A 72089-nucleotide genomic window follows, 5' to 3' on the forward strand; every position below is an offset into this window, starting at 1 on the left:
AACATTACTGTGGAACTGTGATTCTCCAGTGTCCCTGGGGAATTTGTATCTTAATATCTGTTCTAGGGAGACAAATACCCATCACTGGAGTATCAATATTTGTTCAATAACCGGGCTCCAGGAATTTTGTTCAATAACCAGGGTCCAGGAATCTTTGAAGGCCATCACAGATTTTGGCTCACCACTAGATTCTGCAGCCTGTAAGCTCTTCTGTGATATGTGTTCATCTAACCAAATGTCTTCCTCTTTTAATGTCCTCTTACCACATCACAGTTGAAAGAGTAATATCAGCCTATTTTTGTTTTCCTATAGTGTTTTCAGTGCTGCATGGCAAAGAAACTGAGGCACAAAGAATTCTGGAAATCCCCAATTCTGTCTAAACCCAAAACACAAAAACTGTTGTTAAGGTCCTAGTGGGAGAAAATTCCAAACCAGAAATGTGGATGAAAGAAATGTTACTGGAATCAAGGAAGCCTGGCCCAAAAATTCTTGCCTTTGAACATAAATTCTGGCTTGCACACCAAGAGGGTGAAATTAACAGTCAAATCATGGGCCAGGCCAGTGTGGAAGTAGAAGGGCTTGTGGAAATATTTTAGAACCTCCCTGGTAACAGTACTACAGCCAGCATTGTCTAGAACTCACAGTGAGCTAGAGATGGTTGGGTATAGATGGAGAAAGGAGGCTGTGTTGTGGTGAGACCCGAGCCTCTTCCCACCTCAGTCCTTGTTCCCTTTTCTTTACCCAGGAACACTGCCTCAGTTTTAGTCAAACTTGTAGAGCAGCCACACTCGCCCTGTGTTGCTGCTTTGTGATTTGAATTTGTGAAAGTATATTTCCAATGCTACAAAGCCATCGGGGGTATTTGAGTATTCCAACTTGAACTTGGGGGATTTCTATCTCTCTCCACAAGATGGAGTTTATCCAAGTCGTTCCTACATGGGTACCTGGTACAGAGGAATGGTCTGGCCCACACTGACATGACAAACAGGGACAGACAGGTAAAGACAACTCAAAAGATAATTCATCATCCTCGGTGAGCGAGGGCAGGAAGTGAGTAGCATTTTAGAGGGGAAAAGCAGAGCTCTGGTTACAGTCATGGAGATGTGCCTATAGCAGTCAGCTGCCAGCAAGTTGTAACCACCATTGATTGGCTCACTGGACTTGGCTACCTTTAGTTCTTTGGGTCATTCATGTGATCTAGATTTTAATAATTTTAAATGCTCAGGTGATTTTCTGCTATAATATAGAAGGAGCCTTGTCAATGAGGTAGGCATATGGGATGGGGCTTAATTATATAACTGCTACTACTAGCAGACTCCCTATTCAGGTTTGTGCAGCAGAGAGACCCAGAAGTAACACAGTTTTGAAAATGCTCATAAAGTTCTATGTATATTTGTGTGTGTGTGTGTGTGTGTGTGTGTGTACATGTACAGACCTGTGTGTACACACAAGCAAGGGTGTGAAGAGTGAAACCTATGGAGACCTGTTTCCTCTCAGAACCCCTTTTCCTGCAATTCATTTTCTAATTGTATGAAGCAGAACATAGAAAGGAAGTCTGAAACTTCCCAGGAACAAAGGGGAAGCCCAAAGAGCTGCGACTTCATCTGTGATGCAGAAAACACCCATTGCTCCCTGACTTGGAGATGCCATAGTCAAGGTCAATAGAGCTAACGAATGTCACAGTATCTTCTCCCTGGAGCACCCAGGACCCTATGTGTCTATTTCCTGTTTAGCATTCATCACAGCGCTCCATAGAGATTAGATCCTGACAGAAACCCAAATTCTCAGATGAAGCACGAAACCAAACACCCCGGGAAGGAGATCTCCAAGTCCAAGCCCAGGCTGAAGCTCTTGAGGCCTTAGTTGGCTGTTCTTGGATCCTCTGCTGGGGAGGATCACTGCTTACACTAGCATTTGGCAAGTCCGTGATGAAAGCTCTTCACCCTCCTTTTGCTAACCACGGAGGGGACAAACTGTATGGCTGCCCGAGTAGTCCTTAGAAGGACAGCGCAAACCCATGTCTCTGGAATCACCAGGTGTCTCACACACGCTGCCAGGACAACATGGCTTCAACACAAAGCTGTACCTCTCCTGTTGCTCAGATCTGGTTTTGCTCTGTGGATAAATAAGTCAACCCTTGGTCTCCTGGGTATGGATAGTTTCAAGAGACTGGGTGTTATGGGCAAACTTCCATTCAAATTTCTTTCTGGATTTAAGAGCCTTTCCCCCACGTTAATTTCCCTGACTTGCATATCACAGGTTAATACTGGACCCGTGCATAATGATACATAATTTGAGACTAGTAAAAGCCGCTCTGGACTTGAAAGGAACACACTCTATGCCAGAGAGGCTGTGCCTGGCACGCAAGTGCAGGCAGTGCAGGTAGAACACAGGTCCAAGGCATGGGAGCCACACCCTTTGACATGGTCTGAGGATGCCATGCAGGTCCCCTGGCTGCCAGGCACCCACACAGCCCCGACCCTGCAAGCACCAGCCCACAGCCTCAGGTTCACCACAAAGCAGTTACTCACCAAGGAGAATTCATTCTTTTTAGTACATGCAGAAACACTGCATGCCGTCCTAGTGATGCAACAGCATGGTCTTAATGACTTCTAAACTTTGTTTTTAAGGTTTCTGGGGCAAGAACCTCAAAAGACCTGCCTCGGGGGCCACCTTCTACCTCAGGTAGCCGGGCTGTTTGTTGGCATTGTTAGAGGCTGACATAGTCTGAGCCAGGGTGTTTAGCTGCTTGTGTGGTGGGAAAAAATGTTAAGAAAAAAAAATAATTGTTGTTTTTGCAAACTATCTATTTAAAAACTGAACCTCAGGAAGCAGATCTGTGTTCCAGTGCTTGGATGAATCAGAGCTCACAAAGTATAAATACACATTAGCAGGAGGCTTCCCATAACCCGTGTACTTATGTCTCCCAGGCGGGAACCTCTGAACTCCTCTTTCTCATTCCCAGTAGAGCCAAGAAAGTGGCCCACAGTCCAAACGGAAGTGGCGGGGCTTCATTCAGCCTAAGTTCAAACCCCTTTGGACCTCCAGGACAGTTTTTTTGTTTGTTTGTTTTTCTTTTTCTTTAAAAGCAGCTGGTGCTTAGCTGCCCATCCTTCACTTGCAGGCGAGCGGGCAGAAGCCATTTAGGAAGGTGGGGACCCCCACCTCCTGCTTTCTTTGCCTCCTTTCTACCAAAGAAATATTGCTAAAGAAGTTAACTTTGACTCATTGACCCCTCAGATCAGCTAATAAAGATGAATCACACAGACCACAGCTTGCTTAAGGGACAGTGTAATCATTTTACTTAAAAATGATGTCAGGTGGTAATTTAGCAACAAACCCGCTTCCAGGCTATTTAATTCTATTTAACAAGGAGGGAAAACATTGTAATTAATGAAGAGCTTATACTTTTGTTCTCAAAATTTACTGCGTGTCAGCAAAAGGGGGAAGGGGCAGAGGAGAAAGGCTTGTTGACAAATGGAGATACCAAGATCCAAGTTTGGGGAGTTCTGATCCTGGGGTTCCGCATCAAGGAGAGCAGGAGGCGTTTCTTACCATGACAGTCTCACTTGCATTTAGTGAGGTTTAATATCCTGACTACTAACTCCCCCTCCACCTCCCACCCTAGTTGTCTAGAAACTCAGGACAACAGAGTAATCACCACAGCTTCAGGGTGATCCTCTTCCAGTATTTCATACCCTAATGTTAGTGTTTTAGCCAGTGAGATTCTGCCCTGGAACTTTACTCTGCCAAAGCTTCTTTTAAGAGGGGCTGAGAACACCTCCCAGGGCAGTGAAGCAGAGTCCTCTCTTCTACTCCCTGACCCCAGCATAACCACGTTCCCTTTGCTTCCTTCTTTCTCCACAATTAAGATCCTGGCTTTGAGCCGTGCCCACAGGGGTCTGACCTATGCCCTCCCACGACTCAGTGTCGGGGACCAAAGACTCGTCAAGACAACACCCATGAATCTCAAGATCACTTCCCTCCTGGAATGAAGAACTGCAGAAGCTCATTAACTTTTTTTTTTCTTGGCACAAAACTACCTGGCAGCTACCCAAGGAATTCTAGAATCCAACAGAATCCAAGTTTACAAACCACCAGAACAAGGTATTACTTCAGAATGCAATTTGAATCTGGTGCTGTTTAATGAGAATGTCTCCTGGCTTATAGGGTCCCTGCTTCTCCCTCTCCAACCCCACCTTGCAGAAACCAGCTGTCTGCCGGCAGAGATTAATGACAAGGTATTGCTACACCAAGGCAAGATGTCATGGGAACCTAAAAAGTCATCACTAGCTGGGTCCTTCTGAAGTACCTCAGTGAGGCACCCAAACAAAACACTGTTGGATATACTCTTAGGGATATTGGAGACATTGAATCCCTTGATGGTCTGTGTTTACGCACAGGAGTTTCCTCCATCCTGAAATGAGCTGCCTGAAAATAATCTCTAGGCTGGTAGAAAAGGAGAAAGCTTCCTTGGGCTTGGGGGGTTGTGTGGGGAAGCAGAGCATGCCTCTCCTCAACATTGACCACGTTTGTTATACCATTAAGTCTAGGTTGCCAAAGAGCATTCTGAGAAAGGTAACCCTGGGCTTCCTCTCCAGAACCGGGGAGCTCCTGGTGACTACACAGCTGCTGGAACGTGTCCACATGGCTTTCACCACAACTCAGCCCTTGCTGAAGAGGAACCAGAGGCCAGCTTCCTGCACCTCCCAGTGTGGGAATTGACAAGGCCCTTGGAGCCACAGGGAACTACAGCTTTTGCCATCTTCAGAGGGCAGTTTGATCTTGTAACCCCTTGGAAAGTCAGAATACTGAGAACCAGGTCTCAGTAGAAGGTAGCAAGGCAGCCCAACACACACTCCCTGGACCAAGGTGGTGACTAGGTGAGCTCTAACATTAGTCTACCCACATAGTGGCAAAGAGACCCACTGAAGATAAGTGTACACACAGAGCCATAGGGTGTGGTCTGTAATGACTGCAAGGAATTACTATTAATCCAATCCAAATGGTGGAGAGAGAGAGAGAGAGAGAGAGAGAGAGAGAGAGAGAGAGAGAGAGAGAGAGAGAGAGAGAGAAAGCGCAGTCTCCCTCCTTCACCTCAATACCAAATCTGTTTAACCCTGTTAGTGCAGTGGGCACTCCCTGGGAGTGCTCCCAAACAATTCCCCTGCACACTGCAAGCCATTAATGCAGTGGTATTTATTTACACAGTATTCACACTTATCAAATGACAAGGGAATGGGGGGGGGGGGGCTGACCCTATGGCTCCTGCCTACACAGCAGCCTTGGTTTTTGAGTACTAGGAAGTTTTGCTATTTGCTTCACCCCCGCCCCTTTTCCTAGGCTATGTCCTCCGAATGAGCAGTGCCAAACAGCAGGGTGCAAAAGCCAGCTCAGAAGACTCCACACTGTTCCAGGTTTTCATACAAAAAATTTAATAAATATCACTTTTCAAAATTTATTGCCAGGAACAACACATCAAAGATGTATTTTATGTTCATATAACACTAATAGGACAATACAAAGTATCTTCCTGGGCTCCGTGGTGAGCCAGGATGACTGTTTTATAAGCCTTGTTTGATCTTGAACTTGGTAATAGCACTTTCATGTCCTCACTTAAGGCAGGCAGTGTACTCTATGGCCAATCTAAACAGTGCTCTAACTGGACATTTTATGGTTCAAGTATTCATCTAGCTTATTAGAATACTCCCTAAATGCAGTAGACAACAACAATGAAATCAAATCTACAAGTGGTTCAGCATTACATACGAATGGTGAAAAGAAATCAGAATTTACAAAGTAAGATTGGTAAGCTTCCAACTTCACACAATCTGATACTTTTAATGAGATCCAACCAGTCACATTCTGACTACATAGCTCAGTTTGTTCCCTTAAACTGCTCTGTCACAGATCGCCTGCCTGTCTCTTTTCAAGTCTAAAGCAGGAAAAAATAAAAAAAGAAAAGAGAAAAAAAAAAAAAAACCTGTTCTAGACGAATTCTCAATCTGCCTCAGTCAGTCCTTAGAATGTGTCTTAAAGTGATGCTATCAAGGAAGTGTTTGAACACCTGACGTCGTACAAAAAAAAAAAAAAAAAAAAAAAAATCCATCAGTATTCCCAGGGGAAGAAGCCTATCCCATCCTTCCAAGAGAAACTATTTCCAAACACCTTACTTTTGGCTTACAGGCAACACGTAATGAGAAAAAGTTCACAAAAAAAAAAAAAAAAAAAAAAAAAAAAAGCCATATGTTTCCAACACTATCAAAAACCTTCAATTCTAAACACATACATATAAATAAAAAGGAATGATGTTTTAAGGCTCTTGATTATTAAGTTAATAAATCAAATATACAGAGTGATTAATAAAAAAGAATTATTTACATAACTATACAAAAATTCTACTTTGACACATTTTTCCTCTTTAAATTCTTCATTTTACCAGCAACTGCTGACATCAAATCCCCCCCTCCCCCAACAACAAAAATACAATAAAAAAAATAAATAATAAAGTCATTTGTGATAGTTGCTGTGGTTCTGAGCTGCAAAGGCACTTTCAAATACAGAACTACTTGTACGTCATCATAAAACCAATATACAAAAACAACTCAAGAGTCAATAAATATAAATAAAACTATGATCCTAAGGCTGCCATCACCATTAGGACCGCTGGCAGATGTGGAAGCTCCGAGGCCTAGGCCTGGGCAGCTCCTGGGAGCCCGACGTGTCGGCTGCAGGGGAATGTACACCCGGGCACATTCACTGGTTTTTGCATAGCTGTGAGCGCTGCACTCGATTTCCCAGCCAACCACAGAAACTACCAGTGCCAGTGGAAGCCAGCTTGTCGAAACTTAAATTAACACAGGACTCTAAGTCAACAACAGCCTCAGACTGGGATACGACAACAGTTTAAAGAAACTACAAGCCCCGGGGTGCCCTCAAACTCTACCTATGGCGGCAGCCCACTGTCTGCTATACGATGTACTCCATCCGGTTCAAGCTCTGGGCACTTTCCAAGTCTCTGTTGTCCTGTTTGTTTGTCCAGTTCGGGTGTTTTGTCGGCGTGCCGCTGGGGGCCTTCTCCTCTCTGTCTACCAGCGTGTACACGGGCTGTTTGGCAAACCGGACTTTCTGCTGGTGCTTATCCATATCATCCTCTTCCACTTCCGAGTTGTGTGTCCTGATTTTTGACATTTTGGAGTTTTTGTTCTCATAATCCTTGATGGGGACTGTGTTGGCTCCGTGTTTCTCGATGGGGTTTTTGATTTGGTTCAGCTGTTCGCGCACATTGTTGGTGGTGTTGTCCTCAGGGGCAGAGTGGGTGTGGCTGCTGGGCTTCCGCCGCCGCTTCCGCACACACCAGTAGAAGGCTGTCACCAAGCAACAGACCCAAGCCACTGTTAAGACAGAGCTCAGCAGAGGAACCAGGAAATCTGTAAGACAGCCAAAAGACCAGTTAACTCAAAAGGAAGCGCTTTCGCCATGGGGGCAGAAGAATACCAACAGAGGCCTTCCTGTATTTGGTCCCTAAGACAGGCATTGTGGGGACAAGTCCCTCTTCACAACTGTAGCTACGTTCTGTCACTTAACAGAGAGGTTAACTGTTGCCAGAAGCTGGCCTTCAGGATACCTGTGTGCAGAGGCACCAGGTGGCTAGAAGAGCAGTCCCTACAGCTTCTCCCAACTCCACATGATAGGAGCTGTCTCCGACTCCACAGGGCCTGGCTACTTTGCTGGCTCAGGATTAGGGCTGCTTTCAGAATCAACAGAAAACCAGTACAAGCATGGACAACACCAACTGCCCCAAGATAGAAGCCTGGATTTCTGCTCAGTCTAAACAGTCAGGCTCCGGATCATCACAGGGTTAGTCTGAGTGCCCTGATGCACCATCAAGCTATTCCCTCAGGGGGTGCTGCTCAGTGTTCTGGACCAGCTGTGGTAGGTCCCCAAAACTGGCCCTGGAGAGCACCAACCACTCAGGACAGGCACTGCTGTGCGCCCCAGGGCTTTGCACTGGCTCTAAATCCCACCCCCCTCTTTTGCACGGGAGTTTTCCCAAGAAGAACATGCAGACAGCATGCTAGTGGGAGAAAGGGTCAGATGTACCTCTGCCTTCCTCAGCCAATAACAACACAGGGTTTATGAGCTGGACATGAGGGGCTTCTAAGATGTAAGAGATGGCTGGCAGACCATTCCCTGCATGGTGACTTTTCTGAATGATGCAGTAAAATCATTTTCACAGTCACCAGGCGAGGGTACGTGCCAGATGGACACGCACCTGTTCTGTTTTTCAGAGGGCGCCTCTGAACTCTGACTTCTGCAACAGCAGCGATAAGTGAGCTGTTCCCATCCCGTTTACTAACGAGATCTATTATTTTATCAGTAATTTCCTTGACAGGGTTTCCATCATCCCGGATGTCTTCGGCAGACTGAAATAAAGCAAACGGATGGATGGTGGTTATTCAAATTTAACACAACAAGGATAGCTAATGCTTTTATCGCAATTGCTGTTTGATATTTTCTAACTTAAATCCCTTGTCATCAAATAATTAGGAGTGAAATGGTCTTATACTCACAATGGCCACGTGTATTTCATTGTTTGCTGATAAGGAAGGCTCACAGGCTATGTAGATTGAATACTCAGCAGAAACATTCTTCAGAATATTCAGATTCCTCAATTCGCTGCAAATGTGCTCAGTGGTGAGACCCTACAAGGATTTGTTTAGAGATTAACACGCGTGTCAAGCAATGGAAGAAATAAAAGGCTCACAGTCTCCACTCCAGGTAGAAGCCTCAGTTTGTTCTAAGAGACAGATTTTGGCTAAGGGGAGGAGCTGACCCCCCCAGACTACTCTGAAACTGTCATACTACTTTGAAACAATTTAAGAAGATACGCACTGGAGACATCATCTCCTTGTTAAAGGTGAAAGTGATGTTCGCACAATTGTCCTGGTAATAAGAGTCCGATGTACACTTGGTCTTCACTGGCTGGAGGCTGGAGGACCGACACTCGCCAGCACCAGTGCAGGGGCGCACGAAACACTGGTCATCCAGGACTGGGATGCAGCTCTGCCCATTGGGACACTCGCCGTGCCCTTTGTGGAGCTGGCAAGGTCTCGGGCCACACCAGACCTGGAGAGGAGAAAACAGGAGCTGGTGGCTTAACAGGAATGTCCACCCATGATTAGCAGCTCTTGGGAACTTTAGCGACTTTCACTGCCCTACCTTGGAGCAGGCCACCCGTCCATTCAGGCACTGGCAGGTGTTACAGTCGTCATCCCACTTGGCCCCATCAAGTATCACTCTCCCCATGGTGATGCAAGATCTCCCTGAAACTGAGAGGTGGAGACACTTAAGTAGGAGTTTCTTTTCCCACAGACTGGATCACATCACGGTTCTGAATTTTTCACCCCCTCCCTGTTAAGAAATTGGTTACACCCATGTCCTCTGCCACGTGGTAATGACAGCTCCTCTCACAATGTCAGTCACGTGCACTGGCCATCCCCCTCTGACTGCTCACTTGGCCACTTGACTAAAAGAGTTTCAGCAGATGTGACCCTGAAGACCCTTTAATGGAGCTTTCACAGTTGAGCTGGTCTCCTGTGTGCCCGTCATCTACCATGAGAAGAACATGCCCCAGAGATAGCTGATGACCAGTCAACCAGAAACTAGACCTGGAGTCAGGACTCTGCCCGGCTAGTATGCTAAGAGCCCGGCTAGCATGCTAAGAGCCCTGAAAATAGATACTGCAAGCCCTTGGGTTTTAAGGAACTTTGTTACACAGCAACTTTGTGGCAACAGAAATCAGTAGCTACCACCCTGCTTCACTCCCTTCCTCCTTGAGCACGGTGCACCCCCACCGTGAACTGTGGTAACTGTGATGCCCACTAAACTCAGAACACACACAGAAGGCAGCCAGACCCTGGCACACCTACCTTCATGGCACTTGGCACCACTATGTCCTGGAGGGCAGATACACTGGTAGCCATTGATCTCATCCACACAGGTGGCCCCAAAGGCACAAGGGGAAGACTGACACTCATTGATGTCTAGGAGAAAGGAGGTCCACGTTCAGGCTTTGGTGGGAAGATTTTTCAGACATTGCCAAAAGCATCGAAATCCTAACAAAAGCTTGGTGAAGTTCCACGTACACAACAAACCAGTCACTAATCTCCCATAAAGCCTCTAGCAGCTCCTGACTCTCAAAGACCACCACTGTTCTGATTCGTAAAGCCGAGAAGCTTTGCTGAGGGAGCCAGTTTTCCTTAGGTCCTTTCTCCTCTGACAGTACACTTCACAGTGAGGTTGGCTATCGTTCCCTGAAAACAGGTCAGAGTGAACATTCTACCTTCCTAGGCCATAAAGTCAGTCATAACCACTGGCGTCTGGTGGCACCCTGGAAGCAGGTGCAGGACATAGACAGGAGCAAGTAAGTGCAGCCAAGCACCAATCAACTTTATTTACAAAAAACAGGTGGGACGGATGAGGCCCTCTGTTTCCAAAGCCTGATTTAGAAAGTGAAAAGAGATATATAATTCTATCTAGTGCAGAAGTTCAGCCCTTCTCAGACTGTGGGACTTCAAAACTACCACTAAAATTTTAAAGAATTTGAGGGGGAAAAAAAAAAAACAACCAAAACGGAGTATTCTGCACTATCTTTGTGTGGGAAAGAGATGTTTTTTAAAGTAGGCAAAAAAAAAAAAAAAAAAAAAAAAAAAAAAAAACCCTCAATTCTTGATCCCAATCATTTGTCTGGGGCCTGGTCAAACCCACTACAAAACAGTCTAAGGAAGCCAGAGACACAGCCGTCTGCACGGACAATAGCATGGCCATAATTTCATGCTAATCACGAGGGAAGCCTACACTTTTTCCCCTCAGTGCTCTCTCATACTTAATTGTCAAATTCTATGGCTGGCACTCTCCCTGAGAACAAAGAAGGCCGTGCCACCCAGAGAATGACTAGGGAGGACAACAGTCAAGGGACTTAAATCCAAGCTGGAGGGAGGAGATTACTTGAGTTGTCAGGGCTATTTGGAATTATGGTCTTCATTGTTTTTAAAGAGGAATGATTTGAATGCCGTGGAGGATGGATGGGGGTGGGGTGGGATCAGCTATAGTGATACTTACTTATCCTGCAGTCTGGCCCAGCAAAACCAGGGGCACATTCGCACCGGTACCAGTTATCTCCATCCACACAGGTTCCGCTGTTGTAACTAAGAAACCAAAGGTGACCTGAGTTACCAACCTCCAAGCCTGCCACAAACACCAGCTTTTCACCCCAGGCCATATCTGCTGCTGACCGAGGAGCTTACAAATACTGATGCCCGGATCCTACCCCTGAGAATCTAATTTCCTAGGTCTCAGTCGCAGCCCAGGCGCTGGGACTTTTAAAAGTTCCCCAGGTGATTCTCGTGTGCAGCCCGAGGTTGAGAATCATTGCGCTAAATGAAGACACAACCTGGATAATTAAAGTGTGGTCCGCAGAGCAGCAGGGCACGGTCACCTGGGAGCTTGTTAGAAACACACAGCCCCACCACAGACCTCCTGAATCAGAACCTTCATTTTCAACCTCATCCCGGGAGATTCCCATGCACCTTACAGCCAAGTACCAGCTTAAGAGGTTGTCACACTTACCAAGGGTGAGGACTGCAGTCGTTGGTATCTGCAAAGAAAAGACAACAGCTTTGGGGGTCTCCATCAAAGCACCATTTACTTCTTTCCATAGCATTCAAATGACAAAAGTCACACTTAATACCATTCAATTACGCTGAAAACCTAGTCTAAATTGGAAGCAGGCCTGGGCCATACTCGGTTTCATTCGCCATGGGACACATGTATACAGGAAGAGGCCCTTGTAGGGAGCAGGGAGTAGGGAGGGCTGAGAATGGAAGGAGGCAGACTGCATCAGACCCAGGGCTGGGAACAGAGACACCATCTGTCTCCACTTATCTCCAGGGAACTTTCTCATGCCCAGGTCAGGGCTGTATCCCATCAAGTCATTAGTAAGGACCCAGGTGATCCAAAAGCAGACATCAAACAGCCGTGCTTCTGGTTTCCATCCCAAGTCCCCGTGGGGATTTTGGGTAGGCTGCAGCAACCCAGGAAGAATTCGGGGGAGGCCACTCACTTTGAGTACAAATCGGCCCCTCCCAGCCTTCTTTGCAGACACAGGTGAAGGAGTCTCCATTGACCACGCAGGTGCCTCCATTATGACAGGGGTTCGGCAGGCAGCTACTGTTTCTAGCTATAAAACAAAAGCAGGTTAGGACCACCCCACTTCCAGAGGATCCAAGGTGGTCTGAAGGGGCAGAACCAGACCCAAGGAAATGACCTAAGACCCTGGAGGCAGAGAACCTCAGACACACAGCAAATCCCACCTCGGGGCAGAAGGTTACCTATATTACAGGTTGTTCCTTCCCAGCCACCAGGACACATGCACTTAAACGTATCCACTTCATCATAGCAGGTACCACCGTTATTACACGTGGCTTCGTCACACTGGCTGTCACCTGAAGAAAGAAGACCTTGGCGTGAGTCTCTCTGCTGGACAGTTCCCCTCCCTCACAGACAGACAAGAGACCTGCGCAGCAACACTTACGCGAGTGGCAGGTTTTCCCTTTCCACCCATTTTTGCAGTCACAGTAAAAGTCATTGACCAGGTCTCGACATGTACCCCCATAGTGGCAAGGGTTCTGGCTACAGTCATTTATGTCTAGAACCAAAGAGAAACAGGCTGAAGTAAGTTCACAGTAAGAGGCAAAAAAGCTCACCTATGATAAGATCCAATCCTGGCTTTTCTATGCTATCTTCCAAGAACAAGTGAGCTGTCCTAGGACTATCACCCTTTTAGAGGAGTTCTCGGCTGGGAGGAAAGAATACAAGTTATAAAGAACACAACCCTCCGGAATGACCGTGGCAATTAAAATCAAGGTGGACAGGAATGATAAGTCAGATAGGTTTCCTTCTAGGCACTCACTCTAACTACCAACCTAATTCTACCACTCCCCAGTGGCGCAGCGCCCTTAAATGCCAAGGAGATACAAGAGGTCATTATAGCCACCATAATAGAAATCTCTGCAAAAGAAAAGAGGCTTCCCCCCAAGGAAAGGTGCTAGCCCAGCTCTACCCCCACCCTGACGCCATCTGTCCCCTAGAGCAGCAGCACTCACTGTTCTCACAGTGCGCGCCCTCCCAGCCGTCACTACAGATACACTTGTAGGAGTTGACGCCGTCGATGCACGTGCCACCGTTCGTACAGGGGTTGCCCTCACAGTCGTTGATATCTATGAAAGGAAGCACAGGGCTAAATGAGGAGCCGAAGGGCCAGTCATGCAGCCACCAACCACTGTCTGGGGACTTTCACAGCTGCCTCCTTAGCCAACGTGCCTGGGAACATCGCTACCCTTTCTATGCTGGGCAGGCCTGGGGGGAAAAAGCCTCTATAGAAAAGGGGGACCACTCAAAGTAAGATTCCACGACATTCCAAAGTCATATTAGGAAGCTTAAGAGACTGTTGGTGATCTTATCAATTGACTAAGGCCTCCATCTGGGGCCTAAAGAAGTCTTCTACCTTAAGTTCTTACTAAAGCAATTCAGAAACAAATGCTCCCCCCCAAGCTGGGTACCCACTGGGCTCCCCGTTCCAAGCGGAGTCTTACTTTCATGGCAGTAGGTGCCGGTGAAGCCTTTGTTACAGTCACAGGTGAATTTGCCTCCTGACTCGCTCTTGCACTTCCCATGGGGACCACAGACGTTGGAAGAGATATACCGCACCCCTTCAGGCGTATCGTTGGAGGCCATGGCCACGGTGCAGCTGTCAATCACTGAACACAGGCTTGGGATCAGACTCCAGCCACACACTCACAGACAGCATTTCTAAGCAGAGGACTTAGCCCATGCCTGCCTGATCGGATAGGCCATTCCTTGGGCTAATGAGGTACTTGGGGACTAAAACCCAACAGTGTTCCTATGACAGGTAAAATGTAAGACTCCCAAGTAGATGGAACATTTTTTAAAGTTTCTTTTAATCGCACTTTAATATCCATCTGATTTGTTAAGTGCTTGTCACAGTAGTAAGAGTACCTCTACACTACCCCCTACCCCACCCCAGCGCCCCACCCTCACTTGACAGGGTTTCTCTAATAAGTGTAGCCCTGGCTGTCCTGGAACTCACTTTGTAGACCAGGCTTGCTTCCAACTCAGTTCTGCCTGCCTCTGCTTCCTGAGTGCCGGGACTAAAGGCATGCACCACCACACCCGCTCTCCTCCACCTTGAGCAAAGCTAAAGGACAAACCTATCCATACAAGGTTTCAAGTTATGCTACCCAATATAGCAGCCATAGGCCACAGGTACTTTTCAAATGAACTACACTAAAAAAGTGTCTCAAGCACCGATACCCAGCCATAGCTACAATAACTGATCCAGACCCCAAACTTCCCCTACTGCTACAGACCCCTGCTGACGGCGCTCCTCAGAGCAATTCTCTTTGTCACAAACTCGGCCACCTCTGAACTGGGATGATAAATGGATTTCACATCCTCTCCCTTGGGCAACTGGTACTCGAGGTTCTCCCAACTGGCAGCCTGACAGATTACCTCCATATGGTTTTGTTTCCCCTAAGTGATCAGATTAAGTATTGTCCATCTGAAAGCCTTCCTCACCAATTTACCAATTATAGGTGTTCTAAGGGGAGGTGGCAGAAGATGGTCTGTGGACGGGGCGGGTCACGGGTGAGTGAGATACCTTCACAGGGAGTGGTGCGGCAGTGGTCTTTCAGGTGTGAGCAGTTCTTGCCCTCGTAGTCCTCAGGGCACTTGCAGAAATAGTCACTGGCACGATTGTAGCATTGGGCGCCATTCTGGCAAGGGTTGGGCTCGCAGTAATCGATGTCCAGCTGCCAGATGGCAAGAGTATGAAAGAGAGGATCAAAATAAAACAAAGGTGACGCCATCACTTCTCTGGGCAGTAAACACGTGACACCCCTCCCAACCACTTCCTCAAGAAGACCCCCTGTACAGAACAAACTCATATAACCCTTACGGTATGCCACATCTGGGAAAGCATTAAAGCCAGGGCATAGTGACATAGCACAGAAAACAGGATTATGGGATGACACTCAGTCAAGGGAACAGGCCACAGTAATCAGTAAGAAATCATTCAACACCGCCTTCTACAGAATTTGTCTAGCAGAAATTCCCCAGTCAGTAGGGTGCTAGTCAATGTCTAGCAGTAGAGTGGGAGAAGGGGTTAAAGGGGGAGGGGACAAGGGAGGGTGATGGAGAAAAAGAGTTCAATGTTTAAGTTTGTTGATCTGAAGTTTTGGCCTGTGCTCACCTGACAGAGGTTTCCAGAGAAACCAGTGGGACACAGACACTGGAATCTGTTAATTTCATTCTGACAGTGACCCCCATTCAAGCAGGGGTTGCTAGCACATTCATCGATGTCTCTTTCACAGTGATCGCCCGCATAGCCAGGTGGACAGATACAGCGATAACCATTAACCAAATCCTGGAAGATGAGAAGGGGAAGAAACACATGCTGATTTCCCTAGGTATTCACAAATCCAGAAAGTCAGTGATTTGACATGACTGCCGTGGTTCAGGCGACTCGCTGAGATGGCCACGTGCTAAGCTTGGGCACGGACTAGCGGTTCTGAATGCCTGCCTTTCAATGGCTCCTGGGAAGCTAGGGTTGGTGAGGGACTCAGCTTCTTACTGGCATTTTAAATCCCACAGGCACAAGGCTCCTAGTGTCACATAAATCTTAGAAGACTGTTGTCATTGTCAAGGTTTCCATTTAAGCAATGATTTACGTACCCGACAGGAGGCATCATTCTGACACTGGCCAAGGCAGTCATTGATATCTAAAATAATAAACAAGTCATCACATTAAAGAGCCAAGTGACACTGAATTCGGGTTCACCTGAAAAGTACAGGGCTGATAAAAGCTTCAATCAGATTTCCCTGTGCTTCCGGTGAGATAAGGCTATTACATTTGGGTGGGGACCCTCCCTAGTCCTCCCAGACAAGGAGTGAAACTTCACAGCATTGTTTCAAATCACCTTATCACAATATGCCCAATTTTAGCAGCTAACAAGCCTGATAAATTGTATGTTTTCCTTGCTCTGCTAGCCTGGGCCCTCCCTTCTCCAAAAACATTCCTTTCCCACTAATAATATAAGGTTTTCCTTCTATTCAGATGGAGAGCGCTTAAAGGCTTATATCAAAGCTGTGGGTTCCATCCTTTTAACGCCACAAAGTAAGGGGAGCAAGAGTCCCAGGAGCAGGAGTGTGGAGGGGGATGAGTAGAAAATTACGGTCACCCAAGTTTCATAAAATCGAAATAGACACAAAGTCACTCACTTATGTCACAATTCTGACCCATCCAGCCAGGAAGACAATCACAGTAGTAGCTGGCAATCAGATTCTTACAGGATCTGGCATTTACACAAGGCTTGGCCTCGCACTCATTTGCATCTGAAAAGAATGCAAGGATAAACAGTGACAAATGGGGGGCTGCCTCCCCTTCCCCCACCGCTGTCCCCTTGAAATGGAAACACCATAGAGCTGGTCTGAAATATGAGACATTTTAACAAGCTAGCTAAACAAGAAATAGGAGGAGTCCTCCATTTGGAGCATTGGAGTCCTCTCCCCAGCCTTTATCCAACAAGGGATGCTAATTGATAACTTTCCTTTGGGTTGCTGGCTAACAGACAGCACCAGGCACTTTTGTGCAAAGCCCAGCACGATCCAGTTGCTGGGATTTAAACGTGGCAAAAAGAATGCAGACAGCTAGTTCCTCATGAGGTCATCCCTGTTTGGAACCCAGCTGAACACTCCTTGGACAATTGACATGGATCAAGGAATCCCAGGGCTTTCCCACAGGACCTAAAAACCCTAGGCCATTTGCATGCAAGGTATTTCTCCCAGGCCCATCAGACCCTGATAATAAATGACTGGGGATGATGAAGTAGACACACACTGCCGGTCACATGCTCATCTTGCCTCACAGCTGGGCTGTGCCTCACAGCCAACCTTGGCTAAGAATGACAGTCACGAGAGTTTTCTTACCTAACTGACAAGTCTTGCCAGTCCACTGGGGTGGGCACACGCACTTGAATCCATTCACTAGATCCTGGCAGGTGCCTCCATGGGAACAGTTATTTGGAGAACAGTCATCGATGTCTGTCCAATGAGAACAAGAGAGGGGTGGCAATTTAATTTCAATTGATCCACTTGGCAATTAGATAATGCAAGAAGACTCTTCACCTAGGAACCCACCAGACACCTGCTACAAACCTAAGAAAAGCCACAAGGAAGGAAAGTGATGAAAGGACACAAGCCTTTATTTTAGCTTTAAATCCCCCACTGCCCTAGTTCAGTTAATCCGTCCCTAAGCATCGAGGGAAAGAAAGATAGCCGGAGACACACAGGGCATCAACTCTGTGGTGACAAGGGACATTCATATCTGCTTAATCTTTACTTTTAAAGGAACTCTTTCCTTCATGGTTCAGAAACTGCACGCAAAGAGAAAGCATGGAAAAGTAATTCTTTTTTTACACGTGGAAAAAAAATCTTAACGCCTGTGATTTCCTTAGAAAATTTCCCCAAAAGTCACATACACAGAGGTTGCCTGAGCCCTTCATTTATTTATTATTTGTGCCATGCTCTTTCCACAAATTTGCACACCAAGACTATATAACAACCCTCCCAAGTGGGAACTGCTCCTGCCCCGGTTAAGAAAGGCCCAGGAAAGGTTACAAGGCCTGCTGGCTTCCATTAATCACAGCCAGAACAGAGGCACCTACGACCTCCAGAACACACAGTCTTGACCACACTGCACGCTGCTCCTCAGGTGTCAAAGACAGTGGTTTTTCAGGCTTGGCTAACCCTCAAAGTTTCACGAACTCATTAAAGTCCACAGACTGAGTAATTCTGGAGGACATTATGTATGATCAGAGCTCCTCACTGAAAAGTACCACAATAATATTGCCAAGCCTCAACGCTAAGTTGCAACACAGGACAGCATTCAGTAGTTGATCTAAAGTCCTCTCCCACAAGACTGGAGGAGTCAGCTCTATGACACGCATGCAAGGCGATCAGATTCTATCTACCACAGACACATTGCCCGCCATCTTAGTGGGTAGGAAAGAGATTCTAGGAATCACACAAGTGCTACTAGACCACCCACTGAACTGTTGAGTGTACCCACCCCTCTGTCACCAAGACAGGTCTATTGGACCAGCCCAGGTCCCTCCCATCAAACCTCTCTGGCCACACAATAACCTTCCAGAATGGACGCATGTCAAAACCTGGCTGACTTACTTGTGGAACACGTGGGTCCAGTCCAGCCTGGAGAACACTCACACTCAAAGCCCGAGGAGGTCTCCTTGCAGCTGCCTCTGTTGTGGCAGGGATCAGAGAGGCAGGCATGCTCAGCTGAATGCATGAGAAAGGGCAGTCAGAGAAGCGGTAAAATAAGTATCTTATCCCTTTCCCTCCAAGAGCCAGTCCCCTGCCTCAGCTACTAGTTTAAGCAGATTATAAAACAACAACAACAACAACAACATCAAAAGTAAGCTTGTGACGTAACACTGCTGTGGTGTGACACAAAAGGGAAGAAACTTTCAAACTACCTAAGCTGGCTCAAGGCAAGTTTCAATACCTTTTAGAATTGATGTTTCATTTAAAATCTTGCAACCTCCCTCAGTTGTCAGCATTGTCTCAAAGTGTCTCATAGTTCCAGAGAAGGGCCAAGATAACAAGTCTTAACTTTAAAACTATTCTCTTCTTTTTCATGAGTGGGTTCAGAGTATTATCTCTCTCTCTCTCTCTCTCTCTCTCTCTCTCTCTCTCTCTCTCTGTCACACACACAAACACACACCACACGTCTGTTGTGTGTGTGTGTGTCATGTTTCTCTATGAATATTATGAAGGCCATATCAAAACAATGCCATCTTTAGCAATTTTAAATAGGATAATCTAGCTTCTGTTCATCGGTTGTCCCATTCTGTCCTGCATCTCTTCATTGAGTCACTGAATTTAGCTTCAAAAAATCCTTAGGTCCTTTGGTGACCTGTGACCTTAAGCTACCATTTTCCAGTTCCAAATTTTTAAGTATTTTGAGAATTTCCTACAGTACATTTTTTATCCTATTCACCCTCTACCACATCCAACAACCCCTTCCCTACCCACCCAAATTTAGTTGTCAAAAAAAAAAAGAAACAAACAAACAAACAAAAAAACTATTCAGTTTTCAAACTGAGTGTGCAGAACATGAAGGCAAAGAGAGGCCCTCTACACACACACACACACACACACACACGCACACACACACACACACACACACACAAAACAGCTTGGGCCACTTACCAATTTCACAGTTCGGTCCTGAGTAGCCCTCGGGGCAGGAACACTGGTATTTGTCAGGGCCAGTGTTGCTACATGTTCCCCGGTTGAGACAGGGCTGATGAGTCCCACAGTAATTCAGATCTGCCAAAAAAACAAAACAAAACAAAAATCCCAAAGTTAGGAACAAACTGCTAACTGGTCCCAGGTCTGGGCCAGGCCAGTTTTAAAAACAGGCTCACCCCCAAATAAACCAACCATCTCACAACATTAAAGGCAAATTCAAAGACACTCCCAATAGGAGCCCCTGTGAAAACTTAAACAGGGCCAGGGGTATAGTTAGAGCTGAGCACTAGCACAGCAAAGGCCCTAGGTTTAGCTCCAGCAACAAACACCAAAACATAAAAGTGGTCATTAGTGCTTGTGATGTCTGTATATGCTTGGCCCAGAGAGTGGCACTATGAGAAGGTGTGACCTGCTTGGAGTAGGTGTGTCACTGTGGGTGTGGGCTATAAGACCCTCAACCTAGCTGCCTGGAAGCCAGTCTTCTGCTAGCGACCTTCAGATGAAGATGTAGACCTCTCAGGTCCTCCTGTACCATCCCTGCCTGGATGCTGCCATGTTCCCATCTTGAGGATAATGAACTCAACCCCTGAACCTGTAAGCCAGCCCCAATTAAATGTTGTCTTTATAAGACTTGCCTTGATCATGGTGTCTGTTCACAGCAGTAAAACCCTAAGACACTGTTGCTCTATCCCATAACCTCAGTTCCCACCCACCAAGCCCTCAGGGCTCCACAACGTCATACCTTTGTCACAGAGCTGTCCACCCCAGTTGGTTTCACAGAGGCACTGCCAGGGTTCATTGCAGGTGCCGTGGACACATCCTGGGTGCGGGATGCACTTATCACAGTACAGGCCCTGCCAACCATACTGGCACCTGCAGACAAACAGCATACCCTTCCCTTAGCCTTCCAAACAGCCCCGGATGCACATGGTTACAACAACAGCTATTTCTTGGTTGTTTCCCTCCCCCCTGAAAGGACAGGATGGCAGATTGGGGTTCTGTATGAGTAACTTCACAGTTGGCCCAGTGTGTGTCCTCTCAGCATACCCTGACAAAAGGAGAGCTATCTGGGGAGTAGCCAGCACGGGGTGCCCTGCACAAAGTCATTCTCTTCTCAGGCTCCCATGAATAAAACTAAGGGGTGGGGGTTGGAATAAATCAATCCCAGGTCCTAGTCAGGACAGACCATTCAAGGGAAGGAGCCTCTGGTGACACCAACTGTACAACTCTGTAACAATACACATGAAGCCCCACTCAGACTGTGCAGAACTCGGGGTGACAGGGTGACAGACAGCACCTCCTTGGTTTTGTGGATTTAAATGGGAGGGAGAGCAATCTCCTTACAGAGACCTGGATCTCCAAACCCGTCTCTGTAGGAAAGGGAGTGGAATGGAAACACTGGGAACCAATTCATATATAATTTATGACTCATTACCCTGGCCAGGAATGCTGCTTTATAATTATTTCTCACTTTAGAAAAAGAGGAGGGGAGGGGGTCCGGAGAAGGGGATCACAAACTTGGTTTATCATCTAGTTTTAAAGGAGCCGAGTTTCCTTTCTAAGAGTTCAAGACTCTTTTGAGGTCAGATGGAATCTCTGATGCCCAAACAAAACCACAAACATGAACCTTCAGCTGGGGGTTGGGGTGGGGGGATGGGAGGGGGGCAGGGCAAGGTCTCAAACCATGTCTTCAAGTTTCAAGCTCTCTGCAACTTGAACCTCCCCACTCTCAAAATCAAGCTTCAACAAAGGGGTCTTGGAAAGACAGGGACCAGCACCCTGCATGCTGATAAAGGAGGGAAGATGGAGCAGATGTGGGCCTGCAGAATCAGCCTAGAGCAGGGTCTAGGGAAATGCAGGATCAGATCCAACTCCCTGTAAGCTTCTCAGCTGTGACTCTGGGGGGAAAAATAACCAAAAAAAAAAAAAAAAAAAAAAAAAAACCCTCCTGCCTCCCCCGCCCCCACCCAAAGGAAGGGCTTTCAGTTCCAGAGAGCTTGGAGGCAAAGGAGCAAATCCTGGTCATGGGAAAGTTATAGAAAGCTAGCTATTAGCTAATCACCCAGGCTGAGAAGCCACTGAACCCTTGAGAATCCGGACTGCTTCCTAACTTCTCAGAACAGTCATCTACGCCCAAATACCCACAACTACTAGAATGTGGGGCTTAAAGTTAATCAGACACTGGATTCTGGGGTCTGTAAACTAGACCATCGGTTTAAATGCCAAGTGACTACTGAGAAGACTGATCTAAGAACAGTGCATGCCACTGGACAGGAACCATTCTCTTCAGAGGCAGACACCCAAGTGAGTGGGAGTTAGGAGGGTGGGAAGTCATTCTGTCAGATCAATATTCGTAGCTTAGAAGACATGAGGTAACTAATGGGGCCAAGGAACTTTGTCCTCCCTCTCGGTGTCCCAAGTGAGCCCCTTTTTTACCCTTCTTTGGTTTGCCTAGTAAAACCAAGCCGGACAGCTGAGGACCCAACCAACCTCTTAATTAATGAAGGCTCAATGCCCGAGCATAAAAAAGCAGCCATAGGAGGCCACGGATGACTTCAAACAAAAACAAATAAAAATACTGACCCTAACAGGGGGATCTACCACGCTATCCCAGGGTAATGATAGATGATTAGCATCCCCATGAGAAGCTGACTTTCCTGAGATGATGACTCATAATTAAGTTTGATATTATTTGTCAGGCTGGCAGTAAACCAGCCTGTACTCCCAGGAAGGGGCAACCCAAGTCTATCTGGGAACAGCAAAATCGGTTAAGTTTTCTCCTGTGGGTGAGTCAACGTCAACAACAACAACAACAAGGCAGTCATGTAATACATAACCCAAAAGACAACTTACAGGTAGGTAACTTGCCTTGCAACTATTTCGGGAACAGGACTCAACCTGAACTTCCTTAGCTGGAAGGCTCTGTTTTGATTTTCTTTCAAGGCTGAGAGCAGGGACTGGGCTGGGAGACTATGCAAATGGCGTGTGGGAAAGTTGCACCTTAAGTAAATAAGAGCAGTGGTGCATGTCTGGGCAGGGAGTGTGGGAGGTGAGACTTCGAAAGAGAAAGGGCTCAGCTCTGGAAACAAAGCCTGTTGTTCTGGCTGGGAGGGCCCTCCCCTGCCCAGCAGGGTGTTTATTCTGATGACAGTGGTGCACATCTCAGTTGGCCTGGCTGATGCTATCAGGAGCAGGCTCCAAGGCTCGGGAATAACTAGCGCTCTTTACTTTCACCAGAATAGCCTTAATTAGCCAAGTCATTGAAGGTAGGTTTCTGCTCCCTCTCTGACAAGGATGCCGCTGGATGCCACAGTCAGCGGAGACCAGGCATGTTTCTAACTGGGTAAATCCTGTCCAGGCTTCCTGGAAATCAGCTTTCAAAAAGCAGGAAGAAACAATTCCAGGACAACCTGTTCTCAAGTTTACTCCCAGCTGCCTTGAATCACTTCGGTGGCAAGTTAGCGCTCCCATGGTTCGGGGAGAGAGCACGGGGTGGGGCTAAGAGTCACCAAGGTTAAACCTATGGGTGACTGGTTAAAGCAGTAACCTGAGTGTTTGCTGAGCTAGAAATCACTGAGCAAAGTTGTCAAATGCAGACTCCTAGGCCCAACCAAGGACTGGGAAGTCAGTGCCAGTTGTGGGAAGCAGGAACCTGCACCATCTAGCAAGTCTCAGTTAATTCTACAGTTTCAGGGCAGCATCACTGCTGGGGGCCCACCACAGACCCTCAAAATCAAAAGCTGTTCTTTTAGGAAGAGCACCAGGCACCTCGTTCTATGGGTTTGTGCCTTTAGACGGTTTCAAAACTGTCTTTGGCTCCAAGTCAGTGAGTGCAGCCTTTCAGAGCAAAGGTGACAGGACTTGAAGGGGGTTCCACTTAGTGTGTCATCGAATTTGTTAATTCTTAAAGGCTTGGGGGAGAATAAAGCCTGAGACCAGTCAAAATGCCACAGTCACCAAAGGTATTTCCTGAATGAGTCCTTTCCAAGTTGGCATAATGTCCATTTCAAAAAGCCCCCCAAACCGGCATCGGAAGGGGAAACAGGCTGGGTAGGCTTCCGTTTGGTTTCAGTATTGTCCCTGGACCATAAAGAACAGACTTCAAAGGCCAGCAGCAAAGTCTACATTCATCAGGCTCAACGGAGCAGATTCCAGCACAGCCATTAACCTCCAGCCACAGCCCAGCTCCCGCCTGCAAAGGGGCCAGGAGATTGTACTAATCCCATTCTGAAGAATGCTGGACTTTTGCCTATTGGTGGGAAAAGTGGGGGAGGGTGCCAGGGGAAAAGCCGGGGTGGAGGAGGAGACAAGGGGAAACAAAGCTTCGTCCCAGTCCAGTCCATTAGCACTTAAGGAAGATTACAAATGGGTCTTACCAATTTACAGAACAGTTAATATATGTGGATGCCAGCTAGGCCCATTAAGGATCCTGGTTTGGGGTTTTGACCCCACCCTCACTCCTCAGCACCAATGAAGAAGGATGCATTCCACCCAACAGCTGGTATGATTCAATATGCTTTCCAAGTGCCTGGTTTGTGTTGTCCCCCCTAGGTTTTTCAGCCTCCAAAAATAATAATAAAGAGGCACATTCACAATGAAGTCAGTTTTCTGTTTTGCATCAAAGAGAAAGGGGGGGGGGAGAGAGAGAGAGAGAGAGAGAGCGAGTGTGTGTGTAAGAGAGCGTAAAGGTTGATTACTGGAGTTCAATTAGTTGGTCATTTACCTGCAGTCACCTGGGAGTTTGCAGGAGCCATGCTTGGGACTGCAGCCCTGTCGGCATATTGCTGGAAGAGAGAAAGCTCCATTAGCACTGCCTGTACTTTGTGGGCCACTGTCACTCGAATGGTCTAGTACATAAGACCCAAAGAACAGATCATACTGTTTGGGGACAAATGATCAGAGAGCCCCTCAGCATGTTATTCCTCGAGCCCTGTCAGGGCCGAGGTCCCCCTCCATCAAGAGACAAAAGGAAGACATTTGCCTTCCCCACCCCAACACTGTCACTGTCCCAGCACCACATTTTCAGGTGGGCCTCCCACTAAATGCCTGGTTTCAACAATCCCACGGAGCTAAAAAGAAAAAAACCAGGCAGGCTCATCTTGTGGACAAGTAACCTCACAAAGCAATTCTATACTCGCTGACAGAAAGAGAGAAATCAAGAGGCACTTAAAGAACACGGACATTCAGGAACTTAAATAAATTGCTACTGAATTTTAAAATATTGAGCAATTCCTTCTGTCCTCAATTCCAGAAGTGCCATCTTTTAAGCTACTGTCACCAGATACCAAAGAAGATCGGAATGCTGCCTAAGAGACCAAATATCCTCTCTCACGCCTCATCCCTCACAATCTAAAGCTAAACAAAGGAGTTTATCTACTGATTTCGCAAGGCCAGCAAGGTATATTATGTCCGTGAGGGAATGGCATCTGTTGTGCTAGGATCTCCAACTCTATTGCTAGGAATTAGAACTATTCAATTCTGGTAAAAGGGAAGAAAAGACAGTAAGGGACTCTAAAGATTACCACCTATTCCCGCCTTTATTTAATGCCAAAACCTCAAAGATGCCCAGTGAAACTTGCTGCATTGACATGTGAGCTCAGGGACAGTCATTTCCCATAGCACTGTCTGTTCAAACATCACTGGCCTGGCCTGTTTCTGTTTGCCATCAGGCTCTTCTCAGCAGTCTGAGGAGGAGATTTGGTAAGAGGAGGAAGGAATGGGGAGCCAGATGAAGCCTATGGAGGAGCAAGGATATGGTCTCAGCTGGGGTCTGACTTCAGTGTGATCCCTGGGGTGGGAGGTGGGGGGAACCTCTGGAGTGCGAATCTTATTCTACTGTGTTAATGCAAAGGGGCTAGCCTTTGTAACATCCCCATCCCCCGTGTGTCAGTCACTCAGTAACTGTTCACTGCCGGGATAGGGCAGAGAGTGGCTCCTGCTTGGCCAAGGACAACTCCCTGGAGAAGGAGCAGCTGCGAGCTGTTAGCAGCCAACACTCACAGCAGCTGGGGGATGGGGACACCAGCTGGTAGCGGGGCTCAGGACAGGGCACTAACAGAATCTATATACAGCATCTTCATGCCTCAGTCGAAGGTAACGATGACGGCTGAATCCCACTCTGCCACCTGACTGCCGTTAAGGGTGAGAACCTGGTTCCAAACCCGACGAGCCAACGGCATTTGCCAGTCCATTCGGTTGCGTGAATCCATACCTTTGTTACACTCAGGACCCATCCAGCCTTCCATGCAGGTTTTGTTGCCATTCTGGTCGCAGGCATAATGTCCAAAGAAGTCATCTCTGGGCCGACAGAACTTGTTGCAGCCAAAGCCATAGTAGTGGTCATCACAGGTCACTCGGATCTGATACTCAAAGTGGGCAATCCCTGTGTTCTGTTTCAGTGTCTGCCACTGCCGGCTGGGGTTTATCATGCCTGAGTGAGAAGCCTTTTCAATTATGCTATCAGGTTCTAGAGGTAGGGAAAAAGAACATCATGAACATTCACTTAGCAACTTCTGATCTGACCATTTTGGCTACTTTCAGACTAGAAACACACACACACACACACACATACACACACACACACACACACACACACACACACACCACCAACCAAAAAAAAAAAATCAAACTGTTATGGAAAAGAAAGCAACAAGAGCTGTAACCTCGTCATTGTACGCCAATTTACCATTCAAACTCATTGCCAGGTGCTTTGAAACAGCAGTGAGTAAATGCACCTCTTCCCCAGTATACAGGCATCCCAGACATTAGAGCTGCCCTCTGGCAGGGTTGGAGAGATGGACGGCTCAGTGGTTAAGAGCACTGACTGCTCTTCCAGAGGCCCGCAGTTTAGTTCCCAGCAACCATGTGGTGGCTCACAACCATCTGTAATGGGATCTGGTGCCCTCTTCCGGTGTGTCTGAAGACACCAACAGTGCGCTCACGTACATAAAAGTCTTTAAAAATATGTAACGTTAACCTCTTGCTATTCAAGGATACAGCAAGCATGTTGAATGCTTGCACCCATGAACGTTGGCCAGCACCCAGAAATACCCTAAGAACGTCAGTGCAGATTCAGTGCACACCGACAACACATCCAATCCACAGGTGACCCATCACTACCCGCCAGCAGGTCCTCAGCATAAGGGGCTGCACCTGCAGTACGGCAGCTCCTCTCCTCGCTCTGCACGATAGGTGCCTCCTGCTTTAGCTGACTTTTAGTGACGGTTTTTGTACTTGTCCCTGGGATAGTGTCCTTTGCCAACTCTTCTAACACGCTGCTTTGCACTGATTTAAACACTGATTTGCAAAAACTCCTAGATGTCACAGAAAGCTGCTCCATAGGAGATTTGCTCTTAAAGTTCTTTTCCAGACAAAAGTAGTGGGGTTTTCTTGTTATTTTTGTTTTGTTTTGTTTGTTTGTTTGTTTGTTTGTTGTTGTTGTTTGTTGTTCTGTTTGTTTGGGGAGTTTTACATTTTACCTGCAAGTCTTGCTTGGAAAAGCTCTATTTTGAAATTCCTCACTGAAAGCCAAGGAGTGGATTGCAATATGTAAAAAAACAAGCAAAACCACTAATAAACTCTTTTAAGCTCGCATTCCGTCAGCGACAACAAAAACATCATACAGTCTACTCTTCTCATCAGCCTGAGCTGGCAGAGGTGAGGAAACTCATCTCAGCCTGCAGACAGGTAGGTTGAGGCATTGTGTTTGTGTCTGTTTTGAGTCAGGTACCTTAAAGATGCCCGAGAGGCAAAGTAAATGTCTAGAGCCCAAGCAGTTCTCAGAAGCAGTACGACCTGGCCCCTACCCTGAGGTCACTGACAATCTCGACTAAGAGACTAAAATAGCTTTAAACCCCAGGAGCAAGGAGTGCAGGAGGATGTGAACAGACAAGGCTCTAAGTCAGCACTCAGCCTGGTGCTGTTTGTTTTCTTAAACCTGCCAGTCATCACCTTGTCAAATTCAAGGCCACCTTGGCGAGGCAATGTAGGACCTACTTGCGATGTCTGTGATTCCTGCACACCTACACCACTGTTTTTCTAGGCCTTGAGCCTGTGCTCCTTGACAAAGTGAGACAAGCCCTACAGCTGACCAGGAGAACAACTCCTGGGTGGCTCGATACACAACCAACACAGCCCCCAGCCAGTCTGGACCATGGTGTAGGCAGAGCAAGCCTTGAACAAGCCCACATACCTGCAAGGCTTACATCCAGCAACACGTAGAACCACGTGCAGGTAACACTGTACTTGAGTCTTTGCAAATATACACAGACCAAAGAATGGCAAAAATGCCTCTCCAGTAACTGCCTGTTTGCTTTGCTGCTTCAGTTGAGAAATGCAGTGAGCTACTGCTGTGTGGCTCTAAGAGCTTAATGAGGAATTATTAAACACGGTCGGTAGCCATGTCGCAAAGGTGTCTTAACGAATGTTCTGTGCAGTTCAGTGCACTTCAACCTAACTTTCAGGAAATGCTGTGAAGTCAACTTCAGAATCCATTGGGGGGGGCGTGGCTAACAAAGCTATGAAAATAACTTTACACTCACTGAGGCAAGAAGCTACAGAGTATGCGGCATGTAGGGTTACAGAGCCAGAGTTTACTGTGTGATGCCTCTACACTGTCACAGGACTCAGCTCTCCCATTAGCTTAGGCCACTGAGTACGGGGGGGGGGGGGGGGGGGGCCTCACCTGGGGTAGCTCCAGTCTTAGGACTGGAAAAGAATATTAGCACACTTCCCTGTATATTTCACTGGCACAAGATGCATCACGAAGCAGACACAGAGCCTTGCACACCCAGAAGAAAGGAGGCGGAACCACCATGACCACAACTCAAGGACCAATCAGAAAACCTAGATAACCTTAACTGAGAGAAGTCTATGCTGTATGGAGAACTTGGTCTCAAGGACTCCTGGATATGTCTGCCCATCAATCAGCTAAACATTACAATATACTAAAATCGTTTGCTCTGCTGGAAAAAGAGAAACTTGGATCTCTATATGCAATAGTACTGAGTTATATTGGGAACGACTGGAAGACTGAGGCTGGGAGTCAGCCTTGGGACTTCAGAAGCACGTGAAGCTTCATCTGGCCTAGACTATATTTGAGTTTTTACAAATATACACAGACCAAAGAATGGTAAGGGAAACCTTCATTGGGGAGAATTACAGAGCTGATGTGAAAAAAAATTCTGACCCAAACTTGGGGATCTGCTGTAAATTACATGCAAAGTCAGGATGTTTGCAACTCAATGAGCTACCCAAGAACAGCCCACACTATCCTATCGGGCTCCTTGGCATCCTTAGATGCTTTGTAAGGGCAGAGGGTGAAGAAAACAAGGAGCCAAACTAACAAACAGTGCACACAAAGGTCCTGAGATACAGACACAGTAGACACGGTGTGTTAAGACAAGGCATACAAAGATCTGACCCAAAAGCTACAGGAAGCTGCTGAGCTTTTACCACTAGGATGACCATCAAATGTTATGCTGAAGGAAAAAAAGTAAAATAAGATGGCACAAGAATGGAGAAGATATTGAAAGTTGACCTGAGCCAGTAAGGACAGGCCCATGTGGCAGTAACACTAACTCCGAAGGTACAAGCAGCCGTGAAGTGGACCAGGGCAGCAGCAGTAGACATGGCAGGAGGCAGCTGGGGTCATATGGAGAGCAAAAGTTCAAGACTGTTCAGAAGTTGGAGGCTAAATAGATATGGATGCTAAATAGAGTACGAGGCCTCCCACATGAATGGCTTATGGCACGGGTTGTCCAAATACTGGTGCTGGTCACCCAGAAAGGGCTCCATTAAAGGGACCATTAAAGCTCTTGGACCTCCAATTTGGCTTCGACACTGGAATTTGTGATACCTTGAAAATAATAGATTAAAAATGAAGAGAGTCGACAGAAAAGCAGATAAACCACAAAGCCCAAGGCTCATAATGTAAGTTTCTATGACTGTGACGGGCATCTATCTGTGACTATGTCTCTCTTTGTAAAAGGTGAGATCTGAAAGCAAACTGTTCTCATCTCAGTCGTCTTTGTCTCCTGTCCAGACACTAGTGACCCTAGGAAGAAATGTGATATCCAGGTGTCCCAAAATGTAGAGATTCCCATTGCCTGGGAATGTGGATAACTATGGGGAACTGTGGACAGGCCACGGGCACCTGGAGGCAGAGCCCTGGAGAATGGGATGACAGACAGTTCAGTAAGATTCTGCAGATGCTAGGCAGGAATCATCTCAGGGCTTCCATTCCAGCACCAGTGTACGCAGAAGGCCCACTTCTGTCCCCCACCCATGAAGGTGCAAGGATAGTGTCCAGGCAGAGCTCAGTGTTTGTGGGGAGGACAAACAGGTATCCGTGACCTTGGCTGACACCAACCATAAGCACAGTAGCAAACTGTCTCACCACCACCCTCAAAGCATAAATGTGTATCACAATGAGATATCTCTGATCCTGGCCTTCTATAAGCTCCCTCCCAGGCAGGGCTGGTGTCTGAATAACTGAATGCCAAAGCAAGAGAATAACCCTAATGACACGCAGCCTGCTTCACACCAAGGGTTGGCAAGGATTTTTTGGCCCTAAGAGGCCCAAAAAATGTTGGACTTCCCATTGAATTTATGTGTAGTTGTCACTATGCCCATGCTGGGTACTTACTCAGTATGTCACCTACAGTAGAAAAGCACAGTGATGTTAACAAGGGAGAAAGGTGTTAATAGCAGTGGAAAAAGAAAGAAAGAAAGAAAGAAAGAAAGAAAGAAAGAAAGAAAGAAAGAGAGAGAAAGAGAGAGAGAAAGAGAGAAGGAAAAGAAAGAAAGAAAGAAAGAAAGAAAGAAAGAAAGAGAGAAAGAGAGAAGGAAAAGAAAGAAAGATAGAAAGAAAGAGAGAGAGAGAAAGGAGGAAAAGAAAGGAAGGAAGGGAAGGAGGGAGGGAGGGAGAAAGAAGGAAAGAAAGAGAGAAAAAGAGAAAGAAAGAAAGGAAGGAAGGAAGGAAGGAAGGAAGGAAGGAAAGAAGGAACAGTAGAGAAGTAGAAGGTGCAAGGCATTCTGGGAACAGAGGCAAAAGCAAAAAAATGGATCAACAGTTTCCTGAACAGATCAAAATATTTCAGAGTGAATCAGGTTTTCCAAAGACAACCAGGCTCTGCTGATAAAAAAGGAACCGTCTATTCCAGCGTGAGGGAAAACATGTTACATTACAGTTGACCACCATCAGCAGAGCACACCTTCACTGCCTCTCCAACCTCCCAGCCGCTTCTCTGCAGGCCTGAAAAGCAACCTGCCCAGAAAACAGAGCCATCTTTCAAAAGGGACAGGGCAGGTCATGACTTCAGGGGCTCTGAAATTCTGCTTCAATGGGAGGTTTGTGGTGAGCAGTGTGGGAAACTCGGGCTGGCTTGGGGCTCACCTGCCCACCAAGTGAAATTTAAGGTCGGTCTTTAGAGCCCAGCACCACCCTTTACAGCTTTATCTTTCTGATGAGAGATTAAATGCTCACTTAAAGTTTAAATGGACTTTTAAAAAGTCACTACTTTGATCCTTTAGCAGTCTACAAGGTTTTAAAGTTGTAAAACCATTAAGATCTCTATCCGGAGATAAACTACGTCCCTTTCTACAAGGACTGAATAAACTGGGAGTCTACTCTGGCTACTTAATATTTCAGTTGAAAGTTCTAGAAGTTGAGGAATAGACTCCAAGGACAGGTTCAGCCCCAGTGGGGGTGGGGCACTGGGAACTTTCCTCTGGGCTTCCAAGCGCTGCACTTTATACACACCAGCATTTAAGGGAGAATTCCTGAGGAGATACTTACGAATAGTGTCATTACTGGAATCCCATGCCTCCACCAGCAAAGTGTAGGACCTCTGCAAAACAGAAAAGCAAAGTTTAGTGATTCAGATACAGGGGTCAACTCTACGATTCAGATGCTGCCCACAGTTTCTGTGGTTCTGGCACCAGGAGTCAAGCCGAAATAGAAGGTGGAGAAAGGCAACAGGGTATCTGAAGCCAGACCAATTTCTTCTCTTCAATATTCTTCACAGGTTGACAACTCCTTTCACCTGGCAGGGACACCCGGGGCTCATACCAAGCAAGCCAAGCAGCCCAAAGCCCTGACCAGAAACGAGTACCTCCCTATAATGGGAACACATAGCATATAGGTTTCCCAAAACTTTTCAGTCCCTCGTCCTAGTGCATGAGAAAAAAACCCACACAAAGAATTTACCCCAAGCCAACCTACTCAGGTATTTGTACTGAGAGAGAACTGCTAAGGTTACGCTTTGGGCCCTGGTGGGGCAGTCCCCAGGGAGGCCCCCTTTTCCTTTTCAGAACCCCTTTGAAAGCCCTGTCTGTGTGAGACCATCCCAGCTCCCACAAGTATCAGGTGACTCTAGGAAAAAGGAGGGGTAAGGCTCAAAGACTTAAGACAAAGGCAGCAAACCTAGCTTAGATGGTGGGGTGGGCTGTGGCTGTCTGTGGGAGAAAGCACAAAGGAGAAGGCATCGCACACCCATGGGTTATGTTTATTGATGAATGTATCTGTCAATAAGATCTAACATTCCTGGAATAATCAGTTCAGTAACTAAACAATTCCCTGGAGGCTGGCAAGATGCCAGTTATCCTACTGAAGCATTTTTTATCTTCTAAGCGTGTCTCTGAATCCCATCCCCTCTTCCCTGAGACCCAAGCCATTAGCAACTTTTCACTTTTACTCCAATCTTCACTTACAATAGGCACTGAAGTGAATCTCGCTAAGCCTATCTGGGGGCTGGAGATACAGTGGAGAAGCAGAACAGGAACAGGTTTGCGCAGCACGGCTCTGCCACTGGTACAAACACATACCATGTTTATGTTGCTCAGATAACCACAATGCCACCAGAAAACACTGCTGCCAGGGGAAGAGATGGCAGGGATAGGGTGAAGGCATGGGAGAAAAGCAGGAGGTTTCATTCATAAATCAAGGCAAGCTCACTACTCTCTCAGTGACACACCAGGTCTGCTCTGACGACAAAAAATATCTTGTGATAGGCCCCTGCTTTGGAATTCGGCCGAAATAGGTTTCATACTTACAGCAGGATTCCATTTCGTTCACTGATAACTGTGGGAAAATGCTCACAAAGCAAGCAAACCCGGGCAAGCTAGGACACATACCCAGCGCTCTCCTGTTAGTGGTTATAGGTCCAAATACATTGTTATTGTCGTTAATATTTTATTAGTGAAAGTTACACCTTATTTACAGCCTCTTTAAGTTTCCTGGGACTTCCTACAAATTATAGGACTCTTCCCAAAGAGCAGCAAGAAATTATATTTCTCTACTGGTTCATGGTGAGAGCCAAGTCGAAATGAGGCCAGATGCGTGGCTGATTCTGTATAATTAAGCCCTTCATTTGTTGGTCACGTTGAGGCCCACATCCTTCACTTCAACAATATTGCTGTAATTAATCCTCTGATTAAATGCGTTGATACCGAGAGTTTTGACAGACTTGCACAAGCACTAAACACACATAATACCCACAGACAGCACTGCAAAGAAAGGTGCCTTGGAACCAGCTGGCACAGCAGTATGAACTCTGTCAGCTTCATACTCAAGGCAGAAGGCATCCTTAGACCTTGCATAAGAACTTGTAAGATCAAGCCATCTGCCAGCTTCACCTTGGACTCAAAAGTTGCTGGCCAACACTACCCCAGCTAAAGAGGAAAGACATGTACCACAGCCCCAGGGGCTGGCAGTATGATGCCCTAATCAAGTGCCTTTCTTGTGTGGGTTGAAGGTGGGCTAGAATAAGGGTGAGGGCTTGCAGAGACAGCAGCCAAGCCTGGACTTTGCTTTCTCTTGAAAGCATGGATTAGAGAGAGTTCCAGGTTTCCTGGGGCATGGGTGCCCTGCCTTCAGAGAAAGGATTCCCTCCAAGGCTTCTATTAAGAGGCATTCTTCCCTCCCACTCCATCCCCACACTATAGATCAACATTCAAGATAATTTGGCAATGATTATTAGTTGCTAGGGAGCTTTAATTTTTCCCAGGCCCATGCTTGACCTCTGTACATCCCCAACTATATGTCCGGACAGTGAGATGTTAGACCAAGGGTACCTCATACCACTCAAGCAGGTACCCAGCCACAAATCACCCACATGTGATTGGCCACTGCAAATCCCATCCTCAGCAGAAGCCAAGTCCCCAGTCCTGGGGGAATTTGTAAGGGGCTTCAAAAACCAAGTTTTGTTTGATCTTAACTTTACACCCAAAAGCAAACAACAAGCAAATCCTGAGTTTCACTCTGGTTCAAACAATAAAAGAGACTTTGACCAGTTACCCAGATTTCATATTTTTGTCCTGAGTCTTCCCAGAGTAGTAGTTGAAGGGGGCACAGCAAAACAGGAGCAGGATTTTCAAGTGAGTCACTTCTGTCCCTTGCCCACTTGAGGCTCAGGACATCTGGCAGCAAGGTGGCTGACGTGTGAAACATCAGAAAAGTACTGGTCAGCTTTCAGGACAGCCTTTTGGGGGATTCCAAACAATTTTACCTACAGAAGAGTCTTGGCATCAAAGCCCTCAAGGCATAGCACCAGTCGTCAGGTCACCTTACCGAGGGTGGGCCACCAGGCACCTCCTCCTATTCTCCACACTTGAGCTGCTGGTCTAGGGTTCATTCTTTGTCCTGCCCCACTCTATGGAGGTTACCTTGGCACTGGGCAAAGCAGTAAGCACTTAATTGCCACATTAAGCAGGGGGGGATGTAAGAAACAAAGGTGATTGTGTTGGCAGCTGGGAGCTTCCTTTTCCTGGCAACAGTGGTAGCCAAACCAAGCCCTAAGAAGCGGCTGCCTCCCCTCCTGCCAAGCTGACGGACACAAACAAACCGCCATCCAAATGGCACGCGTGGGGAGTCCAAAACCCCAGACCACTGTGACAGGCAGGCCCGCCAGAGGCATGCACATCCCGGGAATGCCCCGAGTGCCAACACAGCCATTGTACGCAGCCTGCTGGCCCCAGGTCTGTCAGGGGCCCTGCGTGCGCTCTGCTGACTCAACTGTTGCTTCCTGTCACTTGTCCTGTATTAGCAGTATTTCTGGAGAGGCCCCATTCTTCTCAGTAATCCTCACTTCAGTCAGTCCAGCCAACTCCATTGTCCTGCCTTCGTCTGGGTGGCCAGGGTATAAAATATTCTAGTCACAAAACATGTGAAACAAAAAAAGAGTTCAGAGAGTCCATGTGTGGGCACACACAATTCCTGTCCTTTAGGGTTTTGGCAAGGTGAGGGGTGAAAAAAAGACCACTCCCCTAGTGCATGCAAGCTGAGGCTCCGGTCATAGAAAGCGACCATTTCTGCAGGGTTTGACATGTCAATAGTGTGTGATCTGGCTACAAAGAGTGATTTTCTCATCAAAGCCCACCTCAAAGACTCACCAAGGGGCCCCAGAGCTCATATCCAGATTGGAGGCTCTCAATGAGAGGCCCCTAACCCCTTTCCCATCATTACCCTTACCTGTTTGAAAGGCATCCCACTGATAATTAAATGCACCAGTTACAAAAGGGTGGTGAGGTTAATAGATAGAATACCACAGAGCCAGCCAAGCACAACCGTCCAGTTCACACAGAGCAAGCCTGAACAAGAAGCCTTTCTACTTATTTACCAAAAGTGCATAAAAACTGGGCTGAGCTGGTAGAGGACTCGGCTTGATTATTTACATGCCCCCTTTAACCACTAGGAGCCACCCTGGGAATGTCTTCCCTGCACATGTGCTGCTCCAATGAGAGCTGTTACTGACACTATGAATAAGGACCAAGGGGTTGCTGTGGGCCAAGCAGTAACCTAGCAACAGCAGCTTTCTGAGCCCAAGGCTCACCTCCCTCCCCATCATGTTGGGATCTTCACTTTCATGCCTTCATATACGTCGTCCAGCCCTTGGAAGAAAAGTTTATTTTGCTCTAATTACTCTTCAAGTATTTTTAAGGGCTGGAGCCAAATATCACTTCTGAACAGTTTGAATCCTGAAACCTTGGTATAGGTAGGGTATATGTCTCTAAAACTATCAAAAAAGAATTCTCAGGAATATTTACCACTGTGGATTATCAAGCTAGCGGTATGCACTTCCAAAGATTATGCATCCTCACATTAGTAATCTATCTGATTAGTCTAGAAAGCCTGGCACTGGAACCAAGTTAGGCCTTTCCACCACAGGAACATGGCTACTCGGAATCTGGCTCCCTGCATTCCCTGTTTTCACATGTGAAGTGAAGGAGTCTTCCTTATGGCCTTGGCCTTGTTTTCTCACAAAGAGCCTTTTCCCTCCATGGTAAATTCCCCACATGCCCTCTGAACAGAGTGTCCCCGAAGGCACCAGGTAGCACGTTAGGTAGCATTCGGATTGCTGGCTACTTCACTGCTGCTGCCTCTGCTTCTGACCAACTTACTTTCCAACAGCATTGAGCCTAACTTCACTACGCTTGACAAATGTTCCAAGTTACGGAACTGTGGGTGTGGACCTGGTGGGTTGCAGATTCTTGTTAAGTACTGGAGGTTTGGGCAAGTTGCTAAGAAGATAAGAAGAAAAAACAACAGGGCTATACCTGTGGAAGAAGGAAAACTGTTAGAAACCAACGAAGTACTCCAGGTCACAGCTATTCTACAATGCCTGCAGGCCACCCTACCTCCATGTTCCCCCCCAAAAAAACCCAGTAAAGCAGCTTAAACATTTGAGGCGTATTTCCTAGAACAACAAGAACAACAACAAGAACAACAGATGTTCTCTCCATACACAGAACATCCCTTGTGCTAAGCACTTACATAAGGGCACTGTCTGCACACATGCTAAGCACATAGGGGAGGTACAGAAAAAAAAGCTAACTTAAGGAGAGCCTTAACCCTCTGTCTTCCCTGTGTCCACAAGCATCTAAAGGAGAGATAGCAGACAGCATAATCATACCCAAGGACTGGCAATTTAGATTCTGTGATTAACCACCTGATGGCAACTTGACTCTAACTCCTGTTATTTAGTTACTGAGGCTGTTAAGTGTGACAAGGGGTCAAGCTGGCGTCCTCTTCTGCTACCTTAGTCACGTTCCATTGGCTTTTCCTAAAATAAAGTTGCTCTCGGCAAGACTCTGAATAGGGTCAGTGGCATTTAAATTTAAAGATAAAGCCAGATACTCCTGATGTTTTACCCCAAGTCATTACAATTTAGGGCCACCAATGCAGCCATGTGATGGAGGTTTTGAAAGACAGAAGTGATTACACTAATGCATTTTTAATGAGCAGACACTACTGGGATTTTGAGCTAATTTGGGGAGGTGCAAATTAACCATTTCGGTGATTTATTAATGGTAATTCCCAAATCATTTCTCGTTAAGCCCAATTACCTGTCATAACTATGCTCTTATCACCTAGTATCCAAATTGGAGAATAATAAATCGACTTAGTTGCTGCAGGTTGAGCTCCCTTGCAGCACGAATGACAACACAATCAGAAGCCATTGGCACAAAGTTGGAAGACTGGGGCCAGGGTGGTCGATACTTGAGTGGGATGTAACCCGAGGGGGGTAATAACGGAATGTGATACTGGTATGGCAAGGTCCACTTCGGTGTCTCCCAGGCTGAGATGTAGATTGTGTTTCCGATCCTACCAAATCATTTCCTTCTTTCCTGCTCTACACCACGAACAGGGCCCATACTATCAAACAACAGACAGGAGTTACCTGACCTTCACTGAACTAGCTTTGCCAACCAGAGTGTTCCCCTTTCCCCATAAGCCAATTTAGGAGGACTTAGCCCAAATGACAACTGTGTCTGCTTAGGGTTGGCAGCTTATGTGGCTATGAGGCCAGGCTAGGCCAGCGCTTTTGTTTGCCTTTTAAATTATGTCCTACTCTGGAACCCCATCATCTCGGCACCAATTCCACTATAACCTATCCAAGAAGGAGAAAAAAAGTAAGTTTATGGTGCTTGAATTCAAACCCAGGACCTTTAATAACGCTAGGCAAATACTATTTCAAAGAGGTACACCCCCAGCCCATTTTAAAGACAGGTGTTAATTACCAAAGCGACTGATGCTGTGCTACCCTCCCACCCCCCCACTAACACTTGTGAAGCTTAAGGCTTTCATTGAAGCTAAGACTCACCCTGGAGCCATTCTTGGAAGTTAGACAGCAGCGGTTCTCTAACCACACTGAGGAAAATAAACTAAAACAACACACACCCAAACTTGAGTTTCTCTTGTGTTTCACTGGAGGCCTTTTTGGGGGCAGCAGTGTGGAGACTTGTTTAGGAGAGATCCATGGACTTGGCCCGGCTTCAAAAAGAACCACATTCTCAGTGCTGACCCCAGTGGGTCTCCCTCTTTCTAGAAAAGCCAAATCTACTTCATGGTTGGTGACCCGTGGGGCCTGAAGGCACCGAAGAGTGCGAGCCCAGCGGTGGTGGCAACCTTCCATCCACTCACACCATTTCAGCTCCTTGTCGGTGGGGAACTCTCTCTCTTCCAGGTGTCAAAAGCAGACAGCCACACTTCTAGGTCACCCCCCGGCCCCCAGCCTCTGGAGTAAGCCTGTCTGTTTTCCTCCAAGCCATCCTCCCTCTGACCCCTCTTCTCCAAAATAAACCTCAGCCAGGCCTGCCGGTTTTTTTTTTTTTCCACATCACTAATAAGATTCCTTTTATGGTCTTGTGAAAAGCGAGGGGCTCTGACTGATCCTAGGAAGGGTGGAACCACCTGCAGGCCCCTTCCTCCCGAAACTCCAAACACAGCTCAAGGGCAGCCAGTATCCGCCCTAAGCTTGGACCCAGTCAGATTTAGAGGTGGCCAACCTCTTTAGCTTAAAGTTCTCCCTAATAGGGGATTAACAAACAAGACAAACATTCTTTGTAAAAGTGAAATCCACAACAGACACAACCCTCAGATCTGAAGAGATCTCACCTACAGCGGCAGTCCCCTGCCAAAGTAAGACCCTTTTAATAGCATGTTTTCGATAACTGTCTTATCGCACCCACAGCAAAGGCCAACGCCTGTAAACGCAGACTTTAAGAGCCAGCTCGGCCTCACACACAGACAGAGCCAGACAGGCTTCTCTCCCGCCCCTCTTCAGAGTTTCAAATCACAGCCCAAACCCGCGGGTAGGAGGCAGCAGAGCGCACCCCATCGGAGCACGTGGCGGAAAGCAATCCTCCGGGGCACAGAGCTCCCCCTCTTACCACCCACCCTCCGAGCTCAAGCTTGGCGGAGCACCAGTCCTGGCAGCGGGTCACGCCTCCTGGACAACGGGCACACCCCCCACCATTTCCCTTTCCTCCCTTTCTGCAATCGCACCCATCTTCCTTCCACCCATTTTGGATGTTGCAAGGGTTTTGCTGCAGTCTGCCAGCGGTACGCCGGCCTCAAGCATATCCGAGGGCCAAGGGGGAGATGTGGGAGCACGCAGTTGCACCCGCAAACACTACTTAGAGCGGGCTGTCTCTTCTAAGCCTTTATACGGCGCGGGAAGGGTTTGTGGAGGCCGGGTGCCCTCCGGACGAGTGTGCGCGCCCGCCCTTCCCGGGGAAGTTTGCAAACACAGCTGTTCCAGAACTGGGGAACCGCTGGGAGCAAGGCAGCCAGGGCTACACCGAGCGGGGGCGGGAGGAAGGGGCCGGCAGGGGGCGGAGGTTCCCAGACTAAAACCTGGACGCCAGCCGGAGATAACCCACCTCCTGCAGCCGCCACCCCAGGCTGGAAGAGGACCCCTCCAAGACACCGAAATCTCCTAGAGCTGCGGGAAACCGCCCCCCCACCCCCCCTTGCAGGAAGGACACACCCGCCCTCGGGGCGGCTCACGGGAAAGGGGAGGGTGCCAACTTGGACAGCATTTGCAGGGCAGACTGTGCGCAGTCGCCTTCCACGGCGCTACAAGTTTTAATTAGTTAAGCAAAGAAATCATCTATAATGACCTCCTGGTCCGGGATGGGTACTGCAAGTAGCAAGCATAAAATTAGCATCCTTGGGCACTTTCTCCCTCTTCAGAGACCCCATTTCCGTGCGCTAAGCAGACACCACCCAGAATGGAAGACCCGCCCGGCTCATCTGTTTCAAGCTCTAGCTATAGTCTGGACTCTCAGACTTGCCATCCCAAAAGCCTCTCAACTTAGTGCCAAGTTTCAAGTGGCATTAAATCCTTCTCAAGGCAATATAAGGCTCGGACCCGCGTTCGACTCTGTCCTCGAGTCGCTCACTCACCGGCCAGGCGAAACTGAAAGGCAGTACGATGCGATTACGGTCGTTGCCGCGGCTGGCCTTGAGATTGAAGGTATTGCCCCCGATGACAGGCGTAGACCCTGAGCCGAAGCTGCAGGGTCCCCCGGCCGTGACGCGGGACTGATACTCCTTGAGGCACACTTTGAAGTACGTGTCACACTCGTCGCGGGTGCACTTGCGGTCGCCAGGGTTCCGGGCTCCGCCGCAACAGTTCCCATTCTGTAACTCTCCGTTCACGTTCTGCATGGACAGGATCTCCAGCTCAAATTGACCCGAGGCCCCGCACACCTGCCAGTGAGGAAGGAGGTCAACGCATGAGAAAGTTTTCTCTTGAAGTGGAAGTGGGGACTCCTAGACTCCCCCACCCCACCCCCAACACACACACACACCCCAAAGCTGCCAAAGATCTTCTCTGGCAAGTGAAAATAAATGTGCAAAGACTAGGTTCAGGGATTAACTTGGTTCAGGGGCATAAAACCCACGAGTGCGGGGGAAAAACTAAGACAAGCGTCCCGAAGGACCAAGAGCGTAATGATCGCACTCTGCCCAGCCTGGAGGAGTTTATCTTTCGAGGCCAGGGTCTCCCCTCTGGGAAGCCAGCGTTCCACACCGGGTGCAGCCTCTCGGGTGAAGAGTCAGGGTCAGGGAGCCTTGTACTCAAGGGCTCCGGAGCTTGCACTGGGAGCCACAGCCGCCCGCGTCCAGAACGCCACGAGGGAAGGGAGAGAACCGCGGGGAGCAAGAGCGGGAGAGAGACTCCTACCTTGGCTCGCAGGGCACAGAGCAGGGCGAGCAGAAGGCTCAAGGGGCGCCCCGGCCGGCCGCGCGTCCGTGGGGACCGCATCGCTGCGCCGCGCGCCGGGGGCACTCCGGACGCCGCCGCCGCTGCTAGCGCTGGTGCTCCCTCCGAGGCTGCCGTCGTCGCTGCCCCCGCGACCGCCGCGTCCCGGCTCTAATATACTCCGTGGATTGGAGCATGCACGACTGGAAAACAACACTACTTTTCAAAAGCCCTTTCAAGAGCCGCGCGTTCCAGAAGGCAAAGAGCCCGGCCTCCTTTTATTATTCTGATCGCTTCTTTGAGGCGCTCCCCCCTCTTCCACCTCTCGGCTTTCTTTCCTTCTCTCGCGCTCCCCTTCTTTTATATTATGATTATGCGCAGCCTTTTATTCCCTTTCGGATCAGCTGCATGAAACGCGGGGGAGGGAGGGGAGGAAAAAAAAAAACCTGAGCCTAGCTCGCCCGCCGGCTGCAGGTAACACAATGACGCGTGCCCGCCTGGCTCTCGGAGGGAGCCGGAGCGCCGGTCTAGGAGCCGCGACTCCGGCTGGCCACCTCTTCTCAACACGCGGAACAAGGCGCATGCGCGATTGTTAATATTCATAAGGGGCGTGGCGCTTACTGGACACGCCCCTTTCCTCCGGGTTGTCGGGGAGGGGAGGAATTGAGAAGGGGTTGGAGGTTGCGGGACAGACCGGGTGGCTTGGCTGCCCGGGGGCCCCCCACATGCAGACAACTGTCCCGGGGAGCCCGGGCCAAGAGAAAAGAACCTGGAAGGAAGGTGGAGGAGCCCGTGGCTCTGAGACGCCCTGAGCGCCTTCGCCGGACCGCCCCCTCGGTGCACGGCCTGGGCTCCCGTGCAAGCCCCAGGTGTAGGCGCCGCGGTGCGGCCGGAGCAGTTGGGGCGGGCGGCTTCCGCCTTTGGAGCAGCCTGCGTCAGCTGCGGCTTTCGCCCCGGGGAGGAGGGCCTGCCCGCCGGGAACCCGGGCCGCTCCCAACAAGCGAGCCCAGAGCTCTGTGCTGGCGGCGGCGAGACTGGCGCGCTCGCCGCCGTCTCCTCGCCCCGCAGAGGCGACCTGGGCAGACGCTGCTGGGAACTTTGAAAAACTTTCCCGGAGCCAGACTTGCCGCAAACTCGAGGGAAAGCCTCGGCCGCGCGCCATCCCTTCCCAAATCCCAGTCCATGGAGCCTCGGAGAAGCTCCCAGCGCCCTTTCCAGACCGCACCAGGGCAGAGGCGTCGGGGAAGCAGGGGGAGAGGGCGGCGGGCACTCGCGGGGCCTTAGCCCGGGAGTCGGGAAGGGTTTGCCTAGACGCTGAGGGCTCCGCCAGCCTCCCGCCCCGGCGCAGTGGCGGGACCGCACCTGTAGGCGGCCTCCGCGTTGCTCTCTGGGTGGTGAGGCGCGGCCTGAAAGGAACCTAACTGCTATCGTGGGCCACAGAACTTGGCTTCTCCTGGGTGGTGGTGGAAACCGATGCCATTTTCCACCTTGAGGCAGGCCTCGCAATTAGCAGCGACACTCCTGGTCATAATCAAGGTCAAAGGGAACCCAAAGGCTGGCTGAAGCCTCTGCCTGCTCCACTCCAGGCGGGTTTAAATGGAGCTCTTTAGGAAAACAGATTACCATTAAAGGACGAAAAGAGTTTCATGCCTTGCATTGGGCCGGTCGTGAAGAAAAGCACTGATTTTCCGAGATCAGTTTAGTGCTTCAACTCTTCTAGACAACCGGGCATGATGGGTAAAGAGAAAAATAGTTTCCAGAATGCTGAAGGAAGGTGACACCATAACAATACAGGTATTTGTGGCTATCTATGCCCAACATAGAGTAGCCCAGCATAGATAGTGCCTGATACCATTTGGTGATGTTGAGAAAGCTGAGCAGTACATTGGTTCAAGACCACCAAAGATGGTTAAGCAAGTTTGGCATTTTAACCACCTGAGAAAGGTAATTTCGTAATAGCAATGCATCTCATTCTAACCATCCCGGGGTAACTTAATTCATAATTGTAGGGGCATATCCAAAATCAGGATGAGTTTGCAGCAACTGGTCACAGAAGCACCTGGCTTGTGCAGCAGCTGCCTTGACTTGTATACCCAGGCCTCCTTCGCCCAATTATCACGAATGCAAAGCATCCCATTTTCAACATTAATCCAATGCAGGGTTTTTTCCACTAAAGTTTTCAGAAACATAATAATCCTCACTTCTTATTCAGTTCCTTACTTTTACCTCTAGTCAAGTTAGCGTACCCAATAGTCCCTGCTCTGTGTCCCACATTAACTCCTAGAAGGAGGCCATGGAGCAGAATTTAGTTCAGAATTTTTAAGCCAGCCACCTGAGTTACCTGGGATTTAAAGTTGCCCTGCTGGCAACAATCTGGGCTTCATAAAAGCTGAGATCAGTGCTATCTACCGGCGAGTTTAGCTCACTTCATTAACAGGAAAGTTTCAAGGAATAAAAAGCACCTAATAACATAATAGGAATGTGGAGTCACTAAGAAACACTAGGCTCCCAGCAAATAACAGAGAACCTAATCTTTTCTCAGCCTGGGAACCCATATTTGAGGAAGACAGTTGTGGGCTTCAGGGGATTCTTTAAATTTTTTTTTTCATTTGGTGCTCTTCCAGTGAGCTGGGACTCCCCCAAGAAGTTAGTACTGAAACAGGCACTGGGTGGAAGTTCAATTCTCCACTTCCTTGATCACCCCTGCAACCCGGAGAGTGGGGAACTACTGCTGAAAGAATTCAAATATGGATGTTTCCCTTTGCCAAGCCATAGCCTCCCTTTGGGCTTTGCTTTCCAAAGTTCAGAAAACATTTCCCATGAGAAAAAAAAAAAAAAAAAACACTTAGGCATCACTATTACTTATACCCAGAAAAAGGCGGGTCTCAGAGCCAAATATCATCTGTCCTGTTGCACGTATTTGGACATAATTTTTAAAAGATGATGCCTTGATTTCCTTTATACAAAGCATACCCTGCCTTTGTTCAATCATCAACAAACAGCCCTGACTTCCGATGGGACATAAGAGACGTTCCAGTTATGATTGTATTTTAAAACTTTGAATCAGCTGAAATTATTTAATCAACATCGGTAAGAATCAGCTGATCAATATGTATTGAAAAGCACTGTTGCACGCAGCAGCATGGCTGATCTAAAGAATATCACCTGAGGGAGATAAGCCAGGCACCAGGAGTGCAACGTGTATGAGTCCCTTTCTACAAAGACCTAGGACCTTCGTCTCAGGTGAAAAACGAAGTATGGTTAGGGTGGTGTGTGGTTGGAGATTGGATGTGCGTGGTGCTTTTCTGAGCCTAAGTCAATTATCTGTGTCTTAATGGGGGGGGTTGGGTGACACAGGTGTATGCATTACCAACTTTCATTAACAAGCACATTTGAAACCAGTGCTATTGATTTTGTTTGTTGAGTTTGGTTTTTTTAAAGACACACACACATGATGGTTGTCTATATCAGTATAAAGAACATTGAGGGGTATTTGAAATGATATGAACCTACAATGAAACTTCAAAATGCATAAAAGATAGAGGATGGCTGGGTGGTTAGATAAAACAACCTAAAGAAAGTGTTGAAGTGTTAAAGCCCAACACTCGGAGACCAGAGGATCACTCTAAGTTCAAGGCCAGGGTGCTCTATAACAAGAAGAGAGGTGGTGGGAGAAAGGGATCCATGAATCTCTCTAATAGACTTGTTCACTTAATATTGCTCTACATTTCTGCATTTGAAATGTTAATTATAAAATAGTGAGGAAATGGTTATTGATATGCCTTATATTATCCAAAGTTCCAAGAACATGGCAGAAACCACCCAGGTAGTGGTCGTCAGCAGGGTAGAGCACGGTGTACATGTTCAAGAATCGGTGATGTAGAGGGAGGTAGTAGGTCAAACACAGAGACCTTTCCCCTATTCCTTCTAATGCTTTTCTTCGTTGTGCCGAATGGCCAAGTCCAAGTTACAGACATGTAATACACCCTTTAAAAATCCTCATTTATCTGGTTTTTAGATTATGCTTTTGAATGAAAAAAAGAGAAAGGAAAAGAAAGGAAAAAGGACATGATTGCTCCTAGGTATGGTGGAGAAGCTTTATTACAGATAAAAGGGAGAGCACAGCCAGAGACAGACATATCTTGGAGAGTGTCATGAGCCTGAGCCATGTGGGGAGAGAGAAGAGGGGAAAGGAGAAGAGGGTAGAGAGGGGAACCAGGTGCAGCTGCTAATAGGCCAAAAGGAGCAGGTAACCAAAATGTCTGGATTACATAGGAAAGAGCCTCTGGGGTGGGGGAGGACAGTTCAGGCCCTGGGCTGGAGAGTTCATAATAAAGGGTAGAACAGACTATGTCAACCTCTATAACAGCCATACCTGTTACAGGTATACCCCATGACAGGCAGGGACTGAGGAATGCTGGAGGAACCCGGTGAACAGCTTCCGTCTGATATGTTAAGTGGGCATCTTAGCCATTTGTCCCAGCTTTTGAGACTTTAACAGTTTTACATATATGTCTGTTTAGCCTGCATGTGTGTATGAGCACCAAATACATGCCCAGGGCTAGAAGAGGTCATAAAATGGCATCAGATACCTTGAAACTGGAGTTACAGATGGCTGTGAACCACAGTGTGGATGCTGGAGCACCAAGTGCTCTTAACTGCCCAACCATTTCTCTAGCTTCTCTTTTATGCTTGTCTGCAGAAAAGTTAGTGCAGCTTTTAAAGTCCTACTTATGGATATAATATCTTTCTGTCCCTTTGTCAGCAGACAAAGGGTTTGAACGTGTCCTGCAAGTCCTCTTGTCTTACAATGGGTTGTGGCCTCAGACACTTGGTCAAGGCTCCCAGTTATTCTGCTCAGTCGGCTCCCCAGGGAAGCACAATTTCTGAATATACGGCCATCTTCCTGGATCCTTTTCATTTTTCCTCATTACAAGAAAGTGTGCCTAAAAAAAACCCTACCACCTGAGGATGGCCTACACATGAGATATTAAAAGTCAGATCAACGTAGTAGCTCCCACAGCAATCATAAATCAGCCATGAGTTTGTCCACTCAAGTAGAAATTAAGCACACAAATACTTTTCCAGAGACTTGTTTTACATATGCACAAATTCTGAATTAACCTTCTTTTGGAGGCCAAAACTGTAAGTCCCTTGCATTATCAAAACATAATTTGGTATGAGGCTATTTTAAGCATAGGTTTGGCTTGGCCTTGAGCTCTACTCACTGTAGTTTTGCCTGCCCTGGCCAAGTTGTGCCTCACACACACCATCAAGGTAAGCAGAGTTATGTTCATCTCCTTTAGCAAACCAATCACAGAAAATCACTGTAAACCTAAGGTGCGTTTTCAGCAGTGTGGAACTGATGTCTCCACTTCACTCCTTAGGACCCAATGTTCTTAGTGGTCTTTTACCACTTTCGGACCTGTGTGTGTACATGTTTGGGGTATGGTCCTGCTTACAAGATGTACTTTTTCCTAGAATTGAGTTTTTGAGAGACTGAATATTAGTGGCTGTCAAGGTGTATGTTCACAAACCATCTAGGACTATTCCCTGACCCTTCTCTGTGGTGCTGATGTAAGGAGTTGCCTGTCCTGTGGGTAAACTGATAGCTTGGTTCCTTGAAATTCCGCGGTACTTTGATTCTATAGCCCGAACGGAGCCATTTGTTCAACTGACCAATTTAAATATCCTTACAAATCTTGCGTCTCCTAAAAGGCCCTTAGAACCACACTCCCAGAAGCAGGTAGCATTTGAGCACTGCCATAGCCCAGTGCACACTGGGAGTGTGTTCTCATCCCACTTCAGGCACTTTTCCCAAACAAATACAGAACGAAATCTGCCTCTGCCTCTAAGGGGGTTTAGGGAAGGAGAGAAGTTGTTGGAACCTGAGAACAAGAGACTGGAATATATTGAGTTATCTGGGAAAATTTCCAAAACATGTAAATTTGAGTGTCAAAGAAAAATGATTACACCTGCCAGTGGTCACAGTGTTTCATGTTTGGGTTAATGTTTCTCAATAAATTACAACTCTGTGTCTGTGTTTGACACTTCTGTTCTCAAGCCAGTGGTTTCTTTACTGATCATGGGCTCCAGTTTAGAAGTTATTAAAAATATCAAAATTGGATGATTATAACACTTATGTTTAAATTTTTTTCATTTGGAAGGTAATTCATTTTTATGATTGTTTGATAACGAGGGTGCTTAAGGATGATTAGGTAAATATTAGTGAGCATAGGAATACTGACCCAGTATAATTGTCTGGATGTTTTGTGCTAGCTATAATCTAGCTTTGCTAATACATAGACTTTTATAAGCATCATTCAGGAATTATTTCAGGACAATGACAAAATTCCTTTTTCTTTTGGAAATAAAGTTAAGGCATAGAAAAATTTAAACGACAGTGAAGGAGAAAATTTAATTTCCAAAAGGTTATTATTTTATACTCTGAGGTAGCAACATTTTTCTTAAAGCCAATTAGAAACTAGAGATATCAACTATACTATTTCATGATAGTTTGGCAGAAACTTCTATGAAATGGTACTTAGGGGCTTTTTTACTAGACCACACATGTAACATGCCTTAATAGTGCAATTTGCCCATGATCTGAGCTGCATTACTAAAAGTGTAGGGGGTTGGCCATTAAGCAAGCAACACCCATAGTCCCTGCATACTTTTCACTGGTCTTTTAATATTGCTGAAAGGCTCTCTTCTGGTCTGGGTGCTGTGTCTTGTTTTTAAATTATAGTAAAGTACTTATAACCAAGTTTGCCCTTCTGAACTATTTTTAAGTTCAATGGTGTTTACTGCATTGATGTTGTGTAATAATCCCTAGACCCTTTCCATCTTGCAATGCTGAAAGTCAACCCATTAAATAACTCCCTTTCTTCTTTCCCCTTCCCTTGGGCACCAGGCAGCAACCATTTAATTCTCTGTCTCTAGATACTCCACATAAAGTGGCTGTATACAGTGTTTATCTTTGTGTGGCTGTCCGATTTCACTTAGCAAATGTGCTTAAGGTTCATGCGATTGCCGGATGTGTTAGAATTCTCCTCTGCCAGGGCGTAGTGCATCTGGAGAGTGTTTGCCTAGCATACACTGGGTCATGAGCTCCGTCTCCAGGACTTAAAGCAAAATTAAGTAAAATTCGTCTCCATTTTAAAAAGAGAGATGGAGAGAGGAAGGAAGAGAGAGAGAGAGGGAGAGGGAGAGGGAGAGGGAGAGGGAGAGGGAGAGGGAGAGGGAGAGGGGGAGAGAGAGAGAGAGAGAGAGAGAGAGAGAGAGAGAGAGAGAGAGAGAGATTGTATTTGTGTGTAATACGGGTACAGGCACCCATGTGCACACATTTAAAAGCTGAAGTTAATATTAAGTGCCTAGATCTCTCTCTCTCTCTCTCTCTCTCTCTCTCTCTCTCTCTCTCTCTCTCCCTCTCCCTCTCCCTCTCCCTTTCTTTCTCCCTCTCTCTCTCCCTCTCTTTTATTTTTGAGACAGAGTATCTCTTACTGAACCACAGATTTGTGATTTAACAAGATTGGCTACCCAGTGATGTCTGGGGCTTCCCCATCTTCCACACAGCACCAATGCTGGTATTACAAAACTGCATCCCCTCATCCGGGTCAGACTGCATCAGCATGTCCAGATCAAACTGCATCAGCATGTCCAGGCCTTACGTGGGTGCTGAGGATCTGAATTCAGGTCCCTATGCTTACACTTTACTTACTGAGCCATCTCGCCAGTTCCTGCTCTCTGTAATGTAATGCTGATGTCATTGTGAGTTTGAATTATGTTTCTTAAAAACAGCACTTACTTGGGATGAAAAATTGAGTTGCATCTACCATTTGACTGTTTCGAATAATGCTGTTTTCTTGGGTATAAAAATATCTCTTTATGACATGAATTTCAATTCTTTTGGGTACATAGTGGTTATCATGTCTAAATGCAATAGTGACCAACTGGGCCATTTCTTAAAAAGGACAACAAAATGTCCTAATATAAAGACCTTTAAACAGAGCAGCTGATGAACTTAGGAGACAATCCAAGTAGAAAAGAGGAGAAAGGAAGCCTAGCCTATTGGAAAAGCTAAGGAGTAAGAAGGAGATGACCTGAAAAACCACAAATGGTATATTGGGCTCAGTGGATGGAGGCTGCATGAAATTTGACTTTTAACTCAGTAGAAAGAAAATTTGTTTTTGTAACCAGCCAGGTTCCCTTGGCTACAGCAAGTCCTGGCCACCATAGGTGATCCAACAGAGGCTTCTCTGGATAGATACTCTGTCATGGCTGGGAGGTTGTGCTGGGGAATTTCCTAGGAATCAGGTCCACACACCAAGAGTATCTATCTGTAAATTTGGTCACATTCTACCCTGACTTCTCAGGATGCAGTCAGTCTCAGAACGAACAGTAGGGGCCTGCACCTGGAATCTGTCTAATTCCTGCCTTGTGGGGCCAAGGAAAGGATCAAGAGTTTAAGACTAGTCCAGACTATCTAATGAGTTCCCATTCCTGTCTGAAAACAAACAAACAAATAAACACCCAAAAAACAAAACTAAGAACCTTGGGAGTGTCAGGTCTCTGCTCCAGGACTGTTTGTGAACCAGAACGCACAATTATATAAGATCCTCCTGGGATTTGTATGTATATTAATGGTTAAGAAGCTTTGATTTGCTATACAGTGAGCATAAGACATCCAGAATTAGGATGACTGTACTGTCCTTTCTATAGTAAGATCATCCATGACCAGCCATTCTCTCTCTCTCTCTCAACTAGCAGATATCTGCAGGCAAACGAACAAGCCCAGCCAAAGTCAGCTGAATGAATCTTGGCAAGCAGAATCTTCCAGTGAAACCATAGTCTTGTGAGAATTAACAACTGGTCCTCTTAAGGTAAGCTGAGAACTGGTTTGTTGGGTAGCATTATTGTGGCAACAGATCCTTCCTCTACGTGTGGAATATTAAAAAACAAAACCAGGCAGAGCTGCAAATCGTCAGCTCCTAACCATTCAATGAGAGATCACTGTCACTAGTAAGCTTCTGAGAGTTACATGCAGCCTAGGGTAGGAAAACTGAATAGTTGACTCTGCGTGAGTCAGTAAACTGAAATAAGAGTTAAAGTGGCATCGCTATAGACTTGCTCCACTCAGTGTATCTTAGCTATTTTCAGGCCCTCCTGAAACAATCCTTTTGACCATAACACACAATTGGCCAAAGCTCTCTGACCTTCGTGTAATAGACGCTGTTGTGTTCCCCATGTGGAGAACTCTTGCAGTCAACAGACTTGAGTTCTCATGTTCTTGTGCAATTCGGTTACAAAGAGGGGGCAGGATGTTCAGCTCCCCAGTCATCAGTTGGGTGGGTTCCCAACATTTACTTGTTATTGTAATTACATCATTCTAGTCAATGTTACATAAACTTATGGAATAAGTGTGCCAAAAGCAAGCTATTGCTTCCATGCATACTAAATCAAATATAACTTGATGAAAATAAATATGAGTAGCTAACAGTAGATTTTTGTTGAATAAACATGACCAAGACAACTTTAACAGAATTGGAAAAAGTCTTAAATAAAGCAATCAGAGTCTGCCTGACTGCTTTCTATGTCTTTTAACTTTCATAGTGATTTAAAAAGTGCAGACTAAAACATAAAAGCATAAAACAAGCAAAAATCAAGGTGTTATATATATATATATATGTGCTTGGATGCGATCCTACCTATGTAAGTTTTTTTAAAAAAAAGTCTCAGGTTAAAAGATAGGTGGACAAATATCAATTTGCATGTTTTCTGTTGAAGTCAAGTATTTGTGTATCATCTTTCATGCTTCCATTTTTAACCAGTGTTTTTGATTAACCAACCAATTACAAGTGATGATTGCATCACTTAAGAGGGTTTTATTCTATTAGTGGAGTCTGGACCAGTGCCTGACATATAACAGAAACACTATTACCAGCTGTTGAATGAATGTGTTGTAGATGGCTGGCAATATGCAGCATAACAAAAGTAGACATGTTTTCACACACCGATGTGTTTTAATACTGACCATTTGAAACCGACAACCTAGAAGCAGAAGGACTGGGTCAGGAATTGAGTAAATCTAAGTGTTGCTTCTTTATAAAAGACCTTAAATAACAGCAGAAAATCCAGGGCTTTGCTATTCTTGACAATATCCTACTAGCATGTAGCAGCATCACTAGGAAGCCTTGTGCTTATTAAACTCAACTACAGAATTTCTAGTTAGTCAGAGATAGTATCCTAGAATTTAAGGGCTAGCAAGGTCCCATTGTAAAGACCAAACTTTGAGAGTCACCAACCTAGTATATCTTTGATGTAGACAATTACCAGGACCATTTACTTCTCCCTCTGGCTCTGTGCATCCCAGACCACTTCATTCCTTCAAATGTCTCATTTGACTGGGAATTTCGTTTCAGTGTTCTCCCAACCAGTTTTGAATTGAGAAATGGAGTGAGACAAGGAGGGCATGTATTCTGGGTCATTTGTGAAGTATAATGGTGTTGTGTTTAATGTAACCCACGGTGACACTTTAAAAATGGCACCAATATCCCCATTTTACAGATAGAAAACTGAAGTTTAAAAGGCCATACTCCAGAGAGTAACATAGGTAGTAATCCTTGGGGTAAGTTTTATGGTGGACTAAGTGAGACTTGAGGGCCTGATGTTTCCATTGTAGCTATGAAAGCTTTGGGTTATTGTGCAGCTACTGTGGGTTATCTAAAGCAGGAATTCTTAGACTCTAATCTACAGCTCTACCCTCTGGATACCTTATTAAAATGCATATTCTTATTTTTATACAGGTAGATCAAGCTCAAAGTTAGATTCTGTATTTCTCACAAGCTCCTCTGAAGTGGAAATATCTGGTTTCTTTGAAGACTCAGTTGTGTCCTATGATATTTTTCTGGAAAGTATCTTATGAGAGGATGTTTTGCTGAGGACACTTGAGAGGACAAACGGTGTTTGGAAAGAGTCTAAGTAGAACCCACAGACAGTAAAACACACTCTTGCATTGGTACACCTCTCAATGCTTCACTGATCTTCACTGGTCTTTGCTTGTGGTGACTTCATAGAGTGAAACCCTTCTTGCTGCTTCTGCAGACTTGATTTGGGGAGCCTTGTGGTTTCTTCTGGATTGAGCACTGCTGCTGATTCTGCCTAGCATTTGCTGATTAGGCTGGACTGCTACTACTAATTCATGTTTGATGTTTTAGAGTGGACTGCTGATATCCTGACAAGGAAGATTGGTTTTGCCTCAAAAAACTCCTTCTAAAAAGGTCTACATCTTGCTTGTCCTGTTAGCCATCTCTCTCCCCTACGTTTGGTGGGTAGGCGAGGGATAGTGAGACTTCATCTCAAAAAACAACCAAACAGGCAAACCACCACGCTTAAAAATCTTTTCACTGTAGTTATTTCTCCTGTACTGAGTAGCCGGATGACCCTAGAGCCTCAGGTATGCTGTAAGCAAATGTGTTACCATTGAGCTATTTACAGGCCCTTTAAAATGCTTTATTAAGATTTATTTTACTTTAAAATGTGTGTGTGTGTGTGTGTGTGTGTGTGTGTGTGGTGTGTGGTGTGTGCTTGAGCACCTGTGTGTGGCCTATGTGAGGGCAGTTGCCCTTAGAGTCCAAGAGAGGGTGGCAGATGTCTGTGAGCTGGAGTTACAGGTGGTTGTAGCACCCAACATGAGTGCTGGGAGTGGACTTGAACACTCTGGAAGAACAATGCCCCATCTTTACCCTTGATCCAGCTCTCTAGCTCCTTCTTTTTACTCCTTATGACATGGTCTCATTACATTGCCCAGGTTAGCCATGAATTCACTCCAGAATCCATGTAGGTCTTGAACTTGAGATTCATCTGCCTCAGCATCTCAAGTAGCTAGAACTAGGGTTTGTTGCCACTTGGCCAATCTGAAGTCCATTCTGTTGTTCTGTGAGCTTTGACAAATTTGGTACAGATCCAGGGCACTGCCGTTGTGCTCAGTTTCCTCCTCATGCTCCTAGGCAACAGTTCCACCCCTAGATTGGATGGCTCCCCCTTTTCTAGAATGTTCCATGAGTGAAACCACACAGTTGGTGGCCTTTTGTTTTTGTATTAGTAAGTCCTATCATTTTAAGTTTCTGAATGGTATGCTAATGCCACACTTTGCCCATCTCCAACTGAGAAATCTTTGCATTTTAGCCTTTATTTCCTTTGAATACAGCTGCTAGAAAACTTGTGCAGAGATTTTTTTTGGTTCAGCACACATTTTTATTTCTCTTGAGTGAGTATCAGAGAGTGGGATTATTTTGTCTTTTTTTTAGAAAAATGAAAAAGGCTGTTTTCCTAATGGCAACACAATTTTGCATTTGTCCTAGCAACATATAGGTAATACTTCTGAGCTCTACTGACCTCTAACTCCTGGGCCCATTTCACTTTGGGGACCTTAGAGAGGAATGCTCATAAACAAGAGCCACCCTTGAGAGTGTTGAGGTCAGAAGTTAGGGGAAAGCTAGAGAGGCTGGCCTTCTTTCCTAGACCTCACCCAGTCTCATCTGTTGAAATCTTCGTGAGCTCTTTCCGGTCCCTGGGTTTGAGTCTACCACTCTCCCGGCAATTATGGTGTCCTCAAATATCACCCCTCCAGTCTAGGACTTATGGCCAGATAATGTGACTTCAAGAGAAGCCCTTCCCCTCACCTGCAAAGAAAATTGAAATGCTCTGAGATCAGTCCTCAGCATGCACACCACTCGCAGGGCTCTAGCAATTTTATTCTTCTATCCTTCCTGGGGCAGCTGCAGTTACAGTTCATTGTCCCCAGCTCGGCCTCCATGTCAACCCGGAAAGCTATTCATATAATTTAATCCTGATGAAAATCCTCTTGGTGCTCCTGTGTGCTCTCCCTCCCTCTGCTTCTACCTCCTGGTCCTCCTCCTCTCTCCCTTCTTTCTCCCTTCCCTCTTCTCTCTGAAATGCAGTCTGCCAGTGTAAGCTTGGGTTCAACTCCTGTATTACAGAAAGGAGATGAGAAATGTCACAGGATTTGATCCTCTATTCAAGACACTGACCCTTTCCTAATCTAGAAGCTGTTAGTCCTCGCCCTACTGGGTAGTACTAGTTTTCTGAGAAAAATGACAGTTGGGATTTTCCTTTGCTTTGCATTCCTTTCTGAAAGCGTGGTAAGCAGAGGTAAACTAGAGATGGCTTGAGGCTTAAATTTTCTGTCACCCCGATTTGTGAAGTCTTAAAGCTGAGCAACTGAATTTCTTTTGGCTTTTAATTGCAGTGGTGTTTTTTGTTTTTCTTTTGTTTTGTTTTTTTAACAGAGACTGGCTGTGTAGTTCAGGTTAACCTCAAACACATTATGTAACCCAGACTGACTTCAAATCGCAGAACTCCCAGCCTCTAGAGCAGTGGGACTTTGACTACAAAGCATCTCACTGCTATGCTAGACTGCAGGACATTCTTTAACTTTCAGAAATGTGTATATATGATACTGTGAGCAACAAATATGTCCTTTATATTCCAGAATCACTCATGTATGCCATTAGCAATAGTCTTTTAGACTATGTAGGCCGGGAGGACATTCCCAGTAAGAGTTCCCTAGTTCCTACAGTTTCAGCAAAACAAAACACCATAGGAAATTTCAAACAAAATAAATTCATTTTGCTTGTTCCAGGACCAAAGCAGTATGTCTCGGGTGGCTAATTAAGAGTGACTTTCTTATAAGGAAGACTACTATAGGGATCCTACCAAAATCTTAATCCTTAGGTGGACAATATTTATTAAACTTCTAGGATAACCCAGGAGGCATCCTAGAGAAAACCAAATGTAAACACCATCCAGAAGGCTTTATAGGGTCTATTAAAAAATTGGGAACATCAAATCTGTGGTTAACATGGACAACTTTAGCTACACCAGAAGTCACCTGGAGAATTCGAAAAATTGCTGATGTCTCAGCCCCACCCAAAGGTCCTGATTTGATTGGTTCAGGTTGTAGCCTGAGCACTGATGATATAGCCTTCAATGCAAGCTCCTGGCACTTGACTGCACAAAACAATTGAGAAGATGAAAGATATCACCAATGCCTTCTCTTCTACCAGGGACCCTTGCAAGTACGTCTTACCCGGGAGTTTAGGATGCACAAAGCTTTAGGACACATAAACACACTGGGATGTGGAGTTGCATTGAGCTAGGAACTAAGAAAATGTCAAGTTGATTCTTGCATGTGTAGGATGGGATTGAATAATAAAGGTAAGAGGACAAGTGAGAGACACTCTAGAAGACATGTTCCATGTGCAAACCCAGTTCAAAGTCATTCGAGAACAATATGATTTTAATAGATCTGAGTAGCTCAGTGATTTCTCTAAGCTTCAGTTTTCCATCTACACAGTACCTTAGCAGCATCTTTCTTGTAGGGTAGATGAGAACCTCAAGTTGGGTATGTAAAGAACTTAGCTTGATTCTTTGGCAGAGGGCAGGAGAGTGGGCTCAGCTTTAGCAATGACGAATTGATTTCTGGGCTTGACTGAGCTCACTGGGACATGAAAGTGAGCTGAGAAAAGGGTCCTTTTGTGTGTGTTTGTGAGGCCCATCCTAGTGAGTCGGCAACTGAGGTCAAGTGACTGTCTCCAACAAGAAAGCTGGTGGAGAGCCTGTGCTTACTTGGGTCCTGCTTCAGGCCCTTGAACTTAGGCCCTGGAACCCAGTCTTTCCTCTCACTGCCACAGGAAAAATGAAAAGGGTGGCAGGAAGAGTCCATTGTTCTCCCAGACATCAAAGGTCATGCATCCTTGTGGGCTTTATGTCTCCAGACCACAGCACAGGTGGCCGTGACTAACCTCCTCATTCTGAAGATCAAGATACCCAGTCTCCTTAACCTGTCCTCCTTCAAATGCTCTTCCTGTGATACACAAAGTCCTTTCAGTGCTGGGCTCTCAGAGAGCTGCTAGAAGTCGTTCTCAACCTTCTTAATGCCACAACCCTTTAGTACAGTTCCTTTAATACAGTTGTGGTGACTCCACAAGTCACAGAATTATCTTGTTGCTACTCATAACTGTAATTTTGTTACTTTTACGAATCATAATGTAGACATCTGATATGCAGGATATCTGATATTTGACCCCTGAGGGTCACTCTGCTAGGTAGTTTCATAAATCCTTCCAGTTTTGCACTTTTCAGACATAAGAAGGAATCACCTAGAGAAGTTGATATGCAGATTGGTGTCTTTCCCTCTCAAAGAGTCTAACTCAGTAAATCTTACGTAGGAATTTTCTAGGCAAAAGTCTTTCCAGGTATCATTATTGCTGCTGCTGCTGCTGCTGCTATTGCTGCTGCTTAGAGATTCATGCACTGAAGAGCTCTAGCATAGCCGTGTGCCCCTGCCCTCCTTCCCATTAGCTCCCTCAGCCCTGGATTCTTGAATGTGGAGTGCTGTTTATCTTCTGTGGGATAGGATTAACTTTTAATAAAACTCTCCAGCTGATGTTAGCTGGGATTGTGTTCTAAGATGTAGCTTCTCTTTGATAGGACCTAAGCATAGTTTTAGAGGCAACTTGGTGGGAAATAGAATATGTAAAGTCCAAGTCCTTTCTGGAGGAGCCACTGCTTCTTAATGTCTTACATGAACACATGAGATATGAAATTGTAAGAGGAGGCATGAAGGGTCAGACATACCATTAAGACTTTAAAAATGTAAAGTATACATTAGAGCGATGTGTCTGCTTCCTCCCCTCCCTCTTCCCCTTTCCCTCCCCCTTCCCCCTCCCCCTCTCCTCCTCCCTCCCCTCCCCCTCCCCTTCTCCCTCCCCCCTTCTCCCTCCCCTCCTCCTCCCCTCCTCCTCCCCTGCCCTCCCCCTCCCCCGTTGTCATTGTCGTCCTCCTCTTCCTCTTCCTCTTCCTCTTCCTCTTCCTCTTCTTCTTCTTCTTCTTCTTCTTCTTCTTCTCCTTCTCCTCCTCCTCCTCCTCCTCCTCTTCCTCCTCCTCCTCCTCCTCCTCCTCCTCCTCCTCCTCCTCCTCCTCCATTTTTGCTGTTGTTTTGCACCTTGAGGGATATTTTAGAAGGAAGACATTCCCTTCCTACTGACATTCTTTACAGTCTTGTCCCCACTGCTGAGCTTCCTTTGAAGTTCCAGTCTTAAGATATTTCTAGCAAGGAGTCCTTTTACTTCTCCTCCATCTTCTGAGATAAAATTCTCAATTTGTTTAGTTAGGGTCTCACCCCATCTTCTTTATCAGCCCTCAAAATAGAATTTGAAATATGTAAAGGTATCTTTGTGAGGAGTGGCCTGTCACCCAAATGATCTGCTCTAACAAAGCCACTTTCGCCACTGTCCTCTCTGTGTCCTGCACATAGGTTTTTGAGGTTTGCTTACCAAGGGGGAATGATAAGGTTAGGCTGCTGCGTCTTGATGACTGGAGGCTGTGTCTGTGGATGACTGTGCTGACAAATCAAAGCAGCCCAATTGGGTATAAGCAAGGGCATCTTAACTCCTATTTGGAGTTTGCAACTTCAACCCCTGAGGAGCTTCTAGCTCACATTGCTCTTACCTCACCAGCCCTGTACTGGGAACCCAGCAGCCATGCGGTATCTACATTGGGTTCTCCTGTCCCACAGATGCGTGGTTCTTAGGCAACAGCTGGAGTTTATTTTGATCTCTGTCTTTTGAAGCCAGAAACTGTTCATGTGTAACTTTAAAGAAAACTGTGATTTTTTTTTCCCTAGTGCAAAGCTGCAATTTCAAGGCAGGATTCTATTAAAAACAGACAAATAATTCCCATTCCTTCCTGGTCCTGCCTATTGTTTTCTTAAGTTTGTTTAGATTCCCAGATTGAATCCTTCTGTCTTAGTCTCCAAAGAGAGGGTCCTGGCCATAGCTGCCCCATGAGGTTGACTGTCTGGTAAGGTCCTTGGGGGACACTTCCTGTTTCCCTGTCACACAGGCATATGGAGGATGTGGGAGCATGTCTCCTGTCTTCCCTATTCAGGGAGCCTTTTATTTCCTCCCCATGTTTTGTCTATAGCCAGCTTTGGTTTTTCTAAGAAGAACTGTTCCTAGGAAGAAGAGTTGGTCCAGAGCCAACACTACTTATAGATGCTCAGTGTGCCATGATGTTGGTTTAAAGAAACCAGGACTGTATTCAACAACTAGTCTACTGTCCCTACAGAAACACATAAAGGCTATCTGCTGCTAGCCACATGCTTCTAGATGCATCCAGTGGATGATGCCCCGTGTATACCACACGATTCTTTTTGAAGGAAGCATCTCTCATGCATGATGCAGCCATAGCCATTCTTCCCCAAATCCTTGGTGTATTCAGTTTCTTTCTTGTAGTGGTTGCACATTAATCAAAACTGGATGCTACTTGCACCTCCAAGTTGAGAATTAACTTTCCAATGAAGAGTATTCTTGACATGGATATGCAGGGCACCTTTAATGGCCATATTAGAGCATGACCATATGCTGGCCTAGTGGGGATGGGAATGCCATACTATCTTTTTTCTTTCTTCACAGGAAGGTACAGGTTCTTAGGTTCTTAGTGACAGGAATAGGTGTGCTTGATTATACATACAATTAAACATATGCTTGCTGAGAGAATTCCTACAAGATCTAGTGGGAGAGAAAGCAACTCCTCTTCCTCCTCCCCTTCCTCCTCCTCCCCCCTTCCTCCTCCTCTCCCTCTTCCTCCTCCTCCTGCTTCTTCTTCTTCTCCTCCTCCTCCCCTTCTTCCTCCTCCCCCTTCCTCTTCCTCCTCCTCCTCCTCCTCCTCCTCCTCCTCCTCCTCCTCCTCCTCCTCCTCCTCCTCCTCCTCCTCCTCCTCCTCCTCCTCCTCCTTCTTCTTCTTCTTCTTCTTCTTCTTCTTCTTCTTCTTCTTCTCTAATATGAAGAACAGTGTGTCTGGTAAAGAATCTTAGACTTTAAACAGAACGGTCTGAAACTCCCTTCCCAGAATATTCCAAATACAAGCGGGCAAGTCACATTCTTTCTAACTTTGCCTTTCCCTTGGGGGAAGGAGAGTGCTGTCTGAGACTGGCAGATGCAGAGCTTCGCGCATCCTGACAAAGATAGGAACTTTAGGCTAGCAAAAAATCCAAATAAACAGATTTTCAAACAAACCAGCTTTCCTTTTGGTAGCTGAAAAGGAAACCCCACATCCAGGAGGAATGCAGATCAAAGCAAAGTCTACAAATGATGCAGAAACACATAAAATAACAAACAAGCCCGGTGGGAAGAGGGAGCTTTTGGTAAAAGAATAGGCCTCTTCATATTTCACTGAAATTGAATGCAAGATTGCAAGCAAAGATACATGTGCTGGGAATACAAAGCTATAGTTTCTTTTCCTGTGTTGGGGGGCTGGGGGTATACGTTTAATAGGTCACTTTGGAAGCCACTAAAAGCAACAGACAAAAGCTAGGTTCCTTGTTGGAAACCTTGCCCCCTTTACCTTCGGCGATTGTCTTTGCTTCTCTTTTGGCATAAACTGGACAGAATAATTAATCCATTCTGCCTGTAAGAGTGGAGCCTGAAATGCCCTGGCCTGTGAACATTTCCTATCAAAATCTGAGCTCTTTTCATTCCCTAAAACCCATTTCTACTGGTCTCTGCCCCAGGCGAGAGACGGTTAAAATGCCTGACATGACAATGTTTTTGTTTGCAGGGCATCCCTTAGCCCAGTTTAAAAGTTGATCTGAACTACATTTGAGGTGAATCATAGTTAGCAAGGTAGAATCGCATATTTTATCCTAGGGAACTAGGCTTGCTTGCCCTATATCTGTGTGGAGAGCAGGTGCTGAGTGGTCACCAACCAGCACAGCAACTACTGCTCCCTCTTTAGACATCAGCATCCCTGTCATCCTAAGCGTTCTGTCCTCTTTGTGGGTCATGGGGATGAGTACTTATACTATCAGGGCTCTTTCTGAAGACCCTGAGCTCACATGCGTCTTTCATTTGGAAAAAAGACCTGACTCACTCTCATGTAAGTTTTAGTAATATCTCCCAGGCAGTGTGAGTGGCCCCAGGACATTATTACTTGGGTATGTTTCTCTACATGCGTCATCACAGGTATTTGACTTCGAGGGCATGAGCTGTTGTTGATTGGTCTCTCTGGATAGCACATCACTCTGCCTTCTGCCCCAACAGAACAATTCTGTCTTATTGTTTCAGATTCTTGCCAAATACTGGAAGCATAGTTTTAAAATGTTTTAAACTAGTTCTTAAAATCATTTATTCATTCATGTGTGTAGTGGGATAAGGAGTGGGGCTCATGTACCATGGCATGCATTGGAGGCCAGAGGGCAACTTGTTGGAGTCAGTCCTTATCCCCTACCATGTGGTGTGGGGATTGAACAAAGGTCAGCAGGCTTGATGACAGATGCCTTTACCCACCAAGCCAGGAGATTATTGATTCCTGGCCAGAGCAATCTTTTTTATCCTCAAGTAATAAGCAGAGTTCTCTTTTCAATTTTTCTAACATTTTCTAATATTTTCGTGATAGACTCTTCAGCAAGCTAGACTGGATTCTTGAATGTGACATGAAGTACAGACAGCAGTGTGACAAGCCATCCTGCCAGCCTCACTCATTCCTGGTTCATTGTTTCCCCAGTACTCTACAGTTTCTTTCCTGTCGCACTTTCCCGCATCAATCAGTTTGTCTCCATTCTGTTTCATTGCCCTTTGCTTGTTCCTATGCTGAGACTATACGGTGTGTCAGTTTCAAACACACACAACATTATTTGGTAGAATTAGTTTTTCCATTCATCCCCACTCTTTTTTAAAAGTTGGTTTGGCTATCCTTGGGTCTTTGCTTTTCTATATAGACTTCATAATCTGGATGTACACATCTATGAAAAATTCTGCAGGTTTTTTTATAGGAATTATATTTAAATAATATTTGAATTGGCAGATAGATGTTTTGTAATTTTAATTTTTCCCACATACAAACATGGTATACTGCCTTGCAGTGTAATTTATTAAGGCCTTGTAGTGAAATATTTGTCCATAGAATGCTTGCTATCTTTTCCAAGATACCCCTCTTGCCCTTCTTATTATTTCAACTTTTGTTTTTGTCAACTATCTTTACTTATTTGTGCATCCCATATTTGTGCTTCAGATTCTAAATGCATTCAGTGTGAAAAGGGATGCCTATAATATAGGTTTTATCTTTTAACTTCACATTCTACTTAAGTAACAGTGAAAGGCAGATCAATGGGCATATATGGGCATTCCGTTATACACTGTTTCCATAGTGATGGTGATCTGTGCAGTCAGAAAGAAGCCACAGGTAGACTGTTTCACTTGGACAAGGACCCACAGAAGAGACCAGGGAGAGGTTGAGTAGCATTTTGATCACTAGATGAAATATATAAGTAGAAAGAAAGCATGTATGCATCTATTTAGATTGAGAACTGTAAGAATGAAGACTCTGACTAGGCAATGGAATGCCCTGAATGTTGGAGTTAAGATTTTCACCTTAGCGTCCATTCTCTAGAAAGTCTTCTAAAGCTGGAGGATTTCCGAACACTAATAGTTTGACTGAGTCCTTTCCATGAAGAGACTGTTGGTCAGGACAAGCTGGCTTACATTATGTTTTTTAAACTCACTTTGATTCAGAGCTGACTGTGAGCTGAGGGAGCGCAGTTGCTCTACATAAAATCAGACATATGAGTTATATATTGAAGATGAATTATAAAGTTAGGATTGAGAAAGCATCAACCTCAAATGTTAAGACAAGCTGCAGTTCTTGGGCCTCTCAAAAGCAGATGTCCAGAGATGTAGTATACAATGCATTGCACTTTAACTTGTATTTTATTAATTAATTAATCAATCAATTAATTTTTTTTTCTTTTCTTTTTTTCCGGAGCTGGGGACCGAACCCAGGGCCTTGCACTTGCTAGGCAAGTGCTCTACCACTGAGCTAAATCCCCAACCCCAATCAATCAATCAATTAATTAATTTATGTTAAAAAGTACTTGGGGCAAGGGGATAGAGAGATGGCTCAGTGGTTAAGGGCACTGACTGCTCTTTCACATGATCCAGGTTCAATTCCCAGCACCTACCTGGCAGCTCGCAACTGTTACTTCAGTTCCAGGGGATCTGACATCCTCACACAGGTACAATGTCAGTGTACAGAAAAAAGTTAAATATGTTTCACATCAAGTTAAATATGCGTCTTTAGGAACTTTTATTTTCACATATATATTTTTTTTCCTTTGAGAGAAAATTCTATCTTATATCCCAGGCTGTCTTGGAACATATGAGGTAGCCTGTAGGTACTGCATACCAGCGCTCCTGTGTCAGTTTCCCAAGTGCTGAAATCAGAGGTATAAACAATCATGTCTAGCTTCAGTTATCATAACTTTAGGGCAAAAGTTTCAAAATACTTTTCGGCAAACATCCAAAAAGTACAATACATAATTACAATGTATGGTCACCTTACTTCACAACAACATACTAGAATTACTTACTCTAATCAAACTAGTATCCAGTGGCCACTAACCATCCTTTCCTCATTCAAAATCTTCTTCTTGATGTGAATAAAGGTCGCATGGTAAACATCCTGGTCAGGGATCACAGGAGATAGGAAGGCTCTCTGGGTACCTATGATTCGCACGGAGGAGTCCTCGTTTTTCTCAGTTGCCTGAGAAGTAATTTATTTTTGTTGTACTCAAAATTTCTTTTTAAAAACTTCATCCCAAATTTTGCATGTCCTTTTCTCCACTAAGCGTCATTCATTTCAACACCTGGAAGTGTCAGACGGTAGAAAAAGAGACCCATCTCAGTCCTGTTGGCAGTTGGGCCCTGGCAATGATGGAGGGGCCTGACGGAGACTGAAGCATGGTGATCATCATGAACTAGATCTGTTGCAGTCTACCGTTAGAGAAGGCCTCCCTTGAGTAGGTGTGATTGTCCTTTTGTAAAGCCCTCTGCTCTCTGAAGTCACTGTGGAGCGTGTTTATGGACTCAAAACCAACTCAGTGAAAATGTCAGCAGCTGACTCTGGATAGGAATGCTGTTCTTCTGCGGAGGCAGGCTAGACAATTCTGCTGGAGATTCGACTCTTGAGGCCAAGTGGAGGCCCTGGATATTTCCAGTCTCAAGTTCCTCCCTTCATCTTGAATCCATCCTCAGTTATCAGTCCTATTCTCTCCTTTCCTCTTTGGTGTTCATCTTTAGTCACAAGGAAAAGGATCGCCTAACCATCTCAATCTGAGAAGAGGATGACACAAGTCTATTTTGCCGTCTGAAGAGCCTGTCTTGTGAATGAGGCACTATAAACCACTTACTTTGCTTTGGGTAACAGCCTATCTCGAAAAATTTGTGGGGAGATCACATAAGAGGCCTTGAAAATAACAGCTCCAAGTATCTTTAGCAGTTATTAGGGTAATGTAGGCCTCATTCTACACCCTTTTCTGTGATGCTGAAATGCAAATCATATTTATCCTATTTCTGCTTCACCACCCATAGCTGGTAGGAGCTAAGAGACGGAGACGGCAAACTTGGAAGTCAGAGGGGACACTTCTTGGTTTTTTGATTATCGCCCAAGAAATGTTTGATCTTTGTGGCAACGTCAGTTAGTTCTTGGGGCAGCAGTGAGTTCTAGCTTGAGGTTTAGTCAGTATTCTGTGAACACTATCAGGGACACTACCATTATCTGCTTGTGCCCTTTTCTTGGATACCTAAGTCCAGCCCACAGAAACAACTCAGTCTCGAGAACAGCATCACCTTAATCCAAGTTGAATAATTCTAATCACTCCCTTTTGAGACCCTGTTTCCTTTGAGTGATGTTGCTATCTCCTACCTAACTGTTCTTGACCTTTGAATTAGTTAAAATATTCTATCTAGATATTTCTATTGTGTTCTTTTTACTCAGTCACCAGTATATCTTGTAATTCCTGACTAGACTGGTGGTTTTCCTATCACATCTTCCATCAGGGTCTAGGGATGATGGCAACAAAGAAATTGCATCTGTCCCCAGAACTCCTGATTCCATAGATCCTAATGCGATTAATAATTTGTATTTTCCACGCATTCTTTGGTGATGCTGATCTCAGGGCTCCTTAGAAATAGTATTCAGGGGCTGGGGATTTAGCTCAGTGGTAGAGTGCTTACCTAGGAAGCGCAAGGCCCTGGGTTCGGTCCCCAGCTCCGAAAAAAAGAACCAAAAAAAAAAAAAAGAAATAGTATTCAAAGTCAACCCAATTACTATTGAGTTAGTAATGTGTTAAAAGCAGAATAAGGCACTGTCCAACTGTCCAGATCTTATCATTCGCCAATATAGCAAGGAAAGAGCTGATGTATATGTTAAGAACCCACCTGCAGTGTGATTACAAATAAGGTTCAAGAATAACATGCTATTTCTAGCATTTTCTGGACCAATAGGCATTTTTATCAAACCCATTCCCATTTCCTCCCACATTCCACTATCACTTTCTCCTCTGACCTTCACATACTGTGTTTTTATACCCATCGAGTACACTAAGTGCTGCCCATATATACAGAGGTGTAAGGCCATCTAATAGAGTGTGGGTAGCCCCTCATGACATGTATCCCTGGAGAAAACCATGTTTGCCTCTCCCAACCATTATTAATTGCCAATAGTCCCTCAGCTATAGAGGGTACTTCCTGGCCCTCTCCTCCATCCATTTGACTTAAGCTTGTGTAGGTCTTAAATATGTGGTCACAACCAGTGTGAGCTCTTGTGTGTAACAGCCCTGTCATGTCTAGGAAAGACTGTTATTGCATTTATTTATTATGTCTAAGTCAAGACATGGAGAAATAAAATAGGCCCTGATCTAGAATCTTCTTCCCTACTGTACTGGCTAGCTTGCATAGTGTGGGAACATGCTATGCATGTTTTACCCATATAGGAACCCTGCAAGATACAGTAGCCGCTGGGCTGAAACATGTACCACTGACACAATAGTGACCCACATGGGATGAAAATGTCCCTGTATATTTTGTCAGGCTAAAACATAAAGCTTAAAAACATATATTTAAGCTCAACAATAATTGGCTTTGGTTGTTCTTCATATGTTTTACTTAAATATACATTTGATAGTATTCTTTCTCTACCTGCATATTCTAAGAGACTTGATCCTAAAGCACTGTCAGCAGAATACAAAAACATGCAGTAAGTCATAAGTGAAACTGCTTTCCCACGGATCTCTGGTATTCATTCATGCTTAGCTTGGTTAGTTATGAGGTGAGGTCAGAGGAGAAAAAGCAGAACATTGGATTGTAAAATCAAAGAGCCACACACTCAATGGGGGACAAGAAAATGAGAGCACTAAAACATCCTGAGATAGTTCTAGAGCTAAAGAATAAATGACCCATCATTCATAGACCTAACAACACACACACACACACACACACACACACACACACACACACACACACACACACACACACACATATATATATCTGGGGCTACAGTGGTCTGAAGTGTCCTCACTCACAAGTCAGGTAGATGACAGTGTCTTTTAGGTGAGATCGTAGCTGCTGCTGAATCCTGACTTGTCCTAGAGCACGAGTTTCCTTACAGTATGATGGCTGGGTTCCTAAGACCAAGTAGATGGAAAAAGTGGATCAAATAAGGAACATTCATCAGAACTGCATGCAACAACCTTGGAAATAATATTTAATCACATCTCCCATAGCTTACTAGATACATTGAGCTGTCAATCCCAGATTTAAGATGAGAGGTCCCACTTCTCAGAGCAAGACTCTTAAGAACAGAGCTGCTGTGGCTATTTTTAGGGTGGGAAAGTCTCTGCAAAACTATTTAACTTAATCAGTATCCCCGTTAAAGTCTTTATATAAGCCAGCCCTGTTCCCCCTTGATGTCTGATTACTGGATCAGAGGGAGACCCTAACATGGGACCTGGGCTAATCAGATTCTACTCTGATGGAGAATTTCAACTAATTAACGAAGAGAATGATAAAGGGGTGTGGTTTGTAGCAATCCGGACTGGGATGGGAACTTTTGGTCAATGTCTTCAGAGGAACTGCAATGCTACACTCTTATTATAAACAAAAAGAAAGGACTGTGAAAGGAAAAGAGATACATTTGTTTCTCAGGGCTCTCCAGCTGCCTTTAGTATCCACCAGGCTTCCTAATCCCAGGTTAAATGGCACACTATTATGCTATAAAGCACCCCCATTTTCTTAAGCTAGATTGTATGTATTTTGTCCTTTCCATAGATTATAAGGCAGGAGAAAATGTTTCTTCAAATGAGAGATTTCCTGTCTAGCCAGTAGGCTGGTTTGCACTTGGATGTTCTTGGATCTATCTTTTATGGCTCCTGCCCTTTGATTTTATGTTCCTTATCAAGGGTAGCCCCACCTTCCCCACCCAAGTATACTGCAACTGATCCTGTGAACTGGAGCAAATATCTCATGGAAATAGGCCGGGCAAATACAGGAACTTTTTTTTTTTCAAAAACCAGCTGGATTTTAAGTTTTAGTTCAACAAAGCAGTTGGAGAGATGTTGGTGGACATGTTTTAGGAAGCACAGAGAGATGGAATGTTCAGTGACAGTTTTTGTCAGGGCTGTTCTCAGGTATTTGTACATCCTACTTGTCTGGTTCTGGGAGGCTGTGCCCAGGTGCTCAGTACTCAGACTCTAGCGTCATGAATGACTATGTTCTTTAGAGGGTGATCCTTGGCCTACTGTAGCTGCTTTGTCCACACAATAAGCAGGTATCTAGAAACATCCAGGAGTTTGTGTCCCCCTGGCACAGCCTGTAGCCCAGGACCTACTAATGTGTAGTGTTCTGTAAGCTAGATTCCTTGTCTTTAAGTCAACTGGATTGTTGGGTATCATTTATGTCCCCAAGCATTTTCAGGATGGGTGTGAAGCTGGGTCTTAGCCTGGCACTGCCACCTTGCTTGAGTCCTTTTGTTTCCTGTTCTGGGTCCTCCGTTACTTTACAGATTTTTACTGGAAGCTTTAAAAAAATCATTCATACATTAGTTCTTCTTTCAAGTTCTGCTTCTAGAAATCAAACCTAAATGTGAGGTAAAATTATATGGCTAAATACGCATATGCGCGCATACACACACACACACACACACACACACACACACACACACACACACTTTAAAATGTGTTCAAATCTCTACTTACAGAATTGATTTATTATAGAGCACCAATCATATATCTAACTTTGACTCCATATCTAGAATACAGAGGTGATAATCATTAACTTGTGGCTTCTTGTGGTCAATAAGGATTCCATCTCTATAAATATATAACTATATCAAACAGAGTTTGAAAGACATAGACCAGCCCTGCCTAGTAGTATTTTCAATGTCACCAAATTCTGTTCACTATTCCACATGGTACCTATTAGCCATATGTCTTGATTAACAAGTGTAACTGGTGTGAATAAGAAATCAAATGTTTAATTGTAAGGTAAGTGGTTCCATGCAGCACAGGCCTGCATTTTTGGATAGGCCCAGACAGTAGTATTATAAAGAAAGCTCCTCGACTTTTTAATAATTTACCATGATTATATAAGATGAGGTTTGGGAAATTAGCACAATAGGATTAGGAGTGAAGGGGAATCCTGTTTACAACTTACTCTCAAGTGGTTTGGGGAGACACTGGTAAAATGCTAACTAACGGTTGGGGAATTTGGGTGAAAGGCATATTGGGTTTTTTTTAAATGGATGACAACACGTTAAAACAAACAGTTTAAACTGCAAGAAGAGCTGCAGGGAAATGGGCATACATAGATTATTTAGAAGTATGGAGGAAAACACTAGGTAGGAGAAAACACGCTACTTGAAATAATGAAAATGTACTTAAGTTCTTCCCACCTTAACCTCCTTGCAATATCATTTTGAAGATACTACAAACAAACAAACAAACAACTAAACAAAACTATTTCTGGCTGCACTTGGTGGTACATACTTGTGATTCCCAGACTTGGGACATTGAGGCAGGAGGGACCTGAGTTTGAGACCAGCCTGATTAGCATAGTAAGACCCCATTAGACAAACATAACAGTCATTTTCCACTCCACCTCCCTCCCTCCTTTCTTCTTTTCTCACTTGGAACTAGCAATTGTCTTAGCCAGTGGAACAGCAAGCGTGGCTGTGAGCATCCAATACTTGTCTTCGGCATTTGCCTTTCATGATGCTCTCAGGTCCTTGAGACTGAGCACATATCTACCACTGTGGAATCAAGCCTGAACAAGCCTGTTGGCAGATGAGGAGGGGCCTTCCCATGTTAGTCATTATGTCTCCATTCTTGGCCAAGATCCCAGATTAAAGATAAGGTCTCAAGATACCGGGTCATCTAGCTCAACGGTAGCTGTATTTATGTCCTTCTGGTTGCTGTAACAATCAAATTCCAAATGCATAAAGTCTCAGAGAAGTATCATCAGTTTTGGTTAACTTAAAGTCTACAGCAAGGTTTAGCTAGTGTCCGGGTTGATATGTTAAGCTGGGATTCTTACATTTGATGGCTCTACTATTTGCCAAGTTTACTCAGTTTTTCTTATATCAGCCGGAGATGTAAAGAGAATGAGGATTGAGATGTCTGGAGTTTTATGGCCCTGACCACAAAGTAGCACAAATCTTTTGCACATAAATTATATGGTCAGGACTCTGTCATATGGTTATTACATGGCCAGATAAGAGAAAAATATCTTTAATTGTATTTAAATTTTAATTGTATTAAAATTCTGGTGTAGTATTTGTAAAATTTACTAGTGTTGTGTATTAAATGGTCTTACACACATTCACAATGCTGTGTAATGTTGGCACCATCCATCTCCACTACTGCTTTCGTACTGTAAACCTGAAGCACTGTTCTGAATAAGCAGTCACTACCGGGTCCATGTCCAGCATGAGCTGGTACCTACTGCTCTACTGTCTGCATCACGTATCTTCCCTGTGGAAACCAAACAAATGTCTCTTGGTGATGAGTTTATTTTTTCCTAGAATAATGCTCTCAAGGTTCATCCACATTAGAGCGTATGTCAGAATTTCATGACCTTTTTGCCCCCTTCCCCCCTTTCATTGAAAATAGATTCTTTTCTCCTACAATACATCCTGATTATTGTTTCCCCTTCCTTACTCTCGTTCCTCCCCATCTCCCCTCCAGGTCCAGCCTTTCTGTCTCTCATTAGGAGAGAATAGGCTTTAAAGAGACAACAACCAAACATTCTAAATAAAGTACAAGTACAACAAACAAGAACACAGTATTTAGGCTTCGAACTGGAGATCACCCTGCTTCGACCCTCTGAGTACTGAGTGTTAGGTACCTGCCACTGTATCTGTTTAGAATTTTTTTGACTTTTTAAAGATAGATAATATTCTACTATATATTATATTATGTATATATATGTATTTTTTCATTGACTCATCTATCAATGGGTACTTGGCTGTTTTTAACATCCTAACTGTTTTGAATAATGTCAAGTAAAGATGTAAATAGATACAGTTTTATGTATTAAAGGAGGGGACCTGCATTTGTGAACTATTGCCAAATCTGGGCCATGGCTGGTGCACTGAAGTGAGAGATAAGTTTAGCTGTAAGGTCATGGAGATTAATGGAGACAGTGTAGGTATAAGGTCATGGGGCTCAGAGGAGGCAGTGGAAAATGCTATGTTGATTCTATGTCAGAGAGTAGTCATCCCTCAGCTTCACCCAACCAGAGGTGGCCAAATATAATTTCTAAAGAAAGTATAATCATTTGAATTGATGGATTAAAATCTCCTGATTTAAAACATTTGCCAATCAACTCATAGAACCAGCTAAACATAGTATAAAGAATAATTAAGACTCACTTGAGGGTCCATTGTAACTTATGGGCTTTAGGCTCTGAAATTAGTTTGTACACTAAATTCATGCTGGTTGGAAAGGTCTAGGAAGTCATATATTCTGTGGGTGAATAATAGGCTGCAGTGTGTCAGATAACAAGGGCAAAGTTAGACATTAGCCTGGACTTCTGATAAGCCTCGTTCCATGGCCAAGAAGGAGAGAAAGGTACTTTCATACCTTTTCAGAGATTTCCATACCTTTTCAAAGAAAAACCAGCCTCTCATGCCATGGAGGGGGCAAGGCTAAGGAGGATGAACAAAAAAAAGAATGGCATGTGAAATCACTGTAAGATGGGCATCATACATATCCCGACTTTCACTGTCGTACCTGCTGGCTTTATCCAGGGCTGCTGGGAGAAAAGCCAGGGTGAGGCCTCCACAAAGAGGTGATTGCACTGTTAGTCACAGGCGTCCTAGGTACTTACCGCTCTAAGACTCTATGTGTCTGTGTAGACATACATTTCCTTTAACCCTGTTAAGTTTTGAGGTTTGTACTGGTCACACCTTAGGTGATTAATAAAGACAGCAAACACTGGAACTAAAAGCTCATTATTTTCTTGGTCAAGTGTTGATGACCTGGAAGTCAAAGTATGAGTCCAGATTTACACTGTGTGGAAGGCTAAAGATTTCTGTCTGTCTCATGTTGGCACACTCACCTTAATGGATACTAGCACCCTTGTACCGCGCCAGCATGTGCTAGGTGTTGGGGAATGGTGGATCCAAGACTGTACTAGTTCACATCCTTGGGTTTATGATCTGAAAAAAGAAAATTTAAATACATAATCATAAAAAAAGAGCAAAGTCAAGTAGGCAAGGTATGGTAAATACTGAAAGGGCCATGGGGGTGGAAGAGATAGTCCTGGAGTAGAGTCTGAGCTCTCTTCCCAGCGATCAGGACTTGGACGAGAGCCACTACTCTTCTTGCTCTCCAGATACCCTGGATATTGCAACTTCCTTTGCTTAGAGAAATTGAAAATGAACTAAGGCATTTAAAGCAGATATGTGGAATGTCTTGTTGATTTGGGGACATCAGAGAGACATCAGTTTTCAGAAATGTGAAGCTCATAAGGATGGTGTGTTCTTGAGGCTTTGATGGCTAGACAAATCATTGCTGCCCACTGTGGGAAAGTGAGAAATGTCTGTGCTTTGAACGAAATCCTCAAAGACATCAGCAAAGTCCTAAGATACCTATGCTTAGAAAGTTTTTAAGGTTCTGCTCACGACTTGCATTAAAATACAGATATAATCTGTAGCCATATTACAAGTATTGCAGCCCTTTTTCATGTTATGGTTCCAAATTCTTGATACTTCACTTTCCGTTTGGCACGAGGGTAAGTTAAGAAGGCAAAACTCGCCATGTTCGGACACCATGTGCTCGTATGCTCTCTGTTAGGATCCAAAGTCACTACTTGGATCATGAAGCTGGTTCTGTTCCTTTGCCAAGTTGGGCAAGGAATCCTGGCTGCAATATGCTATTTAAAGGCGAGGAGGATTGGACTGGATGTCAAGACATTTGTATTTGGGCTTCTTTGGTGCCACTGTTTGAGAAAGCAAGGATATTTGGCGTTCCCATTTCTTTCCATTTTAATGTAGAGTGTGTCTTAACTTCTCTTACAGAACTTCATTTTGAAAAAAAAAAAAAACAAAGAATCGTCTCTCTGAGTTGGTGTCTCTAAAGCAGTTATTCTGCAACGATGCCGCATGTGCTAACAACTGCTATGGCCGCTGCGTCAGGGTTTCAGCCACAGTTATTGGGCCAATGTCTCTGTCGATTATAAAATGAAATGCTTCACTTGCTGACTGATATTCTTTCCAGACAGACAAAATATGTTGCAGAGAAGTTAAACGTGAAGTTGAATATAATTTATGACACACCACCAGGGAAACTAAATATCCAGTAGTTAAAAAGAAAGTCCTGTCAAAGCCTCGAGGAACATACTGGCGAAGTGTAGACGTTCCACATCCTCTGGTCATGGGGATTCCTTGTTGCTTTTTGCCCTGGAATAAGATTTGGATTTGGATCCTCTGATTGATGGGAACTTTTCTTGGACACACTTGAAGTTTGTAATTTAATAAAATCCTACTGATCGCTATCTGAAGTTATAGGCACAGATATGGGTCTGATACTTCAATCTATTTTAGGAGAAGACAAGCCTTTCCCAGATCGAAATTTGAGGGAAACATGAGATAATTTTATTACCACTGATGTTTACACTTCTTAAAAAAATGTTAGCTGATACAATAATTGTGCTTGTACATGTCTACATATAATGATCAAATAGGGTTGTTAGTATATCCAGCATCTCAAATACTTTATGCTATTTTAGTGCTTTTTACTCTCTCTCTCTCTCTCTCTCTCAGACTCTTTCAATGGACAAACACACATAAATAAGAAAACTACATCTAGAACATGCAAACAGGCTGCCTTGGTGAGACTGTATTAGTCAAGACACCATGTGTTTGTAGGTGGAAGATGAGTAGGGAGTACATGGTCAGAATGAGAAGCAGCCACACCGCCACCCTTGGCTGGGAACCGGAGACTAGTGCAGTAATGTGATTACGGTAATGACTCAACAAGTCATCGTCTGCTGCCTTTGTCCGCTGTAATTAACTTTTTGGAATTGCATAGCCTCTGTCTCTGGGCTCATCAGCTGGCCCAGTTTTTGTGTCCCAGGTCTGTCATTTCTCCCTGGGCCCAGGAGCCTCTAAGTGCATTGCTGAATGAATTCATTGCTAGAACAAAGCTTTGGTGGTCGAATTGAGATGACTATCTTTTGTTGTCAGACATTCAATCCCATATAGCAATCCAATTACTTAAGCTGTTTGTATCAGTCTTATTAGGCCCGGCCATTCAAGCCAGCTCCAACACTGATTGTT

The 72089-nt window shown here is 45.4% G+C and overlaps 1 protein-coding gene across 1 annotated transcript; it reads right to left on the reverse strand.

The window, feature by feature from the left end:
- Window positions 1–5411: 5411 nt before the first annotated feature.
- On the reverse strand, window positions 5412–40842 carry Jag1 (jagged canonical Notch ligand 1). The gene is given in 26 exon segments (NM_019147.2): window positions 5412–7430; window positions 8276–8426; window positions 8574–8705; window positions 8896–9129; window positions 9223–9332; window positions 9933–10046; window positions 11125–11210; window positions 11632–11659; window positions 12125–12241; window positions 12393–12506; window positions 12596–12709; window positions 13167–13280; window positions 13656–13820; window positions 14741–14891; window positions 15332–15505; window positions 15814–15860; window positions 16360–16473; window positions 17068–17181; window positions 18322–18435; window positions 19369–19488; window positions 20153–20283; window positions 24134–24194; window positions 25622–25876; window positions 31208–31259; window positions 39599–39904; window positions 40380–40842. Coding segments are annotated over 26 exon segments (3660 nt in total). The 5' UTR covers window positions 40461–40842; the 3' UTR covers window positions 5412–6969.
- Window positions 40843–72089: the final 31247 nt, after the last annotated feature.

The sequence above is a fragment of the Rattus norvegicus genome, chromosome 3 (genome assembly GCF_036323735.1).
Source record: "Rattus norvegicus strain BN/NHsdMcwi chromosome 3, GRCr8, whole genome shotgun sequence".
Taxonomy (NCBI): Eukaryota; Metazoa; Chordata; class Mammalia; order Rodentia; family Muridae; genus Rattus; species Rattus norvegicus.